Here is a 60,948-nt window from a genome sequence, read left to right as displayed (position 1 = left end):
ATAGGCGATTATCCAATCATTCTCTGCATCTCTGGTTTTCTGGCTACTAAGGGAAAGGCTTTGTGAATATGTTTCCGTATGAGAGAGCCTGTGACTGTCTTCATGCTCCCATCAAGACGTGAAGTGAAACAAGGTGTCTTTAACTTTCAGGTGCTTGTGGGAAATGAACAACTTTCAATGCCTTTCTCACTTCTCTTTGTCTTTTGTTACTTCAAGTAAGTATTGGGTCATTGACACTCCTGGGATCGTGTATCTAGAGCAACCCAAATCTTCCTATTTTCTGTTCTGCCTACTTTCTGACTGACATGCAGTCACCTCATCATTACTTATCATCTAATTGAAAATTATCTTTTGGTCTTGATCTGTATCCATAACACATTCTCCTCAATTCCCTTCTTTCCTTATCATTTGTATGAACATCCTTTTAAAATTATTAATGAGCAAATTGAATGTCAATTTTGAATTATTAAAGGACCTGTACTGGCTGATAAATGAAAGCCACGTGCTTTTTCTTTTCTTTAGAGGGCTCTCAAATCGGTCTTGCTCTGGTTAACTCATGGTGTTTAGTGATGTTTCTTTATCTTTAAATATTTATGCTAGCCACTGCTTTCCTGGTCGCAGTCCACTGCTGTCTGACTTGGTCGTTTTGACTCTGTACAACTCTTTGGTATAATTAATTAACTTATGTGAGATGGCTTGTATTACCCAGCAGTCTGGCTGGGGCTGGGTTGGGAAAAACCCGGAGAAAAGAAAGGCTGATTATGGTCTCGACTGGCTGTGGGAATGTGTATTTTATATTTAACCAAATTGCATCTGGCAACAGTTAACAGTAGTGATGTGTAATCCCTCTGGGCAATGCAAATATGTCACCTTAAAAAAATTAGAGTACCTCCCTTGGGTCAATCAGTGTAGTGAAAATTAATGTTGAATTCTGATTTAGCATGACTTATGTACAATAAATGGCTTGACAAATACAGTATTTCTTGTTTGTAGGGAGGGCGTAAAAGTCCTTTGAAATATATATATATATATATATATATATATATATATATATGTTCTATACGCACGCACACACACACACACACACATATATATATATGCCACTCATGAAAGACCATTTTCAAATACATTTGTCAAATAGTAATAGTATTGTTTGGATCTTAAAGGCACTATGCACCAATATTACACATTGAAATCCCAAGTAATAGCAGTATGACAAGAAAATTAACTGAAATGTCTAAAATATCTTATGCATCTATGTGTTAAGTGTGTGTAGAGAGAGTTTGTAGAGAGACTTTGCATATCTGCAGCATGAAGGGAACGTCTGGATAATACATGCCACACTACTTTGCACACAATGACATTTTACTCTTTCCTTTCCAAGAAGAACTCTGAAGTTTCCAAATGAGATCTCTATGGCATGATGTACTGCTGCCCTCTGCTGGATGAAAGAGACATTTAACGGAACTGTGTTTGCCAATCCCACACACACAGGTACATCATGTACTTACTTTCACATCATCACAGTATTTATCAGTTACAGGGGACAAGCACAATGTGAACACCTGTACAAACAAATACAATTCATAGCTACAACCATTCAACAAGCACTGCTTTTGTGGGGCTCATTTTTTGCTGCTGAGAATATGTCAGACATATGATTAAACTACTGTATACAAACATTTTTACTGTACAGTGTTTTTGTTCGTAATTGTACACGTAGATATAGGGGTTGAGTAGAATAATATTAGAACCTTATGATAAAATGCCTTAAATTTACCGTACAGTGAACCTTTCTGACAAATTCTCATCAAAAAGGATCATTGCGCTTCACAAATGTAGTAATTATACATGGGCTGCTGTATTGGAATGGGTCTCATTGTACAGGTGTTCATGGCACTATGTCCAGTCAGTTTATGTTTTATAACTTATAATGAAGAAACAGATTCAGGTGTAAGATTAGGAGGCACATCACTGCTCAAAGAAAGCACATTAAGTACACTTTTTAAAGGAGTTTATTTTTATATGTAGCTATATACATAAACATTTACAATGCACTATATGCAAGAAGTACAGTCTATTATAACACTATAGGCATGGCACATAAGAAACAGGTAGCTGAACAATACTTGATGAACCAATGTGTGCTATAGAAATAATGCCCTTTGATGGAGTGAAATACATGTAGTGCAGCTGCTTTCTGAATGGAGCGGATAATGCCTTTAGGTAGGTTATTTAAGAGAAACTATCTACTATGTCTATGTCAGAACAGTAGATAAGAGTGAAACTCCAGTGTCCTCCCTACTGCTGAATATATGAGCGGCTCAGATGACTCTAACACTGACAGTCTATAGGCAGTATGACAATGGCTTCTTTTCAGCAGTTTCCAGTAAGTCAAAGTGGTTAAAGTATGATTTAAGTGGTTAAAGTATGATTTACCCAGCAGTGTACATACAGCATGAAAAAGGCTTCACTAAAAATTGCATAAGAGTATGTTCTTATGTTGCTGGACTGTAAATGAATTGTTCAAAATACTAGTAGTATTACTAGTAGCATTAGTATTAGTAGTATATATATTAAGAGTAGATAAAAAGCAAATGTTATCAATGTCTCTTCTGGAGACATGACAGTAGTACAGTACTGTGATAACATGAAGACAAACAAGGAGTACAATTTCATATCAGGCACATTCATCAATTGCAAATTGCGCTGCATTCAACTAGAAGAAATCAACTGGCACTTCAGAACTGTGCGACAAATGTGTCAAAACCTGTACAGATTCAAATTCAAGCTGTCTTTGAAAGTTTTCATCCTTCCAGAAGAACTGGGCCGAGTGGCTGTCATGCTGAGGGTCATTCCACAGCCTTGTAGACTCAATACAAGAGTAACACTGTGTCAAACGCCACAAATATAATGTACACACACGGTGATAATTGAAATGACCTCTAATTCAGAACATGTATCATCATTTCTATACAAACAAATCACTTAATTCACTTCAGTATTTGCAGTGTATACTTCACAATATATATTCAGAATACCAAATTTCTCTCTAAAACGGTGACCAATATTTTCCTTTTTACTAGCTGTGAATACTACTATGGAGCGAAGTTTGCTTTTGATATTTTTGCCAAGTGATGTTATACCTTTCACCAGACACAGGCAGTAAATGTCTCATGTATAATATATAAATGCAGGATGTAATGTTCTCCTGCTGAACCAAACCAGTTTAACAATCCAGTGGAACCTCAGGTAAAAGACACCAAAATACAGAAAAATGGAAAGGAAGGATAATCTTATGCGGGATGGTCCTCGAAAAAAGGCAAAGAGGGAATTCAATTTTTCAGTGAAGCACTTGATATGTCCAAGCTGCTCCTAAAAAGTGAAGGCTCCTGTGAACGCGGCTGGATCAGCACATTGGGAACCAAAGGATTTTCACAATGTTAGATCCAACCAGAGATTTCCACATAGTAACATCCCTCTAACTCCCCCCCAGTTTTATCTCCTTACCACTGGGTGGCAGCCTTGTCTAAGATCCTCCTAGTGATTACATTGCCACATAATATTCCACAACAGGTCGGACTTGATGAATCCCTGCTGATGGTCAGAGATAAGATGCAGCAGGTAGCTATGTTGTGCTCCACAGAGGGAGTTGTAGCAGTCACAGACAGCAGGGTGTGTTCAATTATATGAGCAGGTGCTATAAAACAGTAGCCTCCTCCATGGCATTGACCCATCTGAAACACAAGAAAAAAGAACGTGGGACCTTTTAACACAATGGTGTATTTGACACTTAAAGGGGCACTCCGCCGATTTTACATGACAAAGTCACTTTACTAGTCACGGGCAGTGCTATTTAGCCTAAGAAAACAGTTGCATAATGTCTTCTTTGTTTGGCTTGGGCTTAAGGACTACACATTTTCAGCAAGGGGTAAGAGTTTGAAAGAGGTAGGCTTTTACCATGCAGGGAACGTCTCACAAAGATATATACTATTGGTTGCACAATTGGAAATGAAAGATCCTATTTGAGCTTGATCCAAGCTAAGGATTAAAAGTCATGACTTTGCAACCCCTGCGGCGTTTCCCAAACTTAAATTAAGTGCCCTGTTAAAACTGCTATACAGCATTAAAAACATACGACTCACTTTGTAACAGTTTTGAAGCCAGTTTTAAAATAGTATATTACCAAGAAATCTATACATCTGTAAAAGGGATCTTAAAACTTACTTGTTTTCTTTGTCTTTTTGAGGTTTGTACATGTCTTTTTGTGGTTTCTTTTTTGTCTTCTCTCTATTATTTCCCTTTTTGCTCTTTTCATCCTTTTGTTAAGTGTTTTTTAACTTCTGCTTTGAAAATGATATCGATATAGAATAATAGATTTTTGAGTCTGGTACTGATTTTGATATTTGGGAGTTTTAAAAACCTGATAATGATATATGAGCTGGCAGTAAACAAACAATATTGATAGGATCCTTTAGATTTGTGATTAAAAAATGTATGGGGACATTTCCCAGCTGATATACTGACCTGGCTGATTTGTCAGTCTAACTCTACAGTAAATAACATTTGCTTGTTTGTTATTCTACACATGTATAAGAAAGTGCTCTCAAACGATCAGTGCATTGCCAAAGCTGTTACAGACTTTAAAGCTGTGAAACTCTTTTAACCAAAACATCTCTACATGAAAGGACAAATGTACCACAAAGTATTTTAGGTCCTGAAAAAAGCGTCAATCTGGACAAAATAAACTAAAGGTATAAATAATATCCACCCCTATTTGAGGCATTTTCACTGTCACTTAGGACAGCAGTCTTTCATAAGATACACAAGTCATATGGGAGTGTGAGAAAGTACACTATAGAGGCACAGCTCTGTTTATGCAGGATAATTTAGCCAGCCTGCCTGCCTGCTGTCACAAATACCACACATGCCTCAGACAGGTTTCCTGGCAGTTCCCTGGTGGTCTAGTGGTTAGGATTCGGCGCTCTCACCGCCGCGGCCCGGGTTCGATTCCCGGTCAGGGAATGAGCTTTTAAGAGGAAACTACAGCTCCAATTCAGATATCGATCTAGTCATGTCTATACCTGCGTGCAGTGTGTTGATCTTCGGCCCTGAAGGTGTAGTACAGAGTTTTCTTGTGGTAAAGATGGAACACGTTACTGCTTTCCTCTCCCTCTGGCCTCTCACTCAGCTTGACAGTGAAGCCCTGCAGAGGTAGACTCTCTGAAGCCACTTTATCCTGAAGAAGCCAGAATGAAGACACAGGCATGCAGGTTAAAAACAGCAATCTTGCTGTCAGCAGCAATATGTGAATAACTTGCTTCATGCTTCATGGAGAACAAAGCAGTGGAGCACTCAGATGCACACATGTCAAATCAAACAGAGAGCACAGAGAATCCCTTCATTAGTCACATAAAGTGTTCTGCCCAGGAGGAAAGGTTGAACAGTGGAAATGCACTGCATTGGCCAGATGTGCAGAAGAAAATAGATGGATAGAGCTGGTGAGGAAACGCCTCTGTGATTGAGTGATCATGAGAGTGTGTGAGTGTTTTGGGGCTGGTGTGGGAGACTCTGTGCCCCCTCACCTCACAGGTTGTGAAGGTGTAGAGCACCTTGTCTTTGAGGAGGAACCACAGCCGCTTCCACTTCCTTTTGCTCTTCTTCCGGCGTTGCAGACTGCCGCTCATGGCAGAGCCTTCCACGGCAAGTGTCACCTGATGAAATGCATGACAGATTAGATCCACAAAATATCTGTATCTATCTGTCTCTATCTGTATATCTAATGCAGATACACAGATAGAGACACTGGATAATGTAACTTGAACCTTTCACAATACCATAGAATTCAGTACAACAAAACCACAAACAAACAAAATTACAACAATAATTTGACCATAAGTCAACCATGAATCTAGTTTTTAATTCAAGGGGCAGAATTGCATTATATTCCTCTTATTTTGTCCAGTCCCTGGAGCTAGGAAGAAGGGTAAGAAGGTAAATAGTGAACCCTACTGGCAGTTGTTTTCCACTACATGCAAACGTTCATGGCTGAACAGTTAGATATTCGCATTAAAGAGTTTGCCACAGTAACATCCAGTTCCCTGATGGTCTAGTGGTTAGGATTCGGCGCTCTCACCGCCGCGGCCCGGGTTCGATTCCCGGTCAGGGAATGCAAACTTTATGTCTGTGAAAATTACTGTGGATTAGCTGATGTAGAAATAGTAATTTGTGACACATCTCAATGACAGTCTGTGTATTATAACTTGAAAATGTCATGAAAACATTCAACAGGAATGCTGCTGATATTGTCACCAACACTGCTTGAGCGTTGTTATACTGCAGCCAGAAACATTACCGCTGAGATGAATCATCACCTCACTGACAATGTCTGCAAAAAATGTACATTGTCAGCTTCGCTAAGATAACATTACTTACTACTCTACTCTATCACTTACTACTCTATTTAATTGAATTGGATTAAATGGGTATTCAATGGGGAAGACGCCTGCCTTTGGTGTGAGAGACCTGGGTTCAATCCCCCACTGTGACCCATCCACCATTGTGTCCCTGAGCAAGACACTTAACTCCTAGTTGCTCCAGAGGCGTGCGACCTCATGACGTGTATAGCAATTGTAAGTTGCTTTGGAGCGTCAGCTAAATTAATAAATGTAAATGTAAAAAAGCTGGGAGGGAGACTTGCACTGGCAGAGTGTCTAAGGCTTGGCCTAGCGGTTTGTGAACAGTACAACAATGCAATATTATAAAGAATTTCACCATTAACATTATTGTACTTCGGCATAGTTGAAAACAAGGTTGCATCTCCCTCAAGTAAACACTGGTTCAATGCCCCACCCAGCAAGAATGCTAGTGACTTGAATCAAACACAGTCACAATGTTGCAGGACCAGCAGGTGCATGCTGGGTCTGGCTAAAGTGCTAAATATTACTGTGCTCAATTGGCGACTTCTGTGTTCACTTTGAATTTTTTGCCATCAGTGAGGTGTGTGAAGCCTGTTTGCTGTTTTTGACAACAATCCCTATCACAGGTGACACTACAGAACACTCATTTAGCTGAAAAATTTTGAAAAGCGCAATTTTTCCAACCACCAGATTTTCAAGAACTCTCACTTGACGCACACCAGCTTTGCATCATGTCCTGGCTAACCCAATCAAAGGCAGACTAGGGGGCTAACACTACCACCAACTCTCCCTGGAGGGTAGTCACTGAATCAAGTCTGTTCTATAGATGGAGAATGTGAGGACCAGCATACATAGTCATGTTCACAAGTTAGTTAGTTAACAACAGTTAAATCATCATCTTCTAGTATGTTTTAATAATATTAGGTCTGTTTATTATTATGTGATTAGCAAAGGTGTGTGTTTGTGTTGCCACTACTGTTTCTGTGGCTTCCATTTAATAGATATAGATGACTGTTTTATGAGTTATGCAAAAATACATTACTGCACAAGCTTCGGTGCTCTCACTGCCGCCGCCTGTGTTTGATTCCCAGTCAGGGAACGCTCACTTTATGTCTATCTTACAAAAAGTCAGTCTGTGAAAGTGGATTAGCTGCTTGACAATAGTAATAATGATGATTTTCAATGGTCAAGGTTATATGTTGTCACCAACACTGATTAAACACTGGGAATCCACCTGGATTCCACCGGCTCTCCGCATAGAATATGCTGAGAGTCTATTTTTGACAGAAACTGCGTAAAGCTGTACAGAGCAGATCGAACCGGCTAGTAAGTCAGACACTGAAACAGCACAGAGAATTCTGAAATTCACAACACAAAACACTGTCTGTTAATTAGGTCTGTTTATGTTTCTGTGATTAGGAGAGGAGTGTGTTTGTATTGCCACTTCTGTTTCTATGGCTTCCATTTAATAGATATATACCGTTTTACAAGTTATCCAAACAGGCTTTCCTGCACAAGCTGATGAAAATGTTCGTGGACTATTTAAAACTCCAAGTAATGCTCAAGCTACCCGGACAGCAACACTCTTTATTTAGTGCTTAGTGAATAATAGACCATGATTTCATACAAAACAAACTATCTTAAATTGAGCATCACTAACTGTGCATAAACCTCAATCTTCACAATGATAAGAGGAAATGGAATTAATGAAATTACATTGTGATCAAAATTGGCCCCAGAAGGTGCCCTATTTTGAGGCTTGTCAAATGCATGTTTGAAATGAAATATAGGTACAGATGGCAAATGTGAATTGTAGTCAACCTGGTTGAGAGGGGAGGTGCTCTTCCTGCTCTTCCACAAACTAGGCGGCTGCAGGCTCTGGAATACAGCCGAGAGGGGACGGCTGGCCCGGTGAGTCCGAGGGCTGGAGTTACCGCACGCCCCCGACACACTACCACCTACAAACACACACAGTTAATACCATATCAAAGTGGAAATATACAAAGATATTTTTCTTTCCACTGTACCCATCCACCTGTGAGCCACTTCTACATACAGAAAGCTGAGATTCACCTCTTTTCCTGAGCTCAGCATAGCAATGGTCACATACTTTGGCCACCCTGTCTTTGAGGTACTTCAGTGGGTATCTGTTCCTGGAACAAGCACGACATACCACCTGTTCAGAGAGACAGAATATAAAGACTTACAAACCACAGACAGGGTCCCATTGCTTTGACCCCCCTGATACTTGATATTTGAACCAAAAGGAGCAATGACCATTAACAACAACAATAAATACTCTCACAGTCAGAAAAAATAAATAAATAAATAAAACATGTGACCAGTTTGATGACTGACATTATGACTCTTTCATTCAACAGTTTATGGATATTAAACAGTGAACATAGAATAATGGCTATACATAGCCATTTATTTTATTATCTTTCTATTAGTACTTCTAGTCCAGGTTGGCAATCTCCTGAAACTTGGCATCAAGTACAGTGGCACAAAACTGCGGTAAAGACTGATCACCAACAAGCCAAAGTAGTTTTTGCAGGTCTGTGTATCTGACCTTGCCACAGGCGTTGCAGTGGTGTCGTCTCAGCGTGAGGCTGAAGTCAGAGGTACAGTTCATGCACATCATCACATGAGAAACTGGCACCAGTACAGGAGCAGCCTCACCCAGAGCCATCCACAACTTCTCCCGGGCCTATTAGAAAGAGTAGAAAGATTTTATAAGCAGAAAGGTAGGTAGGTAGGTAGGTTTATTGTAACCGTATGTTAGTATGTGGTGAGACAGAAGGTGGCGATTACAAAACACACCCAATTATTAGTGTTAGTTTAAGGAATATTACATATTTCAGTAGTAAAATGTGTTTTAACTAGTCAAACTACATTATTACTGTTTCTCTTTTAGTTGATGCATTTTGTGAACCAACCCATATGAAAACTAGTTTTAAATTCATCAAAGAGGCTTTAAAAACATTTCTTACCTCACTGCAGGGTCCACCAAACGTACAGAGTCCTGCAGCATGGTCTGCTATGGCTCGACTCAATGTGTGGAACCAGTCCTCCCTCTCTCCAACTGAGCTGAAGAGAGAAACAGCCCAACAATCACACCTGACAATTCTGAAACACTTTAGGCTTCATGTCTGGAGTCATTTTGAACAGCAGAAAAGTCATAGACAAATTCACACTGTTTATTTCAAGGTTTTGGAGCTTTCGGATGCTCACCTGGCTGAGAGTGTAATAGTGATGTCAGACACCTCAATCCTAAGACAGTTCAGCACGTTGTCTAGGACAGGTTTGCTCACCTGTGTGTGAGGGGCAAAGACACAGTTCAGCCAATAAACATTGTACAGAGAAGTTGGAGATGAGATAGTCAGAGATGGGCAAAGTTAATGTACCTTCATCCCGGACAGAGAAAGTGTGTTCTTAAGCCTGTATTTCCCATCCTGCTGAGGGTAGGTGTACAGCATTATATCATTCATCTGATAAAGAACACAGAAAGAGCAAATAAGATGGTTAAGGTATATTATGTTTATTTCATTTGTTTATCATGCTCTTCAAATGAACAACATAGTAGATAAATTAAAATGTGAACTCAACTATTCTGAATGTAATTCCCAGAATTTACCACAAGGTGGTGGTGTTACCTTCACAGACATATCTAAAATTGCAACACACACGTCTTTATGTATTCTTTCTTTCTTGAAAACGATTGTCTGGGCTCAACTGCTTAGATTATGTTTCCTTTCACAGCATTCACACATGTCTGTGCAACCCCTCAGTGCAAAATTCCCATGTATGCATGCACACAACAACAAAAAAAGCATTAATAGTGTTTATTTGCTGGTCAGACCAAAAGCATTGTGATCCCGTGAACACACTGAGAGTCCATTGTGTTATGAGAGGTATTTCATATTTTCCCATACAAAAGAGATGACATCACTGGTCACACCTAATGTGTGCTCTAAACATCCGCTGGGGCTGTAAAGGCAGCATCCAGGAATTCTCCACCCTGCTCCGGGCTCCAGGCCTCCCCTCGCCCTTCCAGCCTTCTCAGGCTACACTGAGAACCAGGACTGGGTGGAACCGGCCACTTTCACTACAACAACAACACCACAAACAGCCGCAGTTACAGATTCACTGGCTGGAGACAAAACAGCGCATGATAGCCAGGGCTGAGCCCTGCCTGCGACCTCTGGGCTGCAGCCACAGCAATTTGTCTGCTCCACCCTGCGCTGCTCATTTACTCAAAGATTCCTTCCACAGAAACCCAACCAAGAGCCAAGTTAACAGACTTCTCAAACGACTTTCCCAGATGAGGCACGGCATGTACCTACTTGACCCCTTGGCACCCAAGATATTTCTTTTTCAGTATTTCAACTCATCCACTAAACCTTCACCTGCCTCTTTCACTCACACTCTCTTCCCTCTGACAGCTTTATATATCTAATCCCTGCCCTCACTCATTCACCCTGCTTCTCTTACTTCTTTGAGCCCAGGCTTGTGACATGGTTGCAGCTTTTCTCTGTCGCTTAGGTGAGTGATGGCTTTCATCTTCACTGTTGTTTGGATTTTCTTTCCTTAAAAGCCCATAAATAACACGTGACCCACTGAAGCCGTCCACTTGGCGAATGGCTATATAACCCTAATGCCCTACAAGGATCACCCTCCAGTACTCTTCAGCTATTTAGCTCAACTGCTATCCTATTTAGAAGGACAGAGAGAATGATGGAATACAGTAAAATTTAGAAAGATAAATAAATCCATATCTTCAAGTTGTGATCCATCTGGATCAACTAGAAAAAGCCAAAATCATAAATGCTGCTTCCGCGGATATGTAGCTCAAGCATTACTCATAACATGAGACAGCACTGATTGCACATGGAACAATAGAGTGGGCTTCTCTATTTCACGATGAATGTTTGTGTAGCACCACCATCTCTCTCTATCACCTCCCCCTCCCTGCATTCTACAGGGTGTCTGGCCTTCACTTTGCTGTCAGTCCCCTCCCAATACACAGGAAGCCAGCATCCAGTGACCCACACCAAACATCCTGTAAGGAAGTGGGGCCCTGGAAAACAAGTCCTGAGTGGGGAGGAGAGGAGAGGAGAAGAGCGGAGAGGGAGGCCCTTTCTTGATGGGTGTGGTGCCAAGTGGAGGTCTTTTACAGCCTTGGCCTCGCAGCCCCCCCCTCCCAACCTCACCTACTTCGCAGACCGACCTCCGCCCAACATTCCCCCATATTTTCGCAGACCACGCTAGCTTTGTTTTCACCGGCGCTTCAATAATACGGCAGGTGTTTTCAACCGTAGTGCACCACATTGAATCACTTATGTGGTAATGATTTAACCCCTTTGTCAATACAAGCTCATGGTGTGCATCCAGATATTGTTCAAACCCACAGAACATTATTTTAAACTCTAGTTGAGATACATAGAAACAATATGTCACTCAGAAAACATCATACAGCTTCAATAAAGGGTGGCAAAAAGTATGTAATATACTTCCAGACAGCATGGAATAATTTTCATGACCTACAAGAAATAGTTTGACATTTTGGGAAATATGCTTATTTGCTTTCTTGCTGAGAGTTAGACGCAAAGATTGATACTCCCATATCTGTCCAGCAGGGCATAAAGACTGGAAACCGAGGAAAACAGCTAGCCTAGATTTGTCCAAAGTAAAAAAAAAAATACACCTACCAACTCATCTGAAGCTTATGTTATATCTCGTTTGATTAATCTGTCCTAAAAACATCATGTGAGGTTGCCAGAAAACTACAGACTCCAGGAAGGCACTGTGCCTGGCCAAGAAATACCCTGGCACATAATCCCCTAATAAAACCACAAATTGTCACTTTTACACAACTATGGTGAACTTTATAGGCTCTGCTGGGCAGATTGTTTTTTATCCTTGGACAGATCGAGGCTTGCTTTATGCTAACACATATGAAAGTGGCATTAGATCTTTACTTCTACATTAAGTCTCAGCAAGAAAGGTAATACGCATATTTCCCAAAATGCTGAAATAATATCACTTTGAATGTACGGAAGGGAACAAAAGGGGAATAAATGCTACCTTTACAGTCTAATAATGTATCTGAAAGTGAGAGTGATACAGAAAGAACAATGAAATATTACCAGAAACAGATGTCGGGGCTGCCTGCTTTTCCTTGAGACCTTCATGAGTGTGCCCTCTTTGACAAACATCTTTCAAAAGAAACAACACACACAGAGAAAACACATATAAGGAAGGCATGTTAGGCGGTCAAATGTTTTAGACCCTGTGAAGGCCTTCAACTGCTGTTCACATGTTATTACAAAACAATGTTTTGCTAGTGAAACTTTAACACTGGCAAGAAGTTCTCACCCTTCCGGGTTTCAGGAGGTCCCTCTTGCCCTTCACGCTGTACTCTATGTGGACCAGACGCAGCAAGTTCTCCTGAGGGAGCAGAGAGAGCTTAGGGATGGGCAGGAGACTATCCAGGGATAGATGGAAGAGAAGACAGAGAATGAAACTGTCCCTGTGTGTTCATGAATGAAAGGGAGGGTGGCGGAAAGGGATGTGATACTGAATACTTAATGGCGGGGGGGTCTGGTAGGGGGATGGAACACAAAGGCACTGGGGATCTTGACAGTGAGAGGCAAGAAAGATAGCGGGGTTTGTGGGGTTAGCAAATGATCTCCATGGACTGCTCATGTTTGAGGGGGAGCATAAGTCATGCCCACCCTTACACTGCTCCCTTTGTAATCATACACCTGGGACTTTCTGATGACATCATCTTTCCTTGCCCCATGCGTTAATCAACAAGTTGTGGAGGCCGGCGCCAAAGAGGGATAGACCTCTCCTTCACTCCAACATGTCATTTAGAAGAAGGATTCACACACAGGGAAACCTTAGCTGTCTAACTTCTTCACGCTTCAGCTCCATCCCAAAATTGCTCTTTCATTGCCAAACAGAGAATAAAGACGTGCCTCAATAGCGGCACGCTGGGCTGTGAATATATATCAAGCTCAACAGGGGCTAAACAGTGTGAATGTTATAAACACATGGAGTGTATCCAGAGTAAACTCACCCCCTGTTTCAGATTGTCATTGGCCTGGTCAGCCACCTCGGACACGATCACCAAGGCAGCTGCAACACAAACAGAGAAAGAAAGAGAGAGATTTATCTAAATGAATTGAATACAGACACACACTGACTGTGACTCAACAACTAGGGCCTGATACATATCGAGCAGCTGCAGTGTGCATGCATATAGTGTTTGACCACTGAAAAAACATCGCTATTATGGTTATGAATATCACGGAGCCCCATTCTGCAGCTTTACCTTGTGTGTCCTCATATTCTTTAGAATCAGGAGAGAGGTTGTTCAGGTAATCTGGAGAAGACAGAAAAAAATGCCAAAACATGAAAACATGGCGCTCAAACGGAACTATTTAAATACATTTGAACTCTTGCTAAAGGCGGATTCACACCTAAAGGTCCAGTTCCTGAATCAAACCAGTGCAAGGCTGATGCATTGATTCAATTTTCCAGCTAGTTTGTTCATTTGAGTCTGGCATTCACACCAACCCAAATGAATCTCACCAGGAGGGTAAACACTCCAACTGGACTAAACAAGGTTGGTGTGAACCCACCTTAAGGAAAATGGTGACAATTTAATTCTTTAAGTGATCAGTGCACGAGGCAAGTTAAACTGGTTCTGAAATCTGATGTGTCTGTCTCTTGATTCCAGCTATCACTGTACTTTACTGTAAAATAAGTTAGCATAGCATAGCCCTGATCGACTCGAACTCCATTTGAAAAACAAGCATTCTTTGAAGTTGTAAGCTTGTAATCTTTCTGACAGACCTGACAAAGCATGACTTAACAAATCGGCATCATGGTGTGGTTATTTCGGCATCAGTTTGATCCGTTTATTGCAACAAAGTCACAGCAAAATGTTTGTTTTGGGTTCATACAGCTGTAATGGTGGGTTGTTTATTCAGATTTCGCATTGTGAAAGCGATCGAAGTGATGCAAGTTTAAAAATGGCATTGTGAGTGAAACCAGCATTAGCTAGATATTGCCATGTAATTTACTGAGTCAGCTGAATCTTCTCTACATGTGCTACTGTTACTCTACACTAAGTTTAGCAGATAATTATTACTAAGATGTAATTGCTAAAATGACTTTCTTTAATGATTTCTATGCATGTGTTTGTGTGTTACCTGTGAGCAGCATTCGATATTGAAGTATCCTCACTATAATCTGCAGCAGCTGGTGTTTCAGTGGGACTTCAGCTTCTTCTGGGCTTCTTGTCTGCACACACACACACACACACACACACACACACACACACACACACACACTAGTTAGATTTTCAAAACAGGGAAATATATATATATATATCACAACTTTTCAAAAAATGTTATGGTAAAGATGCTTTAAACTTGTCCCAGTCACTCATTGTCTTTGCTTGAACTTGGATTGTATCCTATATGAAAAGTTTTTTTTTATTAGTGTTCATTTATTTAATAGAGAGCATAAGTCCCTCCCCTTCCTGTGAACCAGCATGGGATCTTATTTTGGAAAAATATGCACGGTACTCAATGGCGACAACACATTTTTTGATCCTGTTTGAATTGTGGCCTGAATTACACAAGATCATTTTGCAAATCAAGACAGCTGGAGTTTGTCATTAAACTGCTGAAGTCTAAGACTGTGAAAATACGTAATTGGAAAGACGACAAGCCCAAAAGTCGCGTATGTGACGTAACTTTTTCTCTCAATGACTGAAGCTTATGTTAAAGAACTTACATGTGTAGATGATGAAAGGACAAAATGTCGATGGATTAAAAACATCAGGTGAGATACATTTGTGCGTGGAACATAGCAATGTAACCTAGCTGGTAGCAAGCAATCAATGGATGTTAGCTAGCATTACAGCATTAACATGTTGATGACAAGTACTGTGTGAGAGAGAGCTATAGTTCATTGAGCAGTTTTCACCCAAAACTAAATGTTACTTTACTGTTTTTCAACAAGCTGCGGCTGTCTTGACGGACAAATTGTCTTTTAAATTAACAACCATCATTTTTTTAATTCAGGGTACAGTTCAAATGGGATAAAAAAATTAGTGTGTACATATTTTTGCCAAAATAAGGTCCCATAGGGCAGAAGCTGAGGGGACGGACTTAGGCTCTCTACTGTTTAACTGTATATGGCACAGACATCTGAGCATTTCTGATGAATAAAATTATAGTGAAATTAAAAATTTCCTCAATGTGATGATGATGTCCCACCCAATAACCTTTGGGTGTCCCTGGACTGCACCCAGGACACCACAGCTCTGTGTCTTCTAAATGTAGGTAACCTCTATAATACAATGCTACAAGTCAAGGTCACAAGTAACCAAGGGAATATTGTTCGGACTGGCTGACCTTCACGCATCTTTCCAGGACACAAAAAACCTGAACTACTCCCATTCTTCTTCTCAGTAGTCATTTGCAGGTGAAAGGGGACAGAAATTGGCACAATCAAAGAGAGCTTTAGAAAATCAATCAGGATCTAATTGTCTCTGACAGGTATTTATGCCCTGAGCGGTAGAGGAGCAACGGGGGACTGGGCACGCACACACACACACACACACACACACACACGTTTAGTCTTTTCTAATCCAATGAAGTCCTATCCTTCAATAGAGAGGCACAGATAGCACCCTGCGGGAAACAGCATCTTCATCTTATTTATACTGCACACACAGACACACACACACGGACACAAACAAGAACACACACAAACATACTTACCTCATCTCAGACACACAAACTAACTCATACAATATATTATTGATGCACCCCTCCCCACAGCCCCTCCTTGGGCTTGTGGTGAGATACCACTGATTAGGCCTGAAAAGGGGAGGATCCGAGTTGAACACACCACTCTTTGTTTTCATGATCCCAGTCTAGAGTGCAGGAGGTGAGTTAAAAGTCAAACAGAGAGCTGATGCCTTTTTTAATGAGCAGGCCCTCAAGAATACACTTCTCACACACTCAACTTCTACTTCTACAGCTCCTCCCACTTTTCTGCCCCCCTCTCCCCTTCCTCCTCCCTCCTGATCACTGCATGATGCATCCAGTACAATAATAACCAGCTCTCCATTATTAAACCCGCCTGGCTTCAGAAAATCCGCTTTCCTCAAGTGTTGCTTGTAAATTGTCATCCAATTGACACTTGTTCAGAAGAAGTGGCTTTCCAGAGATGCTAATTAGCGTGTGGTTTGTTTGGGCCAGCGAGCCAAATGGAAGAGGAGAGAAGAGGGAGCGTGTGATGCCTTGTGCTAGGAGATAAACGCATACACACGCACATGCACGGACAAACAAACACACCTTTCAGACTCTGTCACGGCCAGCTGATTTGCTGCCTGCACACACACAGCTGATCTAATTGGGGAGTTGTAAAGGAGGCTGCTTCTCTAATTAGCTTCTGTCTGCCTCATTGCCCAGCTGCCTTTACAAGGAATTCACTCCATCGCTCTCTCCCTCTATCGCTCTCACTCCACCTGCTGCACAGCCGCCTCCTCTCCTCATGGGCTTCTTGCACAAGAGAAAACACACCAGGCTTTACACAAACATGGGCCATGACATGAATATAAATCCAAGCTGGAGTGCTTGGGAAAGAGATTTCATAAAACCAGTTTCAGGAGATCCACACAATTCGTGTATGGACATGCCCCTGCAAAACAATCAGACACAAATACAACGAGGCACAAACACTCTCACACAGAAAGGGGAGACACAGGCACACACACCACACAGTGTTGGCCAATGTTTATAGATGGTGTGGTAAACAAGCAACTGGCTGTGGAGAGGAGGCTTTAATCCTGTAAGGGTCTAGCTCTGATCCGATCAGGGTCTGTGGCTACTTCATCACTGTCATCACCACATCCACAATGAAATTACTACCACTTATACTGCTGGACTTTGGCTTGCAGCAATAATGATGGAGGAGCAGGCGGGTAGAGAAGAAAGAGAGGTGTTGAGGGAGGTAAGGGGTTAAGTCTCCAAACAGCAAAAGAGAAGAAAATACTGTAGCCTGAGGCTGATAAAGGGATGAATGAACACTGCAAATTTGCAAAAGAACGGCTGCAAGCAGTAAATGAAGACATTCAGATGGGTATTTCCACTCCTATGAAGTATAATGACTTGTGAAGTGTCACACAACCAACAGATTAATTTAATGAGCGTCGTCCCTCTCAGTTGTGGGTATAGTCTATTGTGTGACCCGTACGATCCCCCTAGCTCTCCCTTAGCCCTCCTTCTACCTCATTACAGTGGGGTCACACACACCCTGCAATTCCCAAGGCAGTGCTCTGATTCAACATCACACACACACACACACACACACACACACACACACACACACACACACACACACACACACACATAATTCCCTGGTGTGGGAGGGTGTGGAGGACAGACCCCGATTACAGGCTTATATTCATATTGGGAAACGTAAATACAATATGCAGTGTGTGTTTGTTGTGGCTGGTGTGTTGAATTTGCCAGTGGACTGAGGAAAGGTTATTGAATATGCCTCTGGGTGTTAATTTTAGAGGTGTAAGATGAATCACAGTCTTTACATGGACACAAGTGAGGAGTAGGGAAACCCAATATTTATTCTGACCAACCTTTCCACAGGGAAAAAAAATATTCTTGTGCCCTTAAGATGATATCCTTTCATACACTTATTCCTATTTCTAAATCAATCCATTTTATGGCTGCTCCAGATAGATGATTTATGATGTCAGAAAAGGGGCTAATATCAACTTTGTGAGCCTAAAATGAAGTGACACATTATTAACTTTGATCAAGCTTATCAAGGGCTCCATTTTTACCTGACATAGACCAAGCGTGAGAACATGTTGTAAGATACTGAAGGTCATTGTTTACTGAACATGGTGACAGTTCAAAGTCTTCCTCTCTTACCTATACTCCCTTCTCTTTACATTAATGCCACTAAGTCTGGCAAAGCCTAAGTGATCCTGGGAAGGGGCAGATGCTGCTGAATATTCATGAGCGGAGACAGTTGGTACCTTGTCCATTCGCTTTTCTTATCAAACTAGAAACGCCTGGAACCATTTTGTCAGCCACTCACAGTGAATCAGAGAACAACATGGGACTGGTAATGCAAACATTTAGGAAGAAAGGTGCTGAGTTGTGAAACCCAAACTTTAACATAAACAGAAGCCTGGGAAAGTGTTTTTACTAATATGTGATACACAAATTGAAGCACTAAATATTGGATATAAAATCTACTAATTACTAAACAAAGACTAAATATGAGGAAATCATTTTTATTTTGTATTTTTTTTTATTCAGGGTAACCTGCACAGCCGTTTTAAACTGTGAATCAATTCGATAGACATGGACACAGCTTTATTCTTCTCTATGGGCTCTCTTGATATCCTGGCTTTTAGTTAAAAATAGTCAGTTTGTTTGTATTGTTCCCAGCCTGGACTAAACCCATTTCAATTTAACATAAGGATTAAGTGTTGATTAAGTTGACCAAGCACACAATCTGTGGACCACTATGACAGTGTTACAATGAGCTTTTGCTGAATTTTGATCCGGTGATCCAAATCCCACTTCCCTGCTCTCCAGGGAAGATCACGGATGAAGAGATTCATGCTGGACAAAGAATTAGTATTTGGTGTGGAGTGGGTATGAAATATGCGAGCATGAGAGTGGAAAGGTCAGTCCCATGGAGAGGGGATGGAGAGAGGATTTAGAAAGGCCATAATCTCTCTGTAGAAGCTGGGTGACAAAATCTAAGTTGAGGGTCGCCGAGTGAGTGCCAGGGGAAATACAAGCTTCGTTCTTTTCTCCTTGGAAACACCCACAAGGCTTCCCTTTCCCTCCACAAACATGGAAACTGAACCTGAGATTTGAATATGTGACTGTCAAAATACTTCTACCTGTTAGCCTTTGGAGAGAATCCTTTGGTATTGAACAGTGCTCCAAACCCACATTTAGTCTGCTCAGTAAAACACATACCAACACAAGCAGGAGACACACACAAGTAAGAGCTGCCTTTATCTGCTCAGGTTTGAGTCTGTATTTTCAGTGTTTACCTCAAACTTCTTGACGATGCTGGCGAAGGCCTGGTTGTTCCTGCAGCTCTCCTCCAGTAAGGACATGCTGCGATCATACTCGGAGATATAGGTGTCAAACACCCCAAAGTCCTCCCGACGTGACAGGATCACATCAGCTACCCTTTGGCTCTCCTCCCTACACAAAACGGAAAATCAGAGAAAATCAAATTAAGTACTAAGTACTAATTATTTTTAGTCACTTCATGTACAGTGAATGTTTGCGAGTTAAAGAAAAAAAAATCAAAACAAGTCTACTGTATAAATCGCAGTGAATTCCAAGTGTCTGTAAGTTATTATTATTACTAATAAATTAATTATTGCTTTCCATAATGATTGGAATGACAACCTTCTGCAAACAGATAAATATTTGACTTTTGATTGTAAGTTGTGCATGTGGAAAATCGTTCTCTTTACAAAAAATGCTACATTCATTGTGACTGCACAGCATTTTGGTCTCTAAGGGGTTACGTTGTCCCTTTCATGATTGTGGAACATCTTAAAATGCTGAGTGAAGAAAGAAGTTGTTGCTGAGGGTCTCATACTAAGGCACTAGAACTACTGTACATCATCCTGCTGTGCACTTTAAAGCAGGGGTAGGATGGTATAATTATTGTGACATCAGTGGAGAATTATGTCCATAGTCTCTTACTCCATACTGCATTAGTCTGTCTCAACTCTGGCTCAGCTGTATTTGATGTATGACAACAGGCCAACAGTCCATGGTGCTTCTTACCACTGAGTAATGCGTTCTTCCAGCTCAGCAAGGATGCTGCTGTGGAGGGTGTAGACCTGGGGCAGCACGCCCAATATCTCTCCTAACCTCTGCTCCTCCAGCACAGGCTTCCCTTCCTCACCCTCAGCCTCTGTCACTGCTGACCTAAAGTCCTGCGCAAGAGAGGGAAAACAGGGTTTGTGTGACTTTTAATAAGACAGAAGTGTGGTGTGGAAAAGAGAGAGGAATGTCGGAAATGGTAGTTAGGATGAAAGGAGGAAGGGAGGGTGAGCAGGATAAATGAACGGCATAAAGTAATGAGGAATGAAGAGGGAGAGAAAATGGAAGGCAGGAAGGTCAGATCCCCCTAAACATCCTTCCTGCCACCCTCCCTTCAAATCACCTCAGTGCCTGCCCACCACTTTGGGCTCTGTCCAGGCATTCAGGAAAGGCGGCCCTACTTGCACAAGACTTACACACCAGGTGCTGTTGCATAATGACCTTGGTGCTCAATGACACAATGCTGGTTTGTACATCCCCACTTTTAATTTCTCAGTAGACAAGAGCCGAAAAATTCACTGATATATAATGTTCCATTGAAGTCCATTCAGCACACATAAAACATAAGCCACAGGGATTAATAGCTGCAGCGTCTGTGATTTAGAGGACTAATATGAGGACTTATTGCACATGGGAGTGAAAAACCAGTGGAGAGGTTATTTATCTACTCAGCAAATGAAGACAAAAAAACAGATGAAAGTAGGTGAATCGTTACCAGGTGTCAACATGCTTTAAAAAATCTCAGTTTTCTCTGTTGGCAAAGCTGTCTGCCCAACTCATGTCATATATAAAGCCTATGTGTGTCTGTAAAGCATAAGTGCCTGGGGCCCATCTATTCCAGTACAGAGTAAAGCACAGACATAAAGCAAATAGAGTTGTCCCAGTCGACCGCGAGACAATGTGGTGACACTGGGCGCTTCAGAACATACCGTTCATCATGCACAATCGATCGCGTTAGAGTTAACATTCATCATGTCTGCCGGGGAGAAGAACAGCTCTGGTTGACTCTGTCTCACAGGGTTGGACACAAACACTCACCCCCCACCCCCACCCCCACATACACAAAAACACACACACACACACACACACACACACACACACACACACACACACACACACACACATAAGAGAGAAGACAGTGAGAAGAGCTTTACTCTCCATTTCGCCAGTCCACTCTCCACCATATCCCTATTTTCCTCACGTAAGGCAGGTCAAGAAGCAGCGTTAAGCAGTTGGTTGAGCAGTCAGTCATGCTCGGTCATAACTCAGCACCGAGAATCTGCTCAGAGGTCACGGGTTACAAACGAGAAAAAAAAAAGAGAGTCTGAGCCTCATATGTTGAAGCTGTTATGGGGAAAGTCCTTTAGAAGAGGAGCACGGCCTCCCTTCCTATGTGGAGACAGGGTTTGGAAATTCTTTGTATTCTTGTTATTCCTTATCAAACAATGGAACAATAGCTCATGTGTGCCTCTCACTTAACGCTGCTCCTGTTCTCCCCCCCCCCCCACACCAACAAACTCTGTGTTTGTGCATGCTGTGCCGCTGGAGTGGGTCCCAGCTGAATTACTCAAGTTTCATGCCAATTATGACATCCCTCTGCATCAAATGGTAAATAACATCTCGACACATCCCAGTGTGAAGTTTGAAGAATGACAAGACCCTAACACTGTACCTATGCATTATGCAACAGTATGATGAAAAAGCCCTCAATGTCACCTTTGAAAGGTGGCAAAAAGAGTCAATGAAGTGGCATGGTTACACCAAGGAGGAGCTTAAGCCAAGGTTTCTCTGTCTCTTTACAAGTCAGAATTTGTGAAAACAGATCATTTACACTGAATTAATCATTCAGGCTAAACACAGGCATTGCGGCCAAAATGTCAGTTCTGAAGCACTGATGCCCATATTGACTTGCAGCATATGTTTCTGTCAGTGTTGGCATGCGGCAGCTAATTAGTATAATTGAGCATCATGATGAGATTGCAGATTTATGATTATCAGATGGGGTCCATTGTATAATATTTGCATTAGTTGCTATTTAATGGCATTCAATTACACATTACACAAAGCAGCTGCTTTTGCACTCACAGCACGCTTTCATAGCGAGGGGACACAGATATGAAATTCAGGTTATGACGTTATTCAAGGTTATAAGGTACAGGCTGACTGATGGGCTTCTCTGGGTTCAATGACTCTACCTGTCAGGTTTGTACTGGCAATCGTAACATTAATAGCAACTCCATTGCTCATTCCATGCCATTCTTTAAAATGTGCTGCCATCTGACCTCTTTTCTATATCTTTCCTTTCGATACAAATTCTAAATAATTCTTTGAAGCTTTTTTGCAGTATTTTTTGGTGAATATCTGCCTTTGCTCCTAACTCTGCAGGGATGCGGTCTTGTTTTGACAGGCAGTGAGTGAGAAATGATGGAAATAGATGACAACAGTTGGCTGTAATGCATGGTCGACCTCGAGAGGTTTACCACAGCTCACCTTTAAATCCTCAGTCCTGCATTAACTATACTTGTTTTGTTGCCTTTTTGTGATTTTTAGGTAGCAGTCTGCCAATTAAGTTCCTTGGGTATCAGTACACATATCACTTGAATAATGATACAAGGACAGCGTCACCGAGAGCGCCTGGTTAACGCAGGCTGCGTCATCTTACAACTGACCACACCAGGGCACAACATGTCTACTTTATCAAAACCGGAAGTAGATCTTGCTGCAATAACATTGATAAACCTGAGCATAGTAGAAGAAGGAGACAGAGACTGTAGAGCAGACGCAGGATATAATGTTATCAGTAGGTTGTCAAGAAAATGTAATAGGCCTTGAAGCAGGAGACATTTGAAGCTAGTGTGACACGCTTATGGCGTGGCAGCAAAGGGTTTTGTTTTTTTACCTCTTGAAGATACTTGAGGGCGCTGACATGTCTGGAAAACAAGAAGAGAGAAACACAAGATTTAATTAAACCGTGAAAAGGAATTTCCAACCTTCTATGCAACTATGTTAATCTTTCTACAAGACTCATTAAATTTTCTAAATTATGCATGATGGGAAAACTACATCAGAAGAACGATGTATGTAGCAGGGCAGGGGCAAGGTTGGTGTGTTTAATAAGTTACACAAGACACAAGTAATTGGCAGTTGGGAGGAATTGGAGAGTAGATACTGTGCCTCAAAAAGACAAAACATCAGATTTTGATGCAGCACATTTGAGACATTCGATGACATTCAGGAGAGGTGTGCAAATGGGGAGTGCAGACACTCACAGTCTCTCTGAGTCGACGAGCTCTTTGGCGATGTAGAATGCACGGGATCGGCCATCAATCTGGGTGATGGGAAGGGAGAACAGTGGGAGATGAATGAACACAGCTAATGTTTAAAGGCTCTCTGTGGGCACTTACTCCCCACAAACATTAATAGGAACAGCGGCGCAAGGAGAGTGGTGAAAAAGCAAATTCACTTTTTTTTTTTTTGTTAGATTTCTGCTGTCAAAATAAGACTGATGATTTCATTACAGTGCAGCATAGACACGAAGGCTTTCTCAAATACAGGGCTTTTAAAGTCAGATGCATTATGTATGAGAGGCTATGTGTGTGTGGTGACAACAATGCTGCCCATTTATTTAGAGGCTAATCACAGGGTCTCAAAACATCTGAGCCAAAACATAACATTGAAGCCATTTAGGGGTTTACCAGCAGGCCTCCTGTGCTTTATCAGTGTTATTTTTTCCTACGTGGGGCATTTCACAAATACTGCATTAAAGACACACTGATCCTCATTTCCTTTGAAATAAAACCAAACACACACTTTTATTAAATGAAACTGTTCCTGGGGCCAACTCAAGTCTCTCTGTTTCTCTTCCTCTTTGTTTTTTCCTCATTGTATTGTATTTTTTCTTTGAAGAAGAAGAAAACAAGGAAATGTGTGTCACATGATGAGAGCAAGGGCCTGATATTATTGAGGTAGCAGCAGGAAGGGAGGGGGCCATCTCTGAGCTACTGTAAAATGGCTGCCTTTTACTGTATGTAAGTCTGGAGAGTTTGAGGTGATACATTTCAACTAACACAACAGTGAATAAGAAGGTATCAAATGGATCAATCTGGACCTGTATATGTGCCACAGAACAATGGATTCAGTGCTATTATTTCTTTGTATGATATTAAAATCTGTCTGATGGAAGTTTAAATTCCAACCTAAGGCATACGATAAGGCCCTCGCAGAAGTTTTTGCTCATTATGTTGATTTGCTGGACCATTTGGTAGCTCAGAGGATTGAATTAACCACCTTCTTCCCTGCTTTCATTTGTCTCTGTATCCCATATCTCACCTGTCGATCATAACTTTGCTCCGCCACCCACTCTTCCTCCTCTGAGGTACGCCCGTGGTCTTCATCAGCTGACAGTCCAGCGGAGATGTGGTTCATTGGGAAAGGCTCTGTGTAGGCACTGCCAAGGGAAGAAAAGACAAAAAAACAGCAAATGAGCACTGGTTCTTAAATATGAATATTTAATGTTATAACATCATCCACACCATAGCATGGGTTCTGTAGAATTATATATAATAACCATATATAACCATAATGTAAGAAGCTGAATATTTTCATTTGGGAATGCAAGGAGGTATTGAGGACACAAATTCCAAATTTCACATTTACAGTAGAAAGCAACTGCATTCTAGCTTTATAGCAGCTTATTCTCAAAACACTGAGCAATACTCCAAGTCCACAGTAAATATATGCTTTCACGTTTCCTGTGTGTGTCTCTAAACGGTTCCACCCCTCATAAGGAGTCATCCAGTGGCACACTGTAATCCCTTTCAGGATTCATTCCTCTCACAGATGGCACAGTTGTGTTAGTACACTGGTAATCCTTTTGTGGCTTTACCTGAGTGGGCACACTTTAGGTCATTTCACATGTAATCCCTTTAAATGCTACCTGTGGTAATTCTTAATGTCCTCTGGCCCATTAAGACCCATTCAGCATGTTTGACAAAATTCGCATTACCAGGATGATAAGTGGATAACACATATTTCCAAAGCAGCTAAAGGACAGCTTATCCTATAGCTGTGCTATTGGGTCAATTTAAGATCCAGAGTGCAGCAGAGTAGCAAAATGTGTAGAAACGTACTACCACAAGGACACATGTTCATTAAGTTCTGCAATAGCAAGTATTGATAATGACTTATGATGCTATAGGAAAAATAAACAATAGCTTGAGCTATTTACAGGCTGCACTGCTTACTTAAAGTGAAATATCTTCATTAGCTCCTTTGCATTCTGGTCTTTTTGACCCTCTTCATTTAGGGAAACTACAGTATTATGTCTGCATTTTCTATGACACGTTTCTACCTCATCTGTGCAGAATGCTATATATTAAAAAATGCTCTTTGATTCTGAGGGGACTGATTGGTGTCTTTGATTCAAAAAATTATTTTAAAACTTGTTTCTGAAAATTCTTTTATAATTTCATTCATATTTGGCTGATTATCCAGAGGAATATGAAGAATACAACAGCAAAAAAACAGAACCAGAAGTTTCCTTTTAACTGTATTTCAAACTACGTTACAGATGTTCCCATCTAGAGCTGCAGCTATTCGTCGATTAATAGATCAGTCGAGCTGCAAAAAACTAATCAGCAACTATTTTTATAATTGAGTCATCGTTTTTCAAGCAAAAATGCCAAACATTGCTCTGCTCTCATCTTCTCCATTGTGATAACTTGCTACTTTTATTCATCTCATATGATCGTAAACTTGAATATCTTTAGGTTTTGGCCTGTTGGTCAACAAAATTAGCAATTTAAAAACATCATGTTGGGCTTTAGGAAATTGTGACTGTGAGAAATTGTGAGTTTTCACTTTTTTTTTGCTGTCTTAGACTTCATCTCCTTTTGGACATACTCTTACTCCATGAGGTTCACACTACACCACACACATTACTCATGGTTGACCTCAGAGTGGACAGGTCATCCTTGGGTGGGCTCCTGTGTGATGTTGGGAAGGAAAGAGAACAGGAGGGATGGGTCTTCTTTGAACTCTTTCTTAAGCTCTGATTTATTCTACGGGTGAGGGGAATTTTCTTCATACATCCAAGAGTAAAGCACTGCAGATTCTCACTATCACATTTTCACCCTCAACCCTCAACAGCACAGTCCCTTCTTTGCTATAATGGATGGTTGTGTCCAATCTATAATAATGTTCCCCCAGGCAAGTCCAACAGAAAAAAAGTGCTATAAATGGCTTTATATTAATATAAATAATTTCTCCTACACCAACGTAGCTAAATTTCCCACCATAATATCCCAAATCTAGATTTTGTTTATCTCCAATCAGCTTCATATAACCTATTCATATTTAAACTTGTGAATGTGTGATATTATAATGTGGTAACACGTGAAGCCCTTTTACATGATCATTAAGGCAATGCTATTATGCTAGCCGACTGTAATGTATTTTATAACATGGCAAAGTTAAATCTACTGTGTCAAATTCAGAGGAGGACACAATGACTCTCGGTGAAAAGACCTGAATTTGATGATGTCTGTAATATGTAATTCAATTGAGCTAAACATTGAGTATTAAAATATATACTGGTGCAATCAGACAGGCCTTTTTCAACTTGGAATGGCGCTATTATAGGAAATATGAACAGCTGAATAGGTTCATTAGCATGCTAACTATAGAATTTTGGCATACTGATGGGGGGATTAAGAAAATGGGAGCAGATTTAAATTGCTTGCATGCAAAAGCGATTACATGTAGCCTGTGGCTGCTGCTGTTGAGACAATGTTTGATGAAGTGATTTGTGAAAATGGTGTGCCTCTGACGGGTGCGGCTTCACCTGTGATGTGATAGAAGATGGCTTTGGATCCTAATAACCCCACATCATGTGACATGCTGTGATTCAGGGCCAAATATGAAACGGTGTTCTCTGTGTCCTCCATGACTCTGCACCAAGAGTACTTCAGGGTCTATAAAGCAGGAGGCCGGAGGCATTCCTGATAAACTGGAGCAACAATAACAGCAGACCTGGCACTCCTGTCGGAACCACACCTCATCTTGTTGTTCAAGGTAGACTCTGGGAACCTCCACCCCACCACGGAGACCCCTTTCTCCTCCTGTCATCCAATCTATCCACTCTTGTCTCCACCTCCCTGCCTCCCGCCAGAGCCCCACCCTCGTGCTGCATTTCCTGTAAACAGGCTGGTGGGAAGCTCCTAGGCTGGACACTTCCTCCCCGGGGATGACCTGGCAATGACCTCAGAGCGCCTGGCACCAGGCTTGGCGAGCCAACGACACGCCCTGTCCACCACCTCGCCACACAGCACACAGCCACCACCCAGTACAACAATGTACTTAAGATGGCTCCCTCATCACTACTAACACTAACATAACAGTGGGTGGAGGAGCTGTTTTAGAGGCCATGGCAGGGCTTTGTCATCACTCTGAAGAGGTTCATGTTGAACTGTTTGAAGTGGAAACGATGCAAAAGGGTAAGCTACAGATGTACAGTTTTGCATACATTTGCAGTATCTTACTGACCATACTACAACAGCTCTGTTTACTGTGTGCATGGGACAACAACACATCTGCATTACTGTTGTTAGTCTACCTGAAACTGCTTAGAATTGACATAAAGAGCACCTCTTGGGCTCTAACTTGAGCACAAAACCTGGGCTTTTTTTCCCGCTAAAACACCCTTTTCAACATCTCATTTGTTGCAACACGGCTACTTGGCAAGAACAATTTTGCTGAAACTGCATTCTCAGCAGGAGCCTCATCTTTGATAAAGCCGTGCTGAGATGTAACTCAGTGTGATTTCACATGAATGCACACGCACCTACAAACAAACACCTTGGTTTGGTTTTGGATGGATCATTAGTGTGCCTGTTCTTTTTTCATTGTACACAATGGGAACATGCTAATGATCATGTCTCTTTTCTTAGCCTGTAAGCTTGTGCTGAAGCAGTGTCTGAATGGTGCTATACATTAATCACACAAGTGGAAACAAGCCAGGTCTGTGGCACAGCAGCTTTGTAGGTTCTCCTTAAAATGCGTGTCTGCTACTGTAGGCACGGCACTTTTGTGTGCAGTGCTCTGAGGCCATTCAGTCATTTTCACCACAAAAATCCACTTTTTCTCTATGAGTCTAAAGCCATGTTGACTGAATGTGTTCTCAATGAATCACTGCCATCATCAGCTAGGCAGCCTTGGACAGAGTTTAGTGTAAGATGTACACACAAAGAGAGGGACAAACACCTACCACTGACTAAACATAAAATAGACCAATATACACACACCAAAGAGCGGCCCTGGCAACAGAAGCATCTCGAGGGGGAATGCGGAGAAGGCGAGATGACATCACTGGGAGAAAAAGATCCCTCATTGAGGGACCATTGTCTCGGAAATTGAATGGTTTCAAACGTTGAGATATGTATAGAGTTCAAAGTACACTGGAAATAAACAGTGGGGAAATTTAGTGTGTACTGCTGCACAGAATGTCTGAAAGAGAGGTAACAATGAGGTTTCTGTGTGTGAAAAGTTGCATAAATGATGTGAACTGCAAGCTAAACCCTTTTCTACATAGGCAAACTAGTTATGAAAGGCAGTAGGAATAACAACAGTTAGCTGCACATGGATTACAAACAAAGGGCTCCACAAGAAATAATAACAAATTGAGGCAGAGGCATTTTGCCTCAAAATTCTTATCTTAAGCCTTTTAAGAAGCTCTTGGTAATGCCCTGTCTCTTTGACTACGCACAGGTCATCAAACACAACTATTTTATTAAGACATGGGAAAGACTGTGGCCTGTAGTGGCTGAAGCTGTGGCACAGGTCGGGTAATTTGGTACAGTCTGACTGAGGTGATTCCTCACTCTATCACACACTGCAGTAAATCTTGTGGCCCCTCAAGGGTCCAATGAAAGAGAAGCACTCGGGAGAGAGCTACTTTAATAAAAGCCCTCTTAAACTTAACCATAAGTGTCAGGTACAGGAGAGCAATTACACCAGAACTGCTCTTGCTCCCTTTCTGATGTTCTCACTTCCCCCACCTTCATATTACTTTATCGCTAGACTCTTTGTTTTCTTATTCTTCTGCACCTTCTATTACCCCCCTTGCTGTCTCACCTTTTTCCTCATCCTGCTCCTTCCTTGTGTGAAAAGAACTCCCCCACACTTCTTCACATTTTAATTGCGGCCCATAATGACTTTTTTCTAATGTGAATAACCTGTGCTCAGTGAGCTACCGAATTGCCGTTACCTGTTCTAACACCTCAGCCTTGCAGAGGAAGCAGCGGCACCAGATGTGTCCTCTAAATCCACCAAATGAAAAAACAGGAGTAAGCTCTCCCATAAGCATTGTCCATCGTCTCAAAGCCAGCAATGCCTGACACAGCAGGCTGCTCATCTCTCACTGAACACTCTCCTAAAAGAGGAAGATCCGATCTACTCAGCCAGGTGCTCTCTGCTCATCTGGGATACAGTGTAAGTATATTTGTCAGCTGTTCAGGGGTCAAGAGCCTCTCTGAGCAGGTCCAGAGCTAACAACTTAGCTGAGTACTTTAAGAGTGATTCCCCTCACACCCTCTTAACACCCTCACATGTTATATAGACATATTTTATTGATTAGTTGGTTAATTGTTTATAATTGTCTATAAAATGTCAGAAACTAGTGAAAATGTAGCCTATTTTTGTCCGGCCAACAGACAAAAACCCAAAGATGTTCAATTTACGGAGTTGGAACCAGTAAACATTTGGCACCTTTGCTTGAAAAATTCTTAAAACGATTAATCCATTATCAAAGTAATTGTCAACAGATTTTCTGTCAATCAACTAATCTATTATTATTATTTTATTTATTTTTTTTATAATTTATTATTATTATTATTATTATTATTATGATTAACTGTGTAAGTTGTAATCATTGTCATGGATGTTGCTAATGAATACCTAAAACATAATACCTTAAAGAGTCAGTACAGCCAAGTTTGTGCTATCTAACCATGCAGATAGTATTGGTTTTTGAGATATCTGCCTCTGAAATTTCTGCTTCAACCCCAATAAAATGGAGGTGACTGGAACTTCATTTGGGATGGTCATAGCACTAAAATTACAATAAAAATATTCAGCAGGAACACAGTCAACAGTTTTCATTTGGACCACCTGAAATGTTCGAGGTCTGTGAATTGTAGAGAATTTTGAGTGCTGTGTGCATCACAGACAAAATGCCATTCACCTCTATTACCACCATTAACACCGATTTAGGTCTATAAAGGACTTTTTGGTCCACCAAGAGTTGGCAGCAGACATGCCAAGGAAAGGTATCTCAAAACCTGGGCTAATAGAAAGAAAAATAGATATGAATAAAGGCAAAATATGTAAGGTAAGGTAACACATGTTTTTTGTAGCTTGGGTGAATCAACCCTCTCAGAGTTGCTTGAGATGATATAAAACCATTTTAACGTTACTGAGCTTTTACTATACCTTTCAGTGTCTGCTTTTGATGTCTGGGGTTTGCTGTCAATCCCAGCGAAACTGTTCATATCCACATAGCCATCATTCTCATTACAGGAAACTGTATTACGGTTTGGGTCCTCAAAAAACTCAGTCACAGTGTGGGATCTGATGGGTCTGCCTGGGATCTGGATGTTCTCATAGTCAGAGCTCATGGCTGGGATGTTTTCATAGTCAGAGGTGTCTGCACTGGGGAAGGAGATGGAGCGGGGTTTGGTCAAAGGCAGCGGCATGACGGAACGCCGAGATCGCTCCTCAAAGGACTCCACTCTAGAGACACCCCTGCTAAAAGCTTTGGGGTCACCTTTCCTCCTCTGGTGGTCTTTGTAGAGGACAAAGGTGGATGGCAAGTCTAAAGGACGCTGCGGGGGGTTCACCATGTGGGACTGAAGCTGAGGAGAGCTGCCAGTGCTTCTGCGATCAAGCTCTATGACTCTTACTGGGCCATGGTGGCTGGACTCGGAGGAAGAACGTGAAGAGCGGACACTTCCATCGCTGAAAGCCTTTGAATCTGTCTTTCTCTTGAACTTAAGTGCCAGAAAGCGCTTGAAGGAGGACTTCTTCTTCTTAGGTACATCATTGGGTTCATGTTGGATCAGGAGGGATGGGGAACTCTTGGTGACTGGTCTTTTAGTGATGTATGCCAGCTCAAACGGTGGTGGGATGTCCACTAGAGAGGTTGGTGTGGAAACACCACTGGATGATTGATGGCTACGCTGGGAGAAGCTTCCAGAAGAGGTTATGACACATGGGAGTGAAAGGGTATCATCTTTCCTCTTCATCCTGATGTCATCCTTCAGAGATTGGCTGATCTCAGTGGGAGTGGTCAAGCACAATTCTGGACCCTCTGCGGACCGGGAATATAACATGAAGCGACGAGACTTCATAGATGGGATCAAATGGTTGACCCCAGGCTGCTGTGAATGGCTAAATGGTTCATTACTCTTATCCAAGGCCACTGTGCAGTAGTCATGAGTCTGGTATTCTGTCCCTGTCTCCTCCGGTACAGTTTCTGGGACATAACCTGGAACTTTCCCAGAATAAGAGCGTGATCGTGTGACAATAGTCTTCCGATCAAGTGTCACAAAATTTTCCCCTTCTGAGTCAAACCCCGCCTCTTCATATATATGCTCTTCACTGTCTGAGTCTGTGTCTTCATAGTAAGGCACAATGTGGCAGTCCAGTTCCTCAATGTCTTCTTCAAAGGCCTCAGTGGTGTGGGCAAACACCACCCTGTTGGTGAGCTCTGGGGTGCGACCCAGGTCTAGGTCTGCTGGCACTGTGATGTTGCACAACCTGAGGCGAGGCTGGCAGCTTGCTCGCTGGCTGATGACAGCCTGCTCTCGTTTAGCTGTTCTCTCTTTTGCACTTTTTCCTTTAACGTGTTTCTTTTCCGCTTCTTCCTCTTCGTCGTCATCGCCTATCTCGACGTAATCCTCCGATGAGACACACTCCAGCTGCTCAAAGTTATCTGCTTTAGTGCAGAGTGAATCGTCAATGTCTGCATACTCATCTGCTGACTCATTCTCCTTTGCTTTGTCTTTGTGCTGATTCAACTGCTCAGTGCCCTCCTCAATCTCACCCTGTTCTGAGAGGGCTTGCTTATCATCTAGCTGGTCCACGTCATCTGCTGACACATAGTAAGGTTCCAGATTAGAAGCACCTGCTGTTTGAGGTTCATTTGAAGGTTTGTCATCAGTATCATCCTGACTCCACTCTGGGTCAGCAGTGTCAGCCATATCTTCGGGAAGAGCTTCAATGACTGAATAAGGCCCAAACACATCCTCAGTGCTGGATGTGAATCGAAAACAACCAGAGAGGTCCTTGGTGGCCCGTTCTGGTTGCCATACCTCTGTATCCCCTGTTTCAGCTGGGTCACATGACTCACATGTATCACTAGCATCATCTGTGGGGCCAATCACATCATAGGGATACTCCTCAGTTACAGTGGGAAGCACGCTGAATCCAAACGCAAATCCTCCAGCTTCCAGCTCAGTCTCGTCTGGACAGTGTGCACAATCCTCACTTTGTCCACTGTCCACTTCATTAAATCCAGTATCATTGTCCTTGTCACCAAGACTCAGTGATTGTGGTTTATCACTGTTTTCTTCCTCTACATGTTTGTCTGAGTGACCTGTATAGCCACAAAGTGTTTCAGTCTTTTCACTACAACTCTGTTCCTCCCCTTCTTCCTCCTCTCCTGTTTCATCCTCCATTTCAGCAGGAGGAAGTGAAGGCGCTGATGTATTTTCATCATCAGTGGGATGGCCACCTTCAGGCTGGTTCAAGTCATTGTCAGTGTTTTCATCTTCAGTAGTGTCAACAGTAGAACCATCCTCTGCTTTGATTGTGTCCTCTGAGCCAAAGCTGTCGCCATCATTATCTAATCTGTCTACATCTTTTTCTGTTTCCTTGTCAGTTTCTCCTTCTACTATGTCCTCTTTGTCATTGTGCCCAGTGCCATTGTCATTTACTCCACACTCTGCCTCATTTTTCTCCTCTTTGTCCTGATTCTCCTCAGCCATTTTATGGAGATCTTCTGTCTCCCCATCAGAGTGGTCCAGGTCTCCGTTACTCAGGCTCTGGGGGGGGCAGGGCTCCCTGTGTGGGGGATGCCCAATCAGGGGCCTAGGCTTGGGGGCGACAGGAGGTTTTGGACCATGGACAGGGGGACACGGCCTGGGCATCAGTTTGGACTGCACTTTGATGGTCAGATGACTGCGGACCTTTGGTCGAGGGACTTGTAGTGGATTTTGAAAATCTGTGCAAAGAGAGTAAAAGTGAATGAAAAAAAATGTAAAATCCACAAAAAAAAATGTTTTCATTTCTTGGGTTCATTTCACTGCTTGACACATATATAAGCTTACTGTACATAAGAGTAAATATGTGGGACCTGATTTGGTATAAAATGCTAAGAGGAAGTCAAGTCCTGTACAATAGTCAGTGACATGCAGGGAACATTATCAGCAGGAAAAACAACAGAGCCACGGAGGAGGAAAAATAACATCTCACTGTCGGGCAAATGACCCATGCAAGTTGGATGCTTATAGCAGAATTCTATTTAACAAATGATTGGCTAATTATAATCAAAAACGTTAAATATGATTTTGTTATTAGTCGAAAAATTCCTTTTCTGTAAATGGCAACATGAAGGATGATGAAACAACTATTTAATCTGTAATCATAACATCCTAGTTGACACTGTGCATCTATATCTTGCTTTGGACTTTAGACTTTAAATTTGGTTAGGTGTTAAAACTTGTTAAGTCATTAAAGCTGTTATGAAATTTAGAATTGTCATGAAACACACCCGTACTTAACAAAGTGTGTACACCCCTGATCTCTTCCTGTTATTTGGTACCTGCCCTGACGCACATCCTATTAAACCCTATGTGCACTCTGGCTACCTCTGAGTGTCTCTCTTACTCTTTCTCTTTCTCTGTCTCACTCTCTAGACATTCTCTCAATCTAAAATAATGCTAACTGAAACTATACACTTACACAAATTATTTATCTATTAACGTCACAATGCGCTTTCTTTTAAGAATTCCAGCTTCATTAGCTACTCCAGCAGAGTCTCCTAGAAGGACTAAACACAGGATGCCCATGGGGGAAGGACATTTACAACATGGCCCCCCATCACTCCTCTATGAACCTCTCGAGGAGTACAGATTTCCACAACACAAATGGACTTCCTTCTCGTCATTCTTCCCTGATTCTCACGAAACATATACTCACATAGACAAAGAAACACACACACAACCCCACACATATAGGCATACACACACACACACTTTTTTTTTTGCTGAAAAAGTCCTTTGAGTGCGTCAAAGAACAATTAAACTGAGAGAAAACAAGGGTCCCAGTCTGACAAAGCACCAAACTGCAAACAACAGGATATGAATTATGCAACAAGAATTCAATTACAACAAATGTTTGAAAAACAAAGGAAGAGATAGACACTGGGACCTTAGCTGTGCCAAACTCACAGGATGTGATTTCAGACTGTTTTCTCATGATGAAATGTCACCTGCTTAAATTGAACTACTTGTCTAAAATCCAAAGTGACATGGCTGTAGAACTTAATGGGAGATTATTTTTTATACAATGTACATAAAAAATGTACAGAAATCATGTACAAGAGAACCATTTATAACTTTTTCACAGGACAATGCACTTGCAAGACAGGTGACCATCTGTATAGAAAAATCTCTGTCTACTTTCACAGACATGGATTATAATCCTAATTGTAATTTTATTAATCCCAGAACAGAGCATTTTCCCAGTAGAGACTTCCACTGGAAGCAACTGTATCCGTAGGTTTAAATACATTCCCAATTTCTGTATTGATAATTATTCCCTCTTGCATTGTTTTATAAGAAAACTGACCATTTCTATGGAAATTTCAGTAACTGTGTGATTAATCTATATCCCCAGACTGTTGATATTTCATTTGACCTTTAACTCATTTCAATCACTACAGCAGGCGCCATTAAATCGTACTGGACATTTATTTGCAGCTATGTAACAAACGTGGGAATAAACCAGTGACATATGTTTTCAGACAGAATTAACCAATTTCTTTAATTAACACCGCCCCCATCCCTCACAAATGAACCCACTCACGAGCACACGCTCACCACTGTTTGCTGTTAAACATGTAAAGTTTGGTTTATGGACTCTTCACATTATCATAAAGGATTAACAACCAACCTGCGTTCATGGTGGGACATCATCATCCACGGCAACCGACAGTTATTCTCATGTTTCCCCACACCGACCGTGTCCCTCGAAATGAGGTGGAAACTTAATCCAAACAAAAACACACTGCGGGAGAATCAAGTGGTAAAGGAAGAGTTACAGAACATGTTGTCTTGGTTTTCTCCAGTGAGAATCTACTTGTGGAAGACTCCTGTGTTCGCAGAGTGGCATCGGAGCTTTCGACCGGCGTGCATTTCCAGTGCTGATGCTACAGTAAACTGGTGCGCTCTTGTGTGGAAACGGGAGGCGCTGCTGGGCGCTTCCTGAGGCAGGACTACAGAGCAGCGCGAACACGGAGCGCGAACCAAACCCACTCTGTAGCCTATATGTTGAATTTTTGCACTGCGCAGCATTATATCTGAGTTACTGCAGAGGCTTTTGCACAGATGTCATCAGTGGACTATTACATTCACATCTGGTCATGTTCTATTTCAGGACACTGCTCCACGGATGTGTGCAGCGGTGCCATATTCTAGAGGCAGCAGGTGCAAGAGTTTGGTAATACCAAACCCACTGTGTATGAGAGTTCTGGACAATAAAAATGACACCACAAGCCACAATTCATCTCCAGTATTTCATTTTGGTGATGGACGCTTTAAATATGCAGCTACTGTTTTTTGCAACAAGTTTTTTTTTAATTTCACAGCACATCTACCCACGTTTTGCTGCATGGCACTTGCCCCTTCACTGATATACAGTTAGACAGTTAAGATCCACATAGTTACATGAGCTGCTCAACTGTGTCATGACATACTTTGCATGATTGAAATGACTGCAATATCATGTATGGAGAGGATTACACAGATACTCAGTAGTCAGGTTCTTCTTTGTGTTTTCTCCAGTATGTTTTGCTCATGGATTATTTGCTGAATCGGAACAGTGCATAGAAAGGTTCCTAACAGCAGTTTCCAAATACAGCTTCTCTAGGACACCAAAGCCTTTGCTAGTGGCTGGGCTTCCTGACCCTGCATCTGTTGCATGATTGAATGAATGCAACCCTTTAAAAACCTCTCTTCATAACAGGAAACCGCTCTCCCTGTTTCCTGCACAACAGGCAACACTTCCTTAGCAACAGATGGGAAATGTTGGCGATGTTAACCCCTTAGGTAACAGAGCTGATTGAATGGTGCTGTGCATAGCCTGATGTTTGAGGAACAGACTAACTTTGGCCAGCTTCAGTGTGGGACTGATGATGGGCTTTCAAGGACAGAGGCACCTTGTGCAACACAGGGGGAGGCTGGGGTTCGTCACCCACTTGGGGTCTTTGATTTGACAGCTCAATGCTGGTTTAACACCCACACATTGAAGGTCAAACAATATAACAGACTTCTGGGATTTTTGCAGCAGGGTTGAAGTGGATAGTGATTGAGTAGAGAAGCACAATAAAATAATTAGCTGTGCTGTATCACCGCAGGGCTCTGGTCCTGACTGCTGCAGAGGCATACACCATATATTATACAGACAGCAAAATTCCCATTCCAGATGGTTTGCTGCAGGAAGGATTAAGCTTTGATGCAGGTGCAAAGCTCTATCAGACTCAAAGAGGTGGTTATGTCATAATGTCATGTTATCTTTGCACTTGCATGAGGGTCATCTAATTAAACAATACATATTTGGTGTGGATTATGATACACTGTCTAAATAATTAAGCATGTTACTAAAGAGGGTATTAAATATGAAATAATTTCTGCGAAGATGCGACCCATTGTGTTTGCTGCAGTAATTAAGCTGTTCATTTGTGTAAATAGAATGCTGAGTAATGTATTTCGCAATACGCAACAACCAAAAAAATTAAATCAGTGTAACTAAGTTGTTTTGCTTCCCCTTGTTACAATATGATACTGTAATAACCATTAAGGAGTGTTGAAGCCAAGACCATTTTTAATGTGTCAGTAGTAGCACATTTATAGTTGCCATAAAGTAACCTTTTGTTTTTGAGTTGGATGACTAAAGATAGCTCTACTCTGGTTCTTTAAGCAGTGCCAATTTGACTCTCTCAAGAGTATTCCACTCACAATTGCTACATATGACCTTTTTTGTTGTTGTTTCGTTTGCGCAAAATATGTTTTGCTTTGGCAGGGTGTGCAAATAGAACCTGTCAAGAGTATTGTGTAATGTGGCTGCAGAAAAGAATGGCTCTAGGAGTAAATTTCCCTCCAGATGTGGCACAGACGGTCAAAACATGTTTTTGGACAGAGGACACAAATTTCCTGGCCCGCCTGTAGCTGCGTGCTGTGCTCTGTCACCCCACCTGGAACATGACTTGACTGGAAGAGAAAAGGGGAATGGATATATATACTACTGCAAAAACATGCGGTAGTAGCAGGGAACAAACCGACTCTATCTCCCCTCAACTCGGCTGCACACACAACGCCAAACAGGAAAGGGATCAGGGAAAGGGGTCAGCAACTTGTTCCCAGAGCTGAGACAATCCATAACACCTGCTTTGCCAGCGACTGGACACTGGGCTGAATGAATGTGCTGTGTTTTTATTCCCTTCTGAGACTACAGCTATGTGACATCACACTCTAATGCAGCTCATTACTGGAAAGCACATGTTTTGGTTTTTGCCCCATTGTGGTACAGTGTGTTCTGTAATGTATGTCAGTGGTAGCTTTGCTATGGAATTAATTTCTAAGAAAAGAAGGCATTTAATCATGCAGTTATGCAAATTGGCTGTGTATGAAGTTCCGGTATTGATTTATGTGATAATAAAGGGCAATCAGGATTAGGTCTTTCACTCTTTAAAGTGACCCAAACACCTTTGTAATTGGATGGCAAAGCGTTTGACTGCTCTAATGGATCGAATCATTATTGACATGTTTTATTGATTTCCAGCTGTGCACAAGCTCAGACTTGTGTATTTGCCACAAGCTTTAGATTCTGATTACTTCAGAGTAGAGGATATGTATATAACAGGACAACAGACTATATTAAAATGTCAGAAAACTGAATAGTGCAGAGATTATTTTAGGATTAATGGAGTTTGGTTGTCTTTGACACAGAACTGTGACATTATAGGCAATGTATTATTAAACAGAACCGCAAAAAAATGCTGGTGCACATAAAATTCAGGTGTCTTTTTGCATAAAAATATTTACGTGCAACCTGAGTGAAATAAGAAAACTGTAACGTCAGCAGTGTATCCTCCACTCTCCCAACAATGTAAAGCCAGGACCCCCTTCCACCAGCCCCCAGTGACTGCCTTTGCATGCATGCTCACACACACACACACGCACACACACACAACAGCTTTGCAGTAAACAGGTGGACCATAGAAGTCAGCATTTTATCAAAAAGCAGCAAATACAGGCTTAATTCCCCACAGGGCCTCCAGAACTCAGAAGCAAATCAATGAAACTGGTCTGTGTCATTGTTGTCATTTAAATAATAAAGACACATAATATTCCATTTAAAAATATTGGAGGTATGTTATTGTTCCAGTGCTGTAGTCATCACAATGTGGATTTTTACCATGCATAAGCACTTTCTTAAAAATGACGCATAACTAATCCAAATAATGATTGAGACTCAGGCTCATCAGGTCACATTAACTGGTAATTTCAGAAGTGCTGTTTGTGTTATGTCTAGCCTACTCCAAGATAAAGCAGCAGCACCGTTACATTACATTAAAACAAAGTATTATTGCTCTGTAGTAAAAGGCCATGGCTATGGCACAATAGCTGTCACATTGCTGTTAATTAGCCCAAAGCCAAGAGAGTAGGTCAGACTCCGATAACAGTTGAATTTGTTATTCTTCTTCACTATTGCTGCAGAGATAATCCCCCAAGCTGCACTGTAAAAACAATGATTTACTGGTCTAAAAAAGGGAGCCCTATAAAAAAAAGAAGCATTTATGTCCTCTCTAAATAAAGCACAATAACACAGTCAAAACATTATACGCAGGCTTTTGGCGTCACGGATTAACGAGCACTGTCGCGCCCTTTCATTGTGAGAGACTGTTGAAATCGTATCTCTCTTTTTACTGCATTATATATTTCCTTAATCTCAGAAGTATTTTTTGTTGATCATTTTAATGGCCTTAAACACTCAGGTCCCATCTGGCAATATAACATGAACTCCCTGCAAGAGAACTGCTCGCAGCCTGTAAGATGTGAGTGCGTTCATGCAGGTGTGTGCTGTACATGCCTGCATATATGTGTGTACATGAAGCAAGTGTGTGCGTGCCATTCAGTACTGCCATTCTGATCGTGTACGGCAGTAAAGGATCTGGAGGGAAAACAACAGGATCATGAAAAAAGCCCCAAGCCAGAATTTACTCTCTGTGTGATTGTTTTCACATTGCTCAGCCAAAGGAGACTGGGAGGATGCAGATACTCCTGCTAGTAAAACACACGTCTTTGGCAGAGCTCTTAAACAGTCTCACGCAAGTCTAGCCAAAGGTGTGAGCACACTGTGTGACTTATGTAACATGCAAACTGAAACTGTGTAATTTAAAACCATATACAATGCTGAAATGTGTAGAGTGCACTGACTGCAGAGCTAAACCATTCATTTTGTTTTTAATACGACAGTTTCAAAATGAAATATCATCCTTAAAGGTTTGTCACATGATTAAAAACACACACACACACACACACACACACACACACACACACACAACATTCTGCACAATGCCAGCGCAAACCATAAGTCAAACCTCTGATAAACAGTACTATTTATTCTGAGCAATAGCATGTGCATACACAAAACAATAATACTCCCATGCACACATCACAAGAAGGAAAACATATCTGGGGGCTTTCCAACTTCTTCTGACAATGCATCTTTCATCATATGACCCGCATGGACAGATATGAGTGTGTGTTCACTCAGCTCTCTGTGGTCCAGATAGCGGCAATAGAGTGTGTGGAAAACACAGATGGTTGTTGCTTTTGCTTCTTCCGCCAGACCTGTGTGACCTTTTACACAAAGATAACACGGCAGTCTCTTATCCCCAGGACCCCCTCCCCCCTCCTCGCCCAAAAAATAGCCAGGCCTGGCAGCTCAGACAGAGGACTTCCTCCCTTCGAGCTGGCTGATAGAACAATATCAACAGCCACCACAAACTCCCTTTTGTCTGTCCACCAGGCTTTTGTTTAGGAATAATTATGTCCTTTGTAAATAAGATGCATCTCTGACTGACAGGAAATTATGATGAGATGTGCTTTAAAATAAGATGAGTCAAATTGGTCTTGACTGTTTACATTAGTTACATTACAATCTAAATTAAGCAAATGTTTCAGTGCAGATCAATATGGATTTGGTTTTCAGTATTTTCCAGACCAGGACAGTGTAAGTGGGATTAACTCAAAATAAACTACAGTGTCCATGTCCATGGTAATCAAGGAACATGTCATCCAGTGCAACAGTGGGGCTCACTGATGTGTTTGTAATAATCTCAGGCTGCAATGGAGGTCTATGGCACAGAGGAATAAGCTTCACGGACAATACTTAGGATCAATTCATTGGTGGTTTTGTTCTTTTGATGCGAAAATATACAGCACGACCAAACTTATCATTAAACAATTTAATGAATTTTAATTCCTATGTTATGTCAGGTCTTTGCATCTTTTACTTACTCACTCCAGGCAACTCATTTTGTGCTCCATGTCCCTGGAAATCCCTGGAAATTGATGTCCATTCTGTCAACACGAGGTGACCCTGTAGGAGGCTGTTAATGGCAAGACATAGATGCTTATTTTAATGTAACAATATTGTTTTCCCCAAACTTCTCTCTCTTCCCTTTCATTCTCAGTAACATTCTCAGTGGCATCGTCATTCAAGTTGATCTTATCCTTTCTTTTATTTCTTTTTATCTCTCCAACACATACACACATTGAAACACACTCAAGGGACATGAGCGATCTAGCTGTCCTATCTCTGGTCAGAGATTTTGCTGAGGTGGCTTCAGCCAGGCTCTTGTGTTTTCTCACACACAGTGGGCCTCAGGGGATGAAGGGTGTGACGGGGGGAGGATGCTTCATGTACAAACCGGAGGCTTTTCTACCAACATAAGCATAAACAGAACGGTCAATTTTCATTTATGGAAGCTGCAAAACCACCAAAGTGTGCAATATGCTTCAGTATGTATATTTGATCATGCAATTTATAATCAACAACAATGCATAGGTCACAACATTGCTACAGCCTGGTGGTGTGGTTAAATTGGTGATAATGAAACGTACTTTGACCTGTACACCTTCAGGTCATCTGTCTCTCAGTGGGAAACAGAAGAGAGAGAGGACAAGCCAAGTAATATCTGCCCCAAGTGATGGGTGTCATTCTCAACACTGCGTCAGCTGATGTCAGTAGACAGCAACCGCTCTATAGCCATGTGTTTCCATGGTAACCAAGAGGTCAAAAGGGTCAGCTTTGATACAATGAACCAAACTGATCCTTACTGTCACTGGCGAGGTGATATTGCTTGAGTTGTCATTATTTGGTGCAGTGATAATCCCTCTTACTCCGTCTCCTGGGACTCATTTTTTCTCCTCACCCCCCATTGACCTAGTGGCCATTGTCTGCAATGCCCACACTTGCTTTCTTGAGTGGGGTCTTGGCTCTGCTGTGTCATATTGGTTTATGAATTCAGCACTGTGGCGCTAGTGCAATAACTGAGATTTAAATGTCAGGTGATGGAGCCACTTAAAGCTTAAGTAGGTAATAAAGCTATATTGCTGTAGAGAAAGTGTCTTTTAAGTGTGTAAAGGCTGAAATATTTGTTTATATTTTATCTGTGTGTGTGCAAGGTAGAAAAAATATATATATTGTGGTTAAGTGGCACCTGGAGGTGAAGCACAGCTGAAGTCATAGCTGGACCACCAGACAAAATAATTTGGAGCATTCATATTTGTCATGTTTTATTCAATTGAATTTAGTTTCCCTGTAGTGAAGCCAAATTCAACCCATAGTACTGAGTCCTGGCAAAACATATCTGACTGTTATTGAGAAATACATGTTGCAATAGAAGCAACAATTTTCGACTAAGCTAATGAATCGTGGCTGATTCAATTAACTAGATGTATTTAAATGGCATTGCTGTCAGTGAACTGAATTAGCCAGTAGAATGTCATGAAACTGCCATTATCATCATTATAGTCTCTCCAATTCTCTCTGTATCTGTAGATTGCAACATGAATGAGGATGAAACTGATATTAGCCTTAGCATAAGTTGTGTAGGATGTCAGTGTTGCCAGGCAGAATGCTGTTTAATGTTTTCATTTTATCATGTTAAAATTTAGTCGTGACATTGTTTTTTTGATTTTGTCTATTGTGTTTTGCAATATATGAACATGAAAGAGATAAAAAATAACATTCAGAAAGTACATGCATCAGTGCTTTTTCCATCGTAGTAGCAATAGGTACCCACTGTGACAAAATCTGTACCTTCAAGCAGTATGCACATTTTATGAGCTCCATTACAATGTTTGTGCTAACACAGACATAAACAGGCAATAAAACAGGAGATATCATCCTTGGGGCAAATCTCACTATTGGATTTCTGTTCTCCTCAGGATGGACACATGCTTATTGTGCTAAACAAACCCCTGTTCCTTTTAGCAACAACCCCTTTCAGCATTTTTACCCCTGCTGCCTTTGGGAGGTGTGAATGTGTGTGTGCACAGGGAGGTGGTCTACATTTATCCACAGCTGCACCTTTCATTACTCTCATAAGGTGAGGTTAAGGGGTGAGGTCCACTTGGGTCTTACAGAGTAGGTGCACAACTAGTGTCAGTAAAATGAGATGTAATATGTGGCAGAGTGGCTTTTGTCAAACCATGCCTCCTTGCGACATATAGTTGGCGGAGCGGACTGTGACGGGCAGGGAAATGAAGCTGTAGGTGGATGCTCAGATGGAAAAGGAGATGTCTCAGTCAGATAGATAGCAGCAAGCTAACAGCATAGTCATTAAGCTCCCTGGAGATTTTGTAAGCGGAGCACAAGCACATTTTAAGACAGACACATTTACACCAATGTGCTTTACGTTACACCAACTTCAGGCTAAAGTGGTGCAAACAAAAATTTCAATTCAAAATCAGTTAAGTGCATGTATTCAAAGTATCAAATTCAATGAGATTAAAGCACATTTATAAAACAGATTTTGTTTTGCGCAGCTGTGACCAGTGTCCTAACCTGCAGAGGACAAGGCTGTCACAATCTCATCTCCGATGTGCATCTATTACTGTGTGGAATTATAATGGGACAGAAGGGCAAAGCCAAACACTAACATGATTATGGAAATGACTGCCAACAGCTAGTCCTCTAAGCGCCAGGGAGATGCGCACTGAAAAGGCAATTTCTAACAATTAATCAAAACACATAAATAGACATAATGTCATTGACTTTTACTTCTGGCAGACAAGTGATTGGTGAATGTTGTTGATGCCTCTAAAGCTATTCAATCACTGTGATGCATGGCGTTGGAGGTGGGAGGAGGTGGCAGGCTACAATACATCATGCCAACATTTAGTTTACACTTTGTCAGCAAATGTAATTAGCCAGAATCACAATCTTACATGTGAGAGACCTGTATCAGATATTTCTAGCATCCATCTCTGTAATTGGGCTAAAACAAATGGGTTTCAGATTAAACATTCCCCATGGGATTCACACTGAGATGACAAACCACATGGAGTAAAACCATGATTTTCCTCTGGCATGACATGGAAAACGTGTTGAAAATAGTGGTTTTAATTACGTAAGGCGGTCAGAAGTCTGAGCATGAGGAATTGTAATTAAACAGGACAAAGAGTCAACCGCCATGCTAGCAGCTCTGTGCCAACATCAGCATGCTAACACGCTCACAATGACGATGTTAACATGCATATGATAAGGAGCACCAAACACACAAATACAGCTGAGACTGTTGGGAATGTAATTAGTTTTGCAGGTATTTGGTATTGGTAAAAACTAAATTTTGACCTGAAGGTGGCACTAGACGAAAAATTAAGGGATCACCAAAGTAATTACAATACATCCTCTAGTGACCATGAACATCTTTCCAATAGCTGTTGAGATAATTCATCCTGGACCAAGTGGTGGACTGACCGACTGCGCAAATGACGCTGTCGCGGCTAAAAACAAAACGTATAAATTACACTCTTTAACGATCACCAAAATGATGAAGAAGTGAAAAAGGTATGAAAACATTCTCTTAGTTGTATATCTGATCACATTAATGTCATCCCATAAGTCTCAAGCAAAGATTACAGAACACACTTGGATTAAACAAACATAACATTGGATTGATTGGAATTATATAGTGCATGCTAACTTGCAGACTAATCATAGTGTGAGGTTTTAAAGCGCATTATAATGATGCTCTTTTACTCAAGAACCAACTGATAGGATCTCTCACTGCTGAGGGGGGCAACAGTCACCCCCACAGGGTGTAAATCCCAACATCTCCTGTGAGCCACCAGCCTTTCACAGGAACATCCCACCTCAGTACATAGTGATGTAATGTATGTGTAATCAGTTGAGCATGTGCTTAAAAGCAAGTGTTCAGCACTACTTTGTCCACAGAGACAGATGGTTCCCCCTCTTCCAACACCACCTTCCCTTATCTCCTTTTCAAAAACACATGGATTTGATTTATGTTCTCCCCCCATTAGCAACTCTCTTTTTTGCCCCTCTTTTCTTCTTTTAATTGCTGCAGTTTTTCTGTCTCTCACCTTTTCCTCTCTACACACAAAGGCTTTTGCCGGGGGAAATGATAAGAGAAGGTGTTGCTTTTTTGTGGGCTTGAAGTATTGCTGTATTTGACTGTAGGCTTTGAATCTAATCTCTTGTGCTGACCTACCTGAGGGTGGACCCACAGGCCTCCCACCTGTTGGGACTTTTTACGTTTCGCATAAACTACTCTGGAAATCTTGAAGGATAGCCTATATCTGTTTGTTACTAGTTTCAGGCAACATGGAAATTACACAACCACAATAAACAATGATCATGCCTTTTTACCCCCATTTATGTTTTTATCGTTTTAACTGTCACAAATAGGGCATTTTTTCAACCCTCAGTATCACCATGGGAAGAATATAAACAAGAGTAATATATGGTTCTTATGAACAGCAGCTTAAATGTTCCTGTATTTCAGCAAGGGCCGCTCTCACAGATATACACATTGCACATTATGAAAAATATGACATTGGAACACCTGCTCTTCTTTGATTTCTCACTGTTCATATCAGATGGCGGCAGAGGATGCATTAGTTCAACACTCTCCATCCATCCATCCATCCATCGTCAACCACTTATCCTGTGTACAGGGTCGCGGGGGGGGCTGGAGCCAATTCCAGCTGACATCGGGCGCAAGGCGGGGTACACCCTGGACAGGTCACCAGTCCATCACAGGGCCACACATAGACGAACTAGTTCAACACTCTGTTCAACAGAATTCAAGGCAATGATATGGAGCAGAAAACAGCTGTAGCATCAAATGCTGGAGATATTTTGGGGGAGATTCAGCAGAAAACAAAATTAAGATGGGCAACTGCGATGTGTGCGATCACATCTCAGGTGTATAAAACAGACGCACACCTCTATGCTTTTATCAGATTTGGTTTGTTCATGAACATCACAAAGTGGTGAATGTTGTGTGTTTGTTAGCAGTGAGGGGACAGCTTAGCCATGATGGAGTTGTATTGATCCTCCATCAACACCCCACATGCTAAATCCTTGACTGTGATTGAACATTTTACAGATATTTTCCTGTGGGTTGTCTTTTTACGAAGGAAGCTTCCACTTTTTGACTGCTGATGTCTTACATGTCTTGCATCCTATAGTTTAAAAACGCATGGTTCCTAAATGCAAATTTCATTATTTGTTCAGAAGGTTTCCATCTTCTGAGATAAATGAATCTGTTCAAAATATACCTCGACGCTAATGACAACCATTTGTCCCCTGCTGTGCCGATCGATTACTTCACCCAGAAAACAGCCAGGTGGATCGGCTCTAGGAAGACAGTGTGAAGAATGCAAATAGATGAAATATTTATAGAAACATAACTCTTTTCATAATGTGACATAGTCGAATACCTTTATGATTGCAAATAAAAATGAATATTGTATCAGTGGATGGAGCATCTAAATCTCACTGATCCAGCCGCAGAGAACTACAATATTCCAAGGATAAAACACATTTTAATACTTAATACTGCTGCAATGAAGTTGCTATGACAGAAGAACATTTTAGGTGTCACTTTTACAATGCAGATCTCACAGGCAATTTACCTCCAAAGGTTGCCATTCTGCAAGGTGCACTGCTGTGTGTTACTTTAGTGGAGGTAGTGAATCTTTCAGGATACTTTATCTCCTGTGACTGTTTCATATGAATATCAGTTGTAAACAGATGAGTCCACTGACAGAGGCGATAAACTGTGAGTTGTAGGATTACTTGAAAAGCCCTGAAAACAGCGAGGTTGGTCGACTGTAGGAGGACAGTGTGTAAAATGCAAACCAACAAACCTACTGAGGGCCCACCCCAAGCTGTTAACTAGCGACATTAATGCAACTGTGTGTGTGAAAAAAAGTGTCAGTTCTGTTCTACATACCACAACAGTTTGTTGTTGAAATGGAGTGGACACCAGGCAAGAGATTTTTTTTACAGTCTTGAGCTGAATGCATTTTGAGGAGTGGCAAAGTGGTGCACATGAAATGAACATGACAGGACATTTAGACAACCACAAAATTTAAGCCATTTACACTCAAATGTAATTATAAGAAATTATAAATTGTGTATGTCTTATCGTTTTCTTGTCTTAATATCTTAAGGGTAAAACTGAGTTATTCGATGCTGTTGGTAACTCACAAACTGTCTTTGCACTTCAATAAAAGTAATTCAGCCCCTACTGGTGGAACATTTTCACGGACTTCATTTATAATCAAGCATTCTGGTGACTTTGAGCCAACAGTTATGATCACTAGCGGAAGCATTATCTACTTCTACAGAGAGTTATAAACTTAATGACTCAGCATAATCTAATTTTCTACTTCATTATTAATCTGTTCCTCGGCAGCTGTTATCAGGAGGGAAAATCTGTTCAAAATGAATGGTTTTATCATGTTTGTTGCAGTCACTGTGCAAGCTGTTCACGCTGCCTCATTAGCAATTATTTAACAGACAGAGGTATGACTATTATTATGACTATGACTATTATTATACTCAGTACTGTACTTTTAAATCAGTATTTTAAGTCTTACAGTCCAAGATACAAAATCACACAAGAGAAGGACTACTTTTAAACATCACATGCTAATTCAGGAGAGCTTTAATGATGTGAATAGACAACTGATTTGAACAGTCTCTATCCCATACATATGCACAAAACCCACACACTTGCTCAAAAACAGCACACTACTCACACACACTAAGAATACAGCTGTAGGCAAGCTGTTTTTAGAAAAGCAGTAAATCCCCACTAGATGAGGTGTAATGAGGGAGTGCTGGGCTCTGCCCTGGGCTTAATTTGGTAATACCTGCCTCCACAATAGCCCGGCCGTCGGTAGAGAACACAACCAAGATTTACTCTCTTTATTACCTTTGTGGAGCATTTAATTTCCCGGGCATTTGGGTGGGTTAGTGGTACAAGCATGTGGGTGTCTGGACTGGCAATCACTCAGGGTGATGCTGGGAGACAGTGACATATGACAGACTCATCACTTCAGGCAAGGGGGAGAGAGGTAGACAGAAAGAGACAGGGGGGAGTAATCCTTTGTTTGGTATGATGAGGCCTCAGCTGGCCTGGGTTACGAAAGGGAATGTGTGCAACATACATTTACTTGCAAGTGTTAGAGGTGAATGTGTGGGTGTCTCTGTGTTCCCATATGTATTATACTGAGTCATGTGACGGCCATTGCTTCACTGAGCGGCCCACAGGAGCTGATAAACACTACTTGCTTAATAAATAAGTTAGCACCCAAATTGTTTTTAATCAAGATCTCATTTTAGTTGCGCTCTAATGAATTCATTATGGTGGGTTGGGGAGAACACTGAGCTCAACACTGGCTGGCAAGTTTCTTGGATCCGCACCAGGGGATCCACTGTTATGTCATCAAACAGAAATTAATGTGTGATTATTCCATTATTATTTTCAAAATAGCAAGGACGTCACTTTGTGTTGAAAAATCGTGTGGACATAGGGGCTCAGATTGGGGCTGACATCAAGATACGCGATATTAGGTTTGTGAGAACGAGACAAAAAGATCCTTAAACAGTGTTTATAAAAATATCGTCAATGATAACATATGAGTGGGGCGTCTGGGGGACCTCCGCCAGGAAATTTTGATCATTAAACACTTCATTTCCTGCATTCTGGTGAAAGTTTCTAAACCAATTTATGGTGGCAATGTTTTTATTTATGTAAAAGGAAACACAGAATTCAGGTAGCCTGTGGCATTTCAAAATATATAAATATTGGGGCTGGGCATGTTAATGCATTATTATTGCGTTAATGCATTAATTAATTAACAATGACAATTATTTTATCGCACGTTAACGCAGTTATTATTTTGAAAGTCCATTGCTCACTGTCTCTGAACACACGTACAGTCAAACCATGGGTCAAAGTAGGGGTGGGATGTTGATCAGCCTGCAAATCACCCACCCAAACAAGCAGCGGAGGGAGGCTTCAGAAGACTACGCTGCAGCGTGTGGGAGAAGTAACACAGTTAAGTAAGTAAGTAAGACAGCGCTCCGCGAGTAAACGGCAGGCGTTCTATGGAGAGTAACCACGGCAATGGCTTCTGTGCGCTACACAGCTGTAGCCTATTTAACTTAAGTTAAAATTATTGGCTACATAACTTTACCTGATAGGCCAACATCTAGTTTTGCAAGGATGCTCTGCCAAGCGAATTCCCTCCTGTTAAACAGTAACAGATTCTGGAAACTCGAGGATCAGTCTCTCTTCCAATGATTTGTGCTGTGTGTCCCGTACAAAAAGTTCAAGACAACTGATCCTTCGCTAAGCCACGCCCTGAACACGTGACTGGACAATCACAGTATATAGGTCTTGCTCTAACTGAAGTCCAACACTTTCATGGCTGCACTCCATTGACTCTAATGTAAAAGGAGTCATTTTCTTGCTTTCTTTTGCTGTATTTTTCCAAGATATGGTCAAACACTGTTCCTGTGGCACTTGTAATAGTTACATTTGCTAACCAGAGAGGCTGAAAAGAGAAGTAAGATTTATTCCCTTTCCAAAACCTAAAACAAATTCAGAAAAATGTAGGCCGTGGATTGTTCCTAATGTAATGTTAATTAGCTAACGCTAGCTAACTTATTACTGAATGTAACGTTATAAAGCCCTACTGTTCTGCTTTTTAATGATTGTACCCAGCTGTACAGGAACAGTGTTGATCCTTAATATCGCTGTCCTCTTTCTCAATAGTCTGGTAATATGGTGGTTCACTTTTACTCTGTGATCGGTAGGCTTTAGCTTCTATCATAATTTGTTTTACGTCAGTTTGACAGCCTGAATACAACCTTTAATTGCACAGTGCAACTGCAAAACTGTCTGCTTCTTTTTGAGATTGTTTTTCCAAAAATTTGACAATATTTCTCCAAGTACAGTAATAAACAGTGGCAGTGCGCTGATAAAAACAGTCAGGTCCGACAGTTTGTCGGACTTAGCAACAATAATTAAGGGGGGCGTGAGGCGAGCACAACTGTGACAGTTTAATGGGAATGCACCTGCTTGTCACTAAACCTCACCACTTCACCTCACTCTAGCAGGGAAACGTGCTACTGATTGAACATTAAAGTAAAATGTTTCTGCTGATACCTGTTCAGAAAAAACCCCAAGAAAACGGGACTGATGGTAACTTGTTTTAACAAGCTAGATAAAAGGTAATGCCCTGGCAGTGGCAAATTTGGTTTAATATTTGATTTGATTACATTAATGTTTAAATTGAGATTTACAAGAAATATTTTATTGCTACTGTGGGAATAGGCTACTGCTGGTAAAAAGCACCTTATTTGTTTAAAGTGTTTGCAAACCACGTTATTGCACTTTTGTGTATATAGCAGTACATTTAAATTAAAAGTGCGCAATACACTACTTTAGAATTCATTATTCAATTTTGTGCATAACAATGCGATTAATCACATGATTTTCTTGTGATTAATCGCATTGTTATGCACAAAAAGTTTAATCGTTGCCCGGCACTAATAAATATAATAGAATATAATGCAGTGCAGCTCTCAGGCGTTCTATGTTGCTTTCAGATCTGTTTCTCCTGTAGATCAACTTTTCTCATGTAATATCATCCCTGCTGAGGCAACACATATGCATTATTTAGTCTTCCCTCCTCTTTTGTCATGTTCAAAGGGAGAGAACGGCAAACCTGGTCAAAAACAAACTGTGTCACAAAGTAGTTAAAGTTACTGATTGGTGCTGCAAGTTTTTGGGTCATTTTATAATCAGTAGCTTGTTTTTTTTTTTACCGTAAGTTACTTTTTTAGGATAATGCACATTTGTTTCTTACATATTTTAATTGCATTGCAAGTTTTCTTAATGTGCAAATAAACGTCTCTAAAGGCATTTTCATTTGTTATTAACTGCAAGCTATATTTCAGAAGGTTTAACAAATTATGCTTTTAAAAAGTGGTGGGGAGTTGCCCCTAGCACACCCAGTGTAAATGGCACCTATGCAAAATATGTATTGTTTCTTATAGTTTTGGCAGTCTTGTCTGATAACATTGCACTCACCAAAGTAACTGCTACGATCTGGGAACACGACACATCAGCAGTCAGACGTCCAGACAAGTTTATACAAACTTAGCCAGAGTTTTTATCAGAACTTTTTAACAACTGTGGGGTTGATGAGAGCCATGAACAGAACAGTGTTTGATCATTTTACCATTTGCATTCATTGTTTGGCTTACCCGAGGGTTTGTTTAAAATCTATATTATCCTTTAACTGCGTGTGTTTCTGGCCCCATCAGACTTCTTTTAAGGGACATCTCCACATTGCCACAGCACCACAATTAACTTGGTGAATACAATCCATCCATCCATCCATCCATCGTCAACCGCTTTTCCTGCGTACAGGGTCGTGGGGGTTAATACAATGTTAAGTACAAAAATAAGTTATAAGTTGTAATAAACTGGAGCTATTCTTGAAACTGCATTATTCTTGTCATGGTATTCGCAATAGTGAGGAATTCAAACAGTGTCTGCACCGCTCAGTGACATTATATTGTCCTGCAGATAAAGCCAGCATAAGGATTGCAAGACACAAAATGAATGAACACAAATGAACAATCTTTTGACATGTCAACATGAGTGATATTGTGCATACTGATCTACAGTTGGCCATGTTTTTCCAAAGTTGGTTGGTCACTTTGCATAGATCAAAGTGAAAAACAAACAGAAACGTTACTCTTTTCATTATGTGATATAGTCAAGATTAATTGCCATTATGATTGCAAATAACAATTAATTATTGTTTCAGTAGATGGAACATCTACATCTTACTGTCCGAGCTGCAGAGAACTACAATATTAGAAGGATAAAACACATATTGCTGCAATGGAGTTGCTATGACAGAAGGGCATGTTTTCTTTCAGGTGTCACTTTTACTGCGCAAATCCAACAGGCAATTTAACTCCCAAGGGTTGCCGTGCTGCCAGGTGTACTGCAGTTTATTACTTTAGTGGGGGTAGTGAAAGATTTCATGATACTTTATCTCCTGTGACTGTTTCATATGAAGATCAGTTGTAAACATCTGAGTCCAGTGACAGAGGAGATAAACTGTAAGTTGCTAGTGGTATCTGTAGTCCTATCACTGGTTCAGAGCCCCAGCCATCCACTTCTCCAGCCTCTCTCCTCAGTCATGTTCTGTGTGGAAAGGAAGGATATACCCCACTTCCTAAAGCTCCACCCTGCCCCATGCTCTGCAGAGGAAAGAGGAGAACATAGAATGTTCTAAATGTTTTAAAGAACTCCCTGGGGTTAAACCTTAGGGTGGGAACTGCGCAGACAGCTTCTCTGTCATGAATCATGGCTATTTATATGGAATGGCAGGGTGTGGGACTTACCTAAGTGTGTCTGATTTTGTTTGCTTTGATCATTGGATTTACATGATCTGATTAGGATCAAGCACAACTTGCCACCAATAAAAAGATCGAAGGAAATTTCTGAAGTGGATGTTCCTTCATTGACCAAATGAGATCAGCAATGAGTCATTGCTCTACTTTGTCATACTGCAATTTACTAGATCAGTCGCAGGTTTGATATTTTGATGGAAATGGAAAATCACATTCCCTGCACCACAGATTCTGTCATGTGCAGGAATGAAAAATGGATACTTGGTTATGGTTACATTTTTGCCCGAAGATGACATCAGAGTGGCCCTTGAGGTGACCTTAGAAATATTTGAGCTGACAAAGTGCTACTGGCCAAGTGCTCTTCTGTATTGTGCTCCCACTGTGTACACTGCTTTAAGCTGATGATACACGGAGCAACTTTTAGAGCAATGGTGCTGGGCAATGTTGCCGTCAATGGTAAAGAGTAAAGATTACTATTGTGATCCCCTTCCCCCATCACTCCGCCAGCCTCCCCGCGCCACCGCTCTCCGTTCAAAGCATAGTCGGACTTCCCACCAACAAGATTGCCTAGCAACATTGCTCAAAAACTTGTCCACTGAGGTAATACACGCCACACAATACATTTTTGGAAAGCAGGAGTTTCTTTTTTGATATGTACCTTCTCTGTCAGATTTAGCATCCTTCTTGGATCAAAATTCTGAACCCTGAAGTCTGAATCTGTTGTCTGCTGTTTGTCACTTCATTCCTAGGTGTTTCACTCCCGTGAGGAAATGCTTGGGTGCTGCTGACAGACTGGATGTTGTCTCCACAATGCACAATGTGTCTTTTCAGCAAGAGGGGACAATAGTGAAGAAGGAACAGTAGGAATGGCAGAGCAGGAAACGTGCTGAGAAGGACAGGAAATAGGAAGCGCAAGCAGGAATAAACGCTGTTGAAATAGCCAGAGGGAAATTTCCGTTACACTGTCTTAAGGTTCTCCTGCAAGTAATTCCTCCGCTGTCCTTGAAGGACACTTAGTGAGCCTCTCCTAAATATAAAAGATAATAACAGAGGGAATATATCATGGTTGATATTAACACTGCACTTATACAAATCAGCATAATGGACAGGCACAGGTCCATGAAATTGTTTGTCTTGTGATATTTGGCTGGCCTGTGCAATTCTAAACAAATCTTAGTGCCAAAATCATTTAAAATAATGAATGAAATACTTGTTCTACCATCAGCCCATGTACCACTGTATGAGCTCAAAACGAATCTTCTAGTGGTGGTTCCCAAGAACTCGAGCTGATCAGAAGATTGATGCCACTGTCACGCCCATATTAATTATGTAGCTAAAGCCAGCAGCCGGTTAGCTTAACTCAGCACAAAGACTGGAAATGGAGAAAAAGCTAATCTGGCTCTGTCTACATGTAAAAAACACCCTACTCCCAGAACCTAAAAGCTCACTAATGAACACATTTGATCTTCTTTGATGGCTGTTTCCCCCTGCTTCCAGACTTTATGCAAAGCAAAGCTAATAACCTGCTGGCTGTAGCTTCCTATAGAGGGTATGTGCATAATGTCACAGAACGCAGTTACACTCACTGAGTGGCAGAAAGACGAGCAGCAGTGTTAGCTTGAATCAGCTAAAACACAAACAACACATCTAAAATGGGAAAGAGCTGGATCAGTGGTTCTTTGGTAAGCAGTAAGGACCGTAACTGCCTTCTGTGACATCATGCGCATACCTTCTATTAACCATGCAGACAAATATGAGTTGTATCAATCTTGTCATTGAACTGGACAGCAAATTTCTTTAGTTCAATGTAATTATTTGCCAGGTTTGCTTGTATGTCTTTATTTTTATTTGCAATCTGTAACTAACATGAATTTAAATGTAAGCTGAAAATGTGCAAAGTGTCATGTTTTCCCATTTGTAAATGTCCGTCTTCCTAGAGTTTCAAATAAACAATTGTGCCTGCTTTTGGTCATAGCCAGAGTCATGTGAGGTGAATTTACAGACTGAATGAGAATCAAAGGTGAGTCAAAGGTCTGTTGCCTTTAAAAGTTAATGAAAGTGTAATCAGTAAGTAATTAACCATTTTAAATATAACTGCAGGATTAGAGTCAAACTTTAATCAAAAAGACACACTAATCGTTGCAGCGGCTGCATTTAAGACTACATGTTACTATCTACATATCGGCCTTTACTCCATCTTAGAAACCAAACAGCGCGGGGAAAAATGCAGATAAATCATGGCATGTCCTCCACCCCTGTAGGCAGGAAGTGCCAAGCCCAAATTGTCTGTGGGGCTCTGCCCATCAGAAACAGGAAGAACAAAGTGCAAACCAGCAATGACGCTACACCCCTCACGCTAGGAAGATGGATTATGTTGTTGAACACCTTGGTGATGTTGCGACAACCCCATGTAAGATAGATCTGGACCAGCCTCTTTGTGTTACAATGTTGACATTGGCAGTGTGAACCTAGGATTTGATATGGTTGCTATTTTACTCCATCCGTAGTTGCAATTGGGCTTTTCACACTGCAGGACCCAGGACTAAAAGCATTAGAACCTTCTTAATGCCAGGCTAAGAAATGTTCACACTGGCACAATCCAAAGTGGGCTATTCCTGGCTTTAGTTTAGGGCTTGCTCACCCTGCTCTGGAGCAGGTCAAGCCCTCAAACCCTGGGTTATCCCCTGGAAACCAGCTGAACACAGGGCGAAATGATACAGGTGTAAAACAAGACTAAAGTAATCTGAATGTAAACATAAATGTAAACATTAGTCACATGTTCCAACGGACATTTAACCCAGGGCTAGTGCAGTGTGAATCTCATTGGCTTAGGTAAACCCTGGGTTAACAATGTGTGTGTGAAAAGGGGCTAAGTTATCCCAAGGTCAACTCTAAGCCCAGGGCTATCCTAAGAGTTAGCAAATATACAGTGTGAGAAGCCCTAAAGTGGAAAAAAAGATTTACTGGATTTTAATATTCACTGGGGAAAACACCAAAGCCTGCTTTTTGCCCATCAATGGCTGTTTTTAAATTGAAATAAACACATTTTAGATTGAATCACTGGTATCCGCTATCTGCTATCTGCCCTCCTCTTCTGTTAAACTAAAGAGACCAGGACAAACTAAAACCCACAGCCCCAAACAACCAAACACACCATGGATGCATTTTCACAGCAAATGAGATCTATTTATAGAGTTCCTTGGCAATAGACTCAATGCAATTTCAGTTAAAGGCAAACACATCCATCACATATTAAATAATTTAATAAATACCTCACATGCAACACATTTCCTGCTTTAATACAAAACAGTGAACAGAGGGTTGTGTTTTTTCCCTGGGAATCTATTCACGCAGACTTAGGAAGCATTTACATGCACACCATCACAATAGTGTAATAATATATAAAGATAACACACACGCTCATTTTGGGATCATATAGCAAGACAACACGGTTTTGTTGAGTGTATATATAGAGTCTAATTACATTGTGAGCAGTGGCGATAAATCACTGGAGTCTTAATCAAAGCACTACAACAGAGAGAGTCATCAATCACTTACTACAGCACAACACAAAATCGGCCTGTAGCGTCGCCTTGTCTTCTGGCTGGCAGCCCCGCTCCTTGCCTAACATGGGACATATCGCTGTGACACATTATCATTAGCACAATCAACACCACTTTGGACGTCCTGCCAGAAAGCCATCAAATGGCAAATGGATATGGAGATATATGAGGCCATAAAACTGACAAAACCCGATTCTCATGTCAATGCAAGTAAAGGAAATGTGCAAAGGAAAAACAGGATTTTCTTCTCAGACGAGGAAAGACACAAAATATCAGCAACTCCTCTGGGGTTCTTCTTCCTAGCAAGGTGTCACATTACTGATAGCCTGCTATGATCAAGTATTTCAAGTAATGGTCTATCCAACTCTGGACTCCTCAATCTTTGCATGGACACGTTAACTGTAGTTGGCTGTGATGGATGGCAGAGAGCTGGGTCACCTCAAAGGCACAGCAGTGACATTCAGAAAGTCCCTGCTTAAGGTGGGGGTATGACAGATGGCATTTCAATGGAATCTATAAAAATGTGTCAGCACTGGAAAATGTTTGACTTCTAGTCCTATGCTGCCCTACTTTAGATCCACTGTGCATTCGACAACACTCAAAATAATGCTGGAGGCAAAACCAATAGAGGACACACTGCTTCAACCTTATGTCTGGGCACAATCATACCTAAGTGCCCATGTGCAACATTCCCACAGCAAGGGTTCTCACTTATAATATAACTGATTTTTAAGTGTCTTGTTGGATCTTCCATCTTCTTTGATGAAATTCCATCACATTTCATTGCTGTTTAACATAAGAGCGTAGCTGCAGTTAAATGAAAGAGGACAAGACAGACAGAACAAATAGAAAAAGAGAGAGAGAGGAGGGCTAAGATGGCAGGCAGTCAGCTATGAAGGACATGGCCGCAGCAGTTATTTTTAGTTATCAGTTTTCGGAGGCTGTCATTCGGAACATCTCATTAAAAACAAAAAAAAATTTTTGATGCTCCATCAAACCATTCGAGTCACAGAACAAAACCTATATGCCCTGGTTTGCATGCTCTCTCTCTGTCTCTCTCTCTCACACACACACACACACACGTATCAGTGACAAATAATGTGATAATTTTCAGTGCGTGCATTAGGCAGACTTTAGGTGACCTCTGGAAAAGGTACATGCACCGCATTTCCTTTCATATTAAAGGGGTTGCAGACAGATAGATTAATTATGTTCACATGCCCACAGGCTTGTCTCTTAAAATGCAAAGAAGCCCATCCTGTGTTAATCATCCTATAATGAAAGATTAAACACCAGTATTCATTAGCACAATGTGGGCACAGTAAATCGGATATTTGGGGGAGATGTCCTCACTAAGAACATCGTTAAACTTAATAACAGGATCTCAATTTTATGTCTTATTCATGCTAAGTATCTCATGTAGCAATTCACAATGTAAGCAACGCATGAAATAAATCTATAAGATACTTAATTTTTATACTGTTTTTACACAGTTGTGTTTTGGTGCAAATAAAGGACATAATAATAAGACAAGGAGAAGTGCTATAAATAAATTGAAAGATTTAATTATTGATCAAGCTACAGTTTGTGTGCAGGCCTATTAGGACAATTTCACCGATTTTTGCTCTTGAAACTCAAATGGACCATTTCTCGCTTCCCGTCTCTCCTTGACTGTTCATTGATTTTTATAGCTAAGAGCTAAAGTTATAACCACACAGAGCAATTATCAAGTAGTTACTAGTAGAGTCAATTATTTAACCCTCTTTGCCATTGTTAAATCTATGCTCCAACACAAAGGTCATACTCATCTTGCATGAAAAAGTGCCAACATTTGTACATCTTTACTAAATACACTATCTGATCATTTACATGTGTGACAGAAATACAGTTTAATATAATATGCAGTAGGTACGCACAGTGGTGGAGGTACTGTGGATGTAAGCCATACAAACATAAAGGGTAAATGCTGCCACCTGTTGGATCTGAGGTGTACTCGCCGTCTTTATGGTGAACTGTTGGCAAAGCTGCCTTCATCACTATCGGAAATATTGGAATTCAACTAATACTTTATTGCTAATGCTAAGATTTTGAAAATACTTTAGGCCCTAACTGCAAGACACAATAGGTCTTTTAGACTCAAATTAAAACAGCGTCTAAATCTACCTTGTCCTAGGGATTACTTTTATATTACTGCCCGAATGTGCTTGTATTTACTACCGCTAACTTCGGCATTTGAAGGCAGATAAGTAGCCAAACATGGCGGACACGGATGAACCGTAAGTAGCTGCCGAAGAAACGAGCAAGAAACACAGTCATTAACTGCCCGAAAGATGCTTTCAAATCTCATTAACCTACGAAAGCACAGCATGAATGAACCTTCTTTTATTCTCTCTTTTTAGGGAGAAGAAAAGAAGGAGAGTAGTGGAGCTGACTGAGAAGTTAGTGATGAATTGGTAGAACTGGCGGAAGGTTTGAGGTTACTAGACATGAGGAAGGTTAACGTTAGCTAGCTGAAGAAGCTAACCTAATACTGGTTTTAGACAGTACACTGACAGCTAGGATACGGACAATAATACTGACTAGTTGGTCGTGAGTAGCTAACACGTCTGTACAGTAAGAATTTGTGGTTAATGTAACGTTACCATACCTAAAGTTAGAGGTATTTGAGTTACTGTACCTTCTGTTGACATGCTAGCTCTTCACTTAGCCTAACGTTAGCTACCGGGGGAGCTGTCCAGGCAAGAGAGTAACGACAGCTAATTCACAAAATGCCATGGGGTCAGAAACGCCTACCGGTCAAATCTGCAGTTTTGCTATTTTTTTGGTTAAACAACAAAACGTTACACATGTTAGAGCAGACGCGGACAGGGCAGACGTTAAAACACAAGTAAATGTTATAATACAGTTTTCCTATTTAGTTTCTTGAACGTTTTAAATTATTGCATGATCTGTTGTGAACTGTAAAGTGCACCCTTACTATGTGACAGTTTAAAACAGTATTGAGTTTAGGTCTTGGTTGATTTGTTTCTTTGTTGTTGCATGAACTTATTAGACGTTTTCGTGTAACCATACAGGCGTATGCATGCCATCTACCATTCCATAATTTGAGATTGCCAGAGAGACTGTTGATGATACATCCTAAATGTACATATTGTTGTCTTCAGGATGGTGGTTGATGGAGGCACCTGTGAGTGGGAGGGGCGATGGAACCATATCAGAAAGTTTCTGGAAAGACCAGGGCCCTTCACGCATCCTGACTTCGAACCCAGCCCAGAGGTAACAGTTACAGGGAGCAGAATGATGCTTTGATGATGGTTTTTATTTTTCTGTCATGTGCGATCTTGTATTGCTCTAATATATGATATGTTTGTCATCTCTCACCCCAGTCTTTGCAGTTTATGTTAGACACCTGCAGAATCCTGGTCATTGGTGCTGGTGGTCTGGGATGTGAGCTGTTGAAAGACCTGGTATGATCACTAAAATTATGAATATTTGGAAGATGTCATTTGTGCGTTAATGAATGGCCAACACTTTGTTGTTGTTTGTTTTTGTTCATGTTCTGGCACAGGCTTTATCAGGCTTTCGCAACATTCATGTTGTCGACATGGACACCATTGATGTTTCAAACCTGAATCGACAGTTCCTCTTCAGGTCAGTAGGATGTATGTATTACACTCTCTGTACATTTCTGAGTCATATTATTTGTTAATGTAATGTAAGCGAATATGTTATTTTAATCTGTGTGTAATGTTGGCCAGGCAAAAAGATGTAGGTCGGCCCAAGGCGGACGTTGCAGCTGATTTTATCAACACACGAGTACCTGGATGCTGTGTAGTCCCGTATCCTTTTGGTTGAAACAACTATTGCAAGTTTTTACATGCTTGATAGAAATGCAGTTAAGAATGCAGAAACCACAATCCACATGATTAAAATGTGAAAAAATGTTGGAAGCAGATACGTCTCGTGTTGAAAATCACAATTTAAGAATGTAGACCGAGACAGCTTACTTAATTCTGAGGTTGTGAAAGCAAGTGAACATTCTGTCCAGACAAACCCTTAATGTTCTATGCAGACATTTTAAGAAAATTCAAGACTTAGATGATACATTCTACAGACGTAAGTATCATTATTATATTATGGCCCATGGTTCAGTCAGCTTATGATTTGGTACTGCTTGTGTCATTGTAAGATATTAGGTTTGAATTCATTCATCTCTGTGTTTTCATCTAGAATTCCATATAATTGTCTGTGGACTGGACTCTGTAGTTGCCAGGAGGTGGATGAATGGTATGCTGGTGAGTTAATTTCCTTGTGTAATGCTTGCATTTAAAAAATGATAAAGCTGTAAGATGTTGTCCGAAAAGTATAATGTTTCATGTAATCACATGTGGATCCCTCTGTCTTTCTGTGCAGCTGTCTTTGCTGGTGTATGAGGATGGTGTCTTGGACCCAGGTTCCATCATTCCTCTAATTGACGGTGGCACCGAAGGCTTCAAAGGCAATGCCAGAGTCATTCTCCCTGGCATGACCGCCTGCATTGACTGTACTATTGAGCTATACCCTCCTCAGGTGAGATAGCCTTTTTATTTATTTATTTATTTATTTTTTAAAATAACCACAACTTGAGCCGTGTTTCGACCAAAAGCACCTGGGACTTTGAAGTCCCCGGATCTCTTTTCAAGGAACTTTCCTTCAGCCCATTGTTGTGTGCGTTTCCACCAT

The 60,948-nt window shown here is 41.1% G+C and overlaps 2 protein-coding genes and 2 non-coding genes across 8 annotated transcripts in view; 3 read left to right on the top strand and 1 right to left on the bottom strand.

The window, feature by feature from the left end:
• Positions 1–1,997: 1,997 nt before the first annotated feature.
• Positions 1,998–35,898, bottom strand: fgd5a (FYVE, RhoGEF and PH domain containing 5a). Of its 2 annotated transcripts, none has more exons than XM_038696232.1 (21): positions 35,567–35,898; positions 30,824–33,614; positions 24,668–24,785; positions 23,608–23,666; positions 23,238–23,268; positions 20,300–20,451; positions 19,546–19,702; positions 14,642–14,732; positions 13,759–13,809; positions 13,504–13,562; positions 12,798–12,869; positions 12,569–12,637; positions 9,827–9,910; positions 9,654–9,733; positions 9,413–9,509; positions 8,992–9,129; positions 8,493–8,595; positions 8,241–8,377; positions 5,586–5,714; positions 5,085–5,239; positions 1,998–3,737 (listed from the first exon to the last, which is right to left on the bottom strand). In XM_038696232.1, exons 1-21 carry the CDS (start codon positions 35,574–35,576, stop codon positions 3,701–3,703), a joined length of 4,620 nt encoding a protein of 1,539 aa, XP_038552160.1. In that variant the 5' UTR covers positions 35,577–35,898; the 3' UTR covers positions 1,998–3,700. The 2 variants fall into 2 exon arrangements, with proteins under 2 accessions (XP_038552160.1, XP_038552161.1); XM_038696233.1 differs by having other exon boundaries at positions 5,613–5,714; positions 35,567–35,897.
• Positions 4,954–5,025, top strand: trnae-cuc. Its single transcript has one exon. It is a non-coding gene; the product is annotated as a tRNA-Glu (tRNA).
• On the top strand, positions 6,099–6,170 carry trnae-cuc. The gene has a single exon. It is a non-coding gene; the product is annotated as a tRNA-Glu (tRNA).
• Positions 35,899–58,261: 22,363 nt separating the features above from the next.
• uba3 (ubiquitin-like modifier activating enzyme 3) overlaps positions 58,262–60,948 on the top strand; it is a 6,168-nt gene continuing 3,481 nt past the window's right edge. Inside the window, exons 1-9 of one of the 4 annotated variants that reach the window (XM_038697540.1) lie at positions 58,262–58,502; positions 58,626–58,664; positions 59,391–59,502; positions 59,613–59,693; positions 59,795–59,877; positions 59,985–60,065; positions 60,299–60,342; positions 60,457–60,521; positions 60,640–60,795. In XM_038697540.1, the coding sequence (XP_038553468.1) occupies positions 58,483–58,502; positions 58,626–58,664; positions 59,391–59,502; positions 59,613–59,693; positions 59,795–59,877; positions 59,985–60,065; positions 60,299–60,342; positions 60,457–60,521; positions 60,640–60,795 (681 nt within the window). In that variant the 5' untranslated portion in view covers positions 58,262–58,482. Of the gene's footprint in view, positions 58,503–58,562; positions 58,665–58,700; positions 59,114–59,390; positions 59,503–59,612; positions 59,694–59,794; positions 59,878–59,984; positions 60,066–60,298; positions 60,343–60,456; positions 60,522–60,639; positions 60,796–60,948 lie in introns of those variants that run through there. The other 3 variants (XM_038697541.1, XM_038697539.1, XM_038697538.1) reach the window with 3 other exon arrangements.

Source organism: Micropterus salmoides, unplaced genomic scaffold (genome assembly GCF_014851395.1).
Source record: "Micropterus salmoides isolate LMB-PRFRI ecotype aquatic unplaced genomic scaffold, ASM1485139v1 Ms_hic_scaffold_4, whole genome shotgun sequence".
Classification (NCBI taxonomy): Eukaryota; Metazoa; Chordata; class Actinopteri; order Centrarchiformes; family Centrarchidae; genus Micropterus; species Micropterus salmoides.
Note: the sequence above shows the minus strand (reverse complement) of the source record. Positions and strands in the feature narration are given on the sequence as shown.

Coding starts and splice junctions, on each gene's coding strand:
- fgd5a (XM_038696232.1), bottom strand. Junction 9,911..12,568: donor AGCCCCGACATCTGTTTCTG/GTAATATTTCAT, acceptor GTTCTTTATCAG/ATGAATGATATAATGCTGTA. Junction 5,240..5,585: donor ACACCTTCACAACCTGTGAG/GTGAGGGGGCAC, acceptor TGGCTTCTTCAG/GATAAAGTGGCTTCAGAGAG.